This window comes from Choristoneura fumiferana, chromosome 26 (assembly GCF_025370935.1).
Source record: "Choristoneura fumiferana chromosome 26, NRCan_CFum_1, whole genome shotgun sequence".
In the NCBI taxonomy this organism is placed as follows: domain Eukaryota; kingdom Metazoa; phylum Arthropoda; class Insecta; order Lepidoptera; family Tortricidae; genus Choristoneura; species Choristoneura fumiferana.
In genome coordinates this window covers 6,798,001-6,870,089 of record NC_133497.1, presented here as the reverse complement: position 1 = coordinate 6,870,089, position 72,089 = coordinate 6,798,001, and the positions used below count along the sequence as shown (strand labels likewise).

Below are 72,089 nucleotides of genomic sequence, written 5' to 3'. Positions count from 1 at the left end.
AAAAACGCACTGAGTCTCTGAACCAGATGATGATACATCTACACTACACAAGCACTATTTTAGTACAGTAAGTACCTACATTATTTTGAGACACCACTAAATAACATGACTTATATAAAACAAATATTTACTTTATTAATCGTTGGGTAAAGTAACTTATTGATTGAATTTTATAACGGGCAAAGTTATTTAGACCACATTGCCCACATGCGTTATAATAGTAGAAAAAGTTCTCACTTACAGGTTCAAATACTGCACTTTGTGCTTTTGTATTAGTGTTAATAAATATCCTTCTTTCTTTCTTTATACGTAATTTCTCCACTCTTGGAACTCCAGTTTTATAAATCTAAAGTACAATTAAAATAGTAAATAATTTATTAATTCAGACAAAGTGATTGCATTTAGTCGTTAGGTAACAGTTCATAGTTTAGTTTTCTAGTAAGCCGTCCTTTTATCAAATGGCACAGTTTTTCTGCGAGTACTCGTATCTCCAAGAATATTTATGTTGAGTATGAATATCCTACTTGTGTCAGTTCTTGACTTTTGTTTTTTTTAATGTATTTATTATCAGTATGTAATCAAGCGATTTGTTGCAAATTTTAAAGTTGTTCTTTATATAGATTTACATCGCCACTCAAAAATCATATAAATTTAAAAAAATACCAAATAAAAAGACACATTTCTTTATTTGGTTTTGAAGTAGTGACACCTCTAACTTTTTTCTAAGAATTAACCATACATTGACCTACTACTTGCCGAAATATCAAAGTTTTGTAGGTGGTACTTCCTATTAAAAATAAGGGACATACGTGGCATAGTTCTGTATTCAATCGGTGTTTTTAGTGTCATATACAAACTGTTGTTGTTATAATTTGTTATTGGTTATTAGCGTTTTACTCATAAATATGATAAAATTATTAGAAAACTCCAACATAATATAGAGGTGTTTGTATACATACGACATTGATAGAACACTGATTGAATACAAATTGCTGATTTTTGACAGGACCCCTGTCCCTGTTTGGAGTAACGCCTGGAAAATTTTGATATTTAGGCAAGCAGGCGAGAAAAAATCTAGAAGTTGACACCTCTGTCATGCTGAGGATGCTGGTCTCTTTTTCTGGTTTTTCTGTGCATCTATATTTCAGTTTGTATTTTCCTACCTACTATGGCCTTGTTGTAACAGGATCATAGCGGGTAATATTTGGAATTGGAACTAATATTGACACAAAAGTACATTGTGCATTAAGGGCTGTAAAAGGGGATTATTAACGAGAGTCTATTAGAAGCCTGAGCTTAACTGACTTCAGAAAAAAGGAGGAGGTTATCAATTCGGTTGTATTTTTTATGTTGGTTCTGAATTTTGGGCAAAAAACCTTCAACTTTGCCTTAGGGCCATTTTCTTATAAAATCGATTGTCACGAATGAGTATTTTTTGTTCAATAAAGGGCTTATATAACTCTCTATTCTAACATATAAAAATAACAGTTATCAGAGCAAAGTACAATGTTTATTTTGTGTTTATCAAAATTTAAGTTTGTAAACGTAAGTGCTTTATAAATTATAAACGTGGGTAATTTTACTCAATATAATGTCCACTTGTGATTGAAAAAATTGCCCGCCAGGCAATGTTATGTCCTTTGAATGTTTTATCCGACTGTACGAAGCAAATGAGGTTTTTGGTTTTCAAATAAAAAATCGATACCTATCTGCAAATGGATCCATATTTTAGTGTATACCTACCTAAATGAGTATAGGTATTATAAGTTATCTTCAGTTTTGTCTACATTTTGAGAAATATATCTTGCTTAATTTTTAATATTTTGATATAGGTATTTCTCTAGCAAGAAATTACTAATACACTTTTAGAAATGTAGGTGTATTTCATAGGCCATAGTTAAATTAAAGTGTACCTAAGAAAATAAAAGTAAGGTGAACTTTAGTATTGTGTCACCCGAAAGACGTCCACTGCTGGACATAATAGGCCTCTCCCAAGGCTCTCCACTCAGACCGGAGTACAATAAAGAGTCATTGTATTGTATTGGAATGCAGCTTTGAAAATACTCATAATAACCGAATTTTCACATTTTTCGTAATTTTGGCGATTTCAAGTTAATAAAAACGAATTACCTAAGTACCTAAGTACATAAAATTGAATCAGTTTGAACGTGGGAAATTGTAACGTCATAGCCTTGTCATAGCAGTCAGTCTATGACGTATTCAATACAAACTCCATAACAAACGATCGTTTTGACATTTCTGATAAACTTTAGCGGTACCGTATTTCGCCGCGCTGCGCGCGAAAACGCGTCGCTGTCAGATAACGCCTACGAACAAATCGCGGTTGCACGCGATCTATCTCAGAGGGGTCGCGGGGGTGAGGTACAAAACCGCTCGCGCAGTTTGGCGTGGGTGGACTCTTAAAATACGCAAACGGTGCGGAATCGCTGTGACGTGCCGTAAACGTCACGACTTTTGTTCGGTAAAGACCTGACGTTTACGGCACGTCACTGCGATTCCGTATTTTAAGCAGCGGTGTGGAGAGCATACGATAAAAACGGTGCGCATACGGTGCGTCACTGCGATTCCGTGCCGTCACCGTTTTTTAAGCAGCGGTTTGACCGCACCTTTAGTCGTGTTAACAACAGTATCGGCCGGGGATAATTCAAGAAGGCTCTCCCCAGGTTCCAGCTAGACAACGAAGAATACGTGGAGTTCTCCAAAATGTCCGACGACCGCATCATCGGCACCAAAGGGGAGACGGCGACGATATTCGACACGCGCACCGGCCGGGAGCTGCTGACCCTCAGCCCTTCCATCAGCAACCAGTACGCTAAGAACCGGGCCACGTTCAACCCTACCGATGAGCTGGTGTTGTCAGGTACGCTTGCCAAATTTGTTTATATTATACTAAGGGGCTGTTTCACCATCCACTGATTAGTGTTAAGTGTTACGTTAATGTGATGCCGTCTCTATTTATTTTGTTCGAATAGACGGAGACGGCATCACATTTAACCGTCGGTTAACACTATTCAATGGATGGTGAAACAGCCCCTAAGTGTTATTTTGATTTCCGTTAACTTTTAAGGGAAAATTCAACAGGTCAAGTGAATGAAAAAAACAGTGTACAGAGTGTTCGGGAGGGATCCAAATAATTTTGCCGGCGTGTTCCTGCCCATGTTTAGAAAATAAAATGTCGTGAATGTTGTAAAATGTATAAGCTGTATTCGGCTTAGTTTTCGAGTAATTAATAATTCTTGTTTTGAAAATTCCCGTATTTGCGAGACCGACACAATACCATAACGCAGACTGCATAAATAAAGTTCATTCCTGACACTAGCATTGTTTATGTGGAAAATTTCCCACCAATAAGTCAAAATAATAAATAAATAATAGATAATCTAAAAGTTCAATCGCAACATCCAGATATTGGTGTCAATTGTCCCATGATATTCTTTATCTACAAGTGGTCGATTTTTTGACATTGTTAAATAAATGTTGACTTTGACTATTATTACTTTACTATCATTATTTAGGATGTCTGACATTAGCATGTTGCTTGCAGACGGCGTGCTGTGGGATGTCAACTCCGGCAAAGAGATACACAAGTTCGACAAGCTAAACCAAACGCACAGCGGGGTGTTCCATCCCAACTCACTAGAAGTAAGTGCTGTCAAAGATATCTTTACACTTTTATCTTGTCGCTGTCACTTCATGCTTGAACTTTTGTCACAGAATAACTAATAGTACTACCGTAGCTTTTGTGTGAAATTCTAAGATGGCATGAAATTTTAAGAACGACCTTCACTTGTCTGTTTATTAGTTTAGTTTAGTTTATTTATTCACTCAACATTACAATTACATTACATAAATACATTAAGTCAGATTATATAAGAATTTATGCTGAGATCGTCAAAATTTGTAAAAATAAGCAAATATAAAAAACAATCAATAAAATACAACGTCAAAATAAATTAAATTCGTCCTCAAGGGGAGTTGTCAAGAAATCAAATTATTAATTATGTCAATGAAAAGTAACTAAAACTATAAATAAATGGTATCTCAAATAGGGATCGTCATAACAAAATAAATTTACTTAAAACATATTTACAAATATTCAAATAATGTCAAGAAAAGATTATTTCCGAAAACTCACTTACAGAATACAGAGGGTTATCCATCAAAAGGCTTTTCACCCGGCGACCGAATGCCTCTTCGCTCAGGTCTTTTATTTCGGCTTTGGATAAACTGTTTGAGATTTTTGCTAGTGCTGCATTCTGACGGCAGAACATTGTAAAGGTTGCCTGGAAGCGATAAGGCCGCCTATTGCCTACCTTAGAAAATCTCTATGTATATACTTGTGTTCTCTGTACTGTTTACTGTATTGGTGTGCAATAAAGAGTTTGTATTGTATTGTATTAATATTCCCTATTGTTAACTTTCTCATACAAAATAGTGACTATTATGTAAAACTAGTCGTTACCCGCGACTCCGTCCGCGTCGAATGCGGTTATCGCTATCCCGCGGGCACTATGCAATTTTCCGGGTTAAAAATTATCCTATGTCCTTCCCCAGGACTTAAACTATCTGTATACCAAATTTCACCTAAATCGGTTCAGCGTGATGAAGTAACAAACAAACAGACTTACAAACTTTCGCATTTATAATATTAGTGTGATATTATGGTAGGTCATTTTTGTAGTTTAAGGCCCAGATAAATTAGCGTTGCAGCTTTTGACGTTGTTCAGCTATCTGGCAATAGATGGCGCCACAAACAAGTGGCTATAATTTGTACGATGTCAAAAGTGACGAATGATAAAGAATCGTATACGCATAATAATGTAATTTTTTATTTTACAGGTCATATCAAATACAGAAGTGTGGGATCTAAGAACATTCCATCTACTAAGAACAGTGCCCACTTTAGACAAATCAGAGGTAAGCAATATCCCAAGACACAGAGAGAGACTAAAATCCACCTATAGAATTGCACAAAATGACCGCTCCTCCTCCGTGGACAGGGAGTTGGTAGTTTAAACCCTTCAGACGCACATTGACCAATACGCATAATTAACGATGAAAATAGAATCATCAATACCAACCGGTAAACCGTTTAAACATTCATACAAAACCGGGAACCGGAGCCAGAGGCAATACGGTATTTGACTATTTTGTATATGTCTTATAAATTAAAACTACACAATGCCTGTTATCGAATAGAAAAACAATTTTTAAGCTACTTTTACAAATAACAAAGTTATAAAGGTTTGAAATTCAAGATCGTCACACGCCAGTACCGCCATAATTGCTGCATAGAGAAAAGCGTTTGAGAAAGAGACAGGTATATAGATTTTTCAAAAAATCACTATAAATCCAATTTTCTCGCTGCACTCCGTTCATTGGAAGGCTTTAGGCTGCCTGTACCAATGTACTTCAAGGTAAGGCCTTGATAATAAGCTATTTATAAGAAAACTAGCTTTTGCCCGCGGCTCCGCCCGCGTGGTATTCGGTTATCGCGCGCTGTTCCCTCGGGAACTGTGTATTTTTCCGGGATAAAAGTAGCCTATGTCACTCTCGGGCCCATAAACTATCTCTATGCCAAAAATCACGTCGATCCGTCGTTCCGTTACGGCGTGAAAGACGGACAAACACACAAACATTCAAACACACTTTCGCATTTATAATATTAAGTATGGATGATGAACGCCGTTTTCGTACGTTTTAGGTGATCTTCAACCCGAACTGCTCTGCTATCTACGCGGTGTGTTCGGACCAGGACTCGGAGGAGCGAAGCCAGTTCGACACCAGTTTCAAAACGCTGGATCCGTTCGACTACTCCAGTATAGGTCAGTGACACACTTGTTCATAAACGGTTACTGGCTTTGTTGTAAAACAAGAATGACACGTACTTTCAATATCAAAATGTCATATGTCAGATTGCGGGTCCAAATGGAATTCCGTAGTACAATCCACGCTTAAATTAAGAAGAATTCTAATCCTCACAGAATAAAATACTACTTGGACCGTTTACGTTGTACTTCTAAAGTCAAATGAAGGTCACTGCTTATGTTTTATGCCATGAACAGGAAACAAATTAAAAATCATTTATCTCAATTCAATATTACTCGTACGTTGTAAGAAAAAAAGACAACCCCGATTAGGGAGTTCAAAAAAAAAGTATACCTTTTCTTTCAAAATGTATTTAATTTTTTTATACATATTTTATGAGTCAGTTTTGTGACGCCCATACTACTACTACGTCACAAAACTGTAATATTTCTTGGACACTTTTTTAAACTATCGTAATCGATTGTGCTCTTGATTCTGAGTAGTAGAAACCATATTTTTTCCAAAATAAAAAAAGAAAGGGCACACTTTCTTTGAAAACGCCGATTAACAATAAACATTTTTCTGTGCAACTGTATCACTGTAGTCTAGTTAACACAAATCAATGGATGGTGAAACAGCCCCTTAATAGTGAATTGGTCCAAAAAATTTTTTTTTTCAAAATTTTTGTTTAACTCTTCGTTTGCAGCTACTATCGACGTGAAACGAAACATTTACGCGTTAAGCGTGAACCGGTACGGCACGCAGATCTCGGTCGTCGAGAACATGGGCGACTTTGACCAGATGCAGGAGTCCGCCGTCAAGATATATGACGTGGGACGGAAGCGCGACCACGACGATGACGCCGTACGTACACTCATAATAATTATGCTAATAATACTAACAAAAATCCTCTCTAATATTGTTTAGAATATTTTGTACAAATGTGGGTATCCATATCTACACCAACCCACTTTAATTTTAGGTATTATCTAACGGCACAGAATAACTAATAGTGCTACCGTACAGAAGGGACTCTCTCGAACAAAAGTCAAGTTTAGGTATAAATCGTTACCTACTCTTACGACTTGCACGCGAAATTGAAACTTATCATGTTATAAAAGCGTTCATATTCCGTTGGGCACTGTTCCCACCGAGCACAGGGTTCCCACTCGCCGATGAATAAAGTTAACAGTGGGTATTAATATAAATTCAATAAACCTTTGATAAATAAGTAAATATACTTTAACATAAATGACAACAAAGCATGATAAACAATGATAATAACCTACTTATCTACCTACTACTCGTACCTTTGCCTACTACAGATTTCCGTATTGGCGAAACCATGTCTTAATATTATTTGTGACCAACCAATTAAAGAATTTTATCACTAGATAACTACTAGTACCAGGCACTACTACTAGGCAGGGACTTGGGAAATTAGAGAAGTAAAGAGAACGACATTTCAATATCTTTCGGAATGTTTTAAAATGATAATTCCGATTTATTTTATCTTCTTTTTATTAATACATCCGTAAACACAACAATATAACTTACACGAGATATATCGTTTCGAAGTCATTGTTGCAAAATAAAATATGTGGGCATCTACACAACACGTGCCACGCATTCAGCTCCAGCCTGTGAGCCGAGCGGCAAGGCGGCAACCCACTGCCGTGCGCCTAATGATTAGGCGCGCCGGCCGAACCTACCTAAACTGCAGAGTGTCCAAGCCCTGCTAACGGTGGCATCTTTATTGGTTAATATTAGTTATAGGTTAGATCTAAGTTAGATTGTACCGTTTGTGCCCAAATAAACATTAAAATAGCCATAGCACTAATGAGAAGGTTAGTGAGAAAGTTTAATTTATTGCGGAGGTCCGTATCATTTAACTAAAAACAATTACTTTGCTCACCCCCGACCTTACGATAGCAACGTCTATGCAACAAATGTGTGTTCATGCAGCTCCTCCACCTCCACGCTGTAGGAACACACACAAATGTTACCATCGCCCACCACCGTACACTAACGCATTTCAAACTCGACCTGAGTTCATTCTCAGAGCAACATATCGTTCACCTTGCTACCAGATGTTACATTAATAAAATAACCAATATTTGTAATAAGTATTAGTGAAAATAACGAAGGTGTCGAACAATATAGTTGTATTGATTGTTTGTTGCAGGATGAAGAAGAGGAGGACGATATGGCGGGCGGCTCCGAGAACGACGACGGCTCCGACTCCGGCTCCGATAACGACGAAGAAGGTGAGCACCACTATTAAAAAAAAATGAGCATCATACAATTTTTGTAAGTTCTGATTTGTGGTGTGCAATCCTACTCATACTTATATTATAAATGCGAAAGTTTGTGTGTGTGTATGTTTGTTACTCCTTCACGCTACAACGGCTGGACGCATTTAGATGGAATTTGGTACGTAGATAGATGGGCGTCTGGAATAACATAGGCTACTTTATTTCCTGATATTCCCACGGGATAGGCATAAAATCTCGAAATAAAAACCGCTGGGTTTAGAGTCATGAAATTTGGTATGTAGCGACGTCTGGAATAACACTTCCCACAGGATAGGGATAAATATTGCAATTTCTGGGTTTAGAGTAATGTAATTACTAATTTTGGACAGTTGTTCTTGACACAACCTCAATGAAGACCACGATCGAAATTTTGGGAATTCCCAGAGGAATTTTGTAAAATTCCGGAATTTAAATTATAACTATCAGATCGAATAGTTTAAGCGTGCAAAGCAAAGGGTAGACTCTTGTCAATAATATTTGTACTGTATTGTATGGTGTGCGTTTGTGTGCAGCGTCTAACCTGCTCCGCAACGCGGTGATGGGGCTGCGCGGGGGCAGCTCGGGCGAGAGCTCGCAGGACGGCGAGGAGCGCCCGCGCAACCGCCGCCGCCTGCGCCGAAGACAGGTAACACCAACACCCACTATAGGGAACATTACTCTGCAGTTTTCTGCCGTCAGAGTGCAGCACTAGCACAAAACAATAAACAGTTTTTGAGTATCTTATGTACGTCATAATATCATATTATTTCAATAAAATTTTTGGAAATACAGGGATTCCGGGGTCATGAGCAGGAGTGAAAGGGGTGATGAGGAGATTCACACTGAGCAACTTTTACTATGGGACCAGCCACGAAAAGGCAAAAAAAAATCTGCTGTTCCATACATTTCGGATAGTTAGCGATCAATTATCTCTTGATTATATGGTTTTTTTTTGCCATTTCGTGGCTTGTCCTATAGTAAAAGTTGCTCAGTGTGAATCTCCCCATCACCCCTTTCACTCCTGCTCATGACCCCGGAATCATCCAGTATAGCTCTATCTTTATTATCGATGTAAATATAATGTTATTTTGTTACTAATAAATATGTCATGATTCTATGGTTACTAATACTCTTTGGCCATGATCCGTCATGGCGACAAAATATAAAGTGAACTGACGTTGTCATGGCGGTTTGCGCTAGTGTCGCCCCCTGCACAGAGCTTTTCCTAATATGCCCTATTGGAACGGGAGGGAGGACTAAGGCGATGTTTGTTAACCTCGGGTAGTCGGGTCGCGACCTGAGTTTGGGCCCTGAGGCCTTATTTGTCCAACGCACTCAGAATCACTATCGTTTTCATCATTTTCTATTTTGTCACACGATATACGATGAGGATAGAAGGGCATCGTGAATATGGCCACCAGCGCTTGACAATACGGTCATTATTCCTAAAAAGCGAGGAACGGCCATCTCTTAATTTTTATTTGCTAACGTTTAGTGGAAAGGCTTTGCGTACTTTGCTCAAGTTCAAATGCAAAATGTATTATTAATTTTGTTATTTTTTTGCAGGCGGCGGAAGGACAGAGCAGCGACAGCGACGGCGACATGGACCTCGGCGACATCATCGAGTTTGAGCTCGACTAGCGCACAATAAACGAGTCCACCACTCAATGCCGCCTTATTACACCCAAACCCCATCTCTTTAGGGCCTACGCTGGCACCGGGGTGTGCACGGAGCGATAAGGCCTATTGGAAAAAAGTATGCGCAGCTCGGAAGTGCGCGCGTCCCGTGCGACGGATTTTCCCCGCAGGCGTGTGCTTACGCCGTGCCAGGTAGCGTAGGTCCTTAGTCCGGTTCGGACTTGGTTACGAATTTACAGTACAAGGCGTAAATAGGTCAAAGTGGCAACTGGGAAAATTAAATCGCTTACTTACTAGTTACTAAAAAGCGATTTAATTTTCCGAGTTGCCACTTTGACCTATTAACGGTTTCTTGGCAGGCGAAATATCGCTAAATAGCGTCAGTATCGTGAGCTCCGTTTGACGTGACGGTCTTGCTTGCACAAATTTCGCAGTCCCGGAAAAACTATTGGTATATAAAGAAACCAAAGGTCTTCCCGAGGGATGACCAAAAGTTGCTTTTCTATTCTAAAAATATAGATTAACATGGTTTCCGAGGGATATGAAATTAACTCCTGAATTAAACTTGCACTAGCAATTTGAAAAAAAAAGTATCTACGAGCGTCATCCACTGTAGCACAAAAAAGCAGTTTTAAAACATTCTACGCCGATACTTTTTACGCGCAGGCTGATGTGAGCACCATCTATCGTATTTTTTGTAAACTACATGAGGCAATTTATATTTTTGATAAAAGAGTCCTCTAGCGGATAAGATGTGAACTAAGATGAATGCTACTTGTCATTGAAACTACGCCATCTTGTAGATTAAGCATGAACTATACAAGTGATAGTTGTGCAACAAGTTTTAGTTTTCCTTAGTACAGCGACTGATCACTAGATGGCTCTTACAATAAATTTGCAATTTAACATATCACGCCTAGTTCTGGTAAGATGAAATTGCGCCATCTTGTAGATTATGCATGAACTATTACAGATGATGGTTGTATGACAAATTTTAGTTTTCTTTAGTACGGCTATTCATCACTAGATAGCTCTTATAACAAATTTGCAATTTAACGTGTTACGCTTAGTTCCGCTTCTGATCAAGAGATTTCCTTGTGATGCTTAGTTAACCGAAATGCTTATTTGATTTATTGACTAAAAATAAAAGAAACGAACTTAATTATGTATAATAAATACTATCTAACATCCAAAACTAAAACTATATATAAACTAAACTATGTTACAAAATAAAAATGTCATCCAAATTCTCTGAACTGTTATTCCTAATCTTTGCGAGAGGTATATGCCAGCCCTGGGGTCGCCTGAGGCCAAAACCAGAAGAGTAATTACGATAAGTCCTTGATAAAAAAAATAGTGTCTTCCGACCATGGTCCCATTGTCTCGAAAGCAAGCGCCGCAAACTCATGATAGTTTGTTAAAGCTGAGTATTTGCGGCGCTTGTTTATCTGAGCCTGTTCAGTAGCCGCCCCAGCTCTGAGCGCGGTGCTCTGGATCTGAGACGCGGCAAGAGCGTCGACACACGTCGCGTCCCACACCAAAGTTCGTCCCAAAGTCCAAGGCACTAAGGTGGCACCACCCGGCTTTTTTCCGTCGTCCCTCAACAAACCACACGGCTCTAGAGTTGCTGGTATTGCTGGGTAGTGAGGGCCCGACGGATGAGGTCGCACAATTTCGATATAAGCGGCCAGCACTTCTTACACAAGACAAACCGTGGCGGCCTAGATGATCCACTTCCTTACACACTGGCATCGGTGTGGCTCACAAACTCTGGCCCCCAAGCGCAAGCAGACAGCTATGCGCAAGTGCGCTGGATCTAGCATAGTGCCCAAGTTCGTAGACGGTAAGGCATGCAGCCAATGACCTGACTCCCTTTCCGAAACAGCAAGAATTCTTGCTCGGTTGGCGGCATCTGGGGACTGAAGAATTAGCCGATTGTGAACTAGCTTTACCGCTGGCAGATCCCATAATCGTTGCATACACGCGTTGGAGCCTGTCGGGGCATCTTCTCCAGGGCACAAGGCGCGCCAAACCTCCGTAGCCTCCGTCAAGTACGGGCCACCAACATCAACAGAGTTGGAAACGTTTAGAATCTGTCTGATGAGTGGCACCGAACTGTTAACGGAGGATAAGAAGGCTGGACGCTGTGCTTGAAGTTGTTCTTAAGCCAAGCCTGCCCAATTTTATTGGAAGTGAACCTTGGGCCCAACAGCGATCGTCAAAGGTACTGTTTAGTATTTTCGACACGGTTTCTCGCAGGAGGGCGTCAATGTCTTTAATGCTAACCATTATTTTTAATAACAATTCGACAAAGACCTTGATGAACGGTGGCAAAAATAGAACTAACGTGTCTGCACTTCACTTTTTACAGTTCGTCGTTAATGGTCGGCAACGCACCTGTGATTCCCCTCGTGTTGCGGGTGTCCATGGGCGACGGTGATCGCTCTCCATCAGGTGACCCGTCTGCTTGTTTGCCCCCTCTTATAAAAAAATAATAATGTCGCTGTTTATATCTTTTGTTCGTGGTTTTTAACCGACTTCAAAAAAGGAGGAGGTTCTACGTTCCACTGTTTGTATTTTTTTTTATTTAGTTTGTATGTTTGATTAAAGCACTAATTATATTTATTATTGTCATTGAAGTAAGTGTACAAAAAATAAAAGACATTGTTAATGTATTATGTTCATTTAATGCACTTTATTATTATTTCGTATCATAAATAATATGTTTGGTATATCACAATTTGTTTGTTCGTTACTTGCCGAATTACGTAAATACATTTTTAATTAGATCATATAAGTACCTAGTAGGAAAAATAAAGTAAAAAAATAAATTGCTACAATTACAAGAAGTCTATAAAATCTTAACATCTACTTATAAGTCGAAATAATTGTCTCAAATTATATTTTTTTACGTTAAATTCAAAATAAATAGTTGGTTAATGATATTTATTTATTACGACGATGAACCCATCTTTACTGTTACCGACTAGGAGACTCCGTAACCATGGCACTTTATTCACAAAACCTTTTAAAATGAATTCATTTTCTTATCTTGAGAGTAACACTTATTTAACCTAAAATTGAATTTTTTCATCATGGAGAATCATTATGACCATAAAATACAATTCTGCTGCTAATCGCCATTGACATCAATATTAAGCTTTATTTTGATGACAAAAAGTAATATTTTAGGTTAGAATATTGTTTTGAACATGAAACTACCGTGAGACTCACTCATATTAAATATAATGACCCGGATAACTCACGTCTTAAATCGAGTTTAGCTCGACATGTTTCGGGCTAATGATGATGAAAACGCGGGTAGTTGTGTGCCGGTGTCAGTTTCGTCGGGTAGTCGCGCGAGCAGAGCGGCGGCGCGCAGTGCGCGTGTTGCAGCAGCCGCTGAGTCGCGTTGCTCCGAAGACGAAGGGCTACGGATTAGCCCGAAACATGTCGAGCTAAACTCGATTTAAGACGTGAGTTATCCGGGTCATTATATTTAATAGAATATTGTTAACTACTTAAGAAAATTTAAGGTTTATTCTTTTTGTATCACTACAGTAAAAAAAAGTTCAAACCCGACCAGAAAATATAAAGACGAGATAGAATATATTGACAAAGGTAATAGGTAATAGGTCGTTACGTACTTATAAATAATAAAATTTAAGTAGGTATTTTTTATAAAACTCATAAAATAAAATACAAGCAACTACTTAGGTATGCATACATATATTATATTCCTTTACTCATTTTCTCTCTGACACAGTTTTGTCACGTCAAAAATAATTGCGAACCTATGGTGGCATTTTAAACTGCAAGTGCTGCAATAAGACTTATCTATATATTTCTGGTTGGGTAAAAAAATTAATAAAAAATATACATAATAAATAATTCAAATTTAACCTTCGAATTTAATTCCTACTTTCAAGAGATTCCACCTAAAATATCAATTTAAATACTACTATTTGTGACAATCGTAAATCCAATTCAGTAAGTACCTACTATAAGACGAAGTAAGACGAAATAAAATGGCATATATAATGCGACCATGGAAGTTTTATAACTGTCTAAAACGTATTATTATTATAAATACACTATTATTGTCTATAGTTTGATATTTGGCTTCGTATATTGAACTCAAATACTTAAATGCCAAACGCAACAAAATAAGTACTTATTCCATTTATAACTCAATATAGCTCTACACTTCGCCGTGTTCGCTGAAATGTCTACTCATTTGAGCGAAATTAATAAAAAAAACACAGGCTTTCATATTTAATAAACAAGTGTAGCGAACGCTGTAAAATTAATTGCAATGTTATAGTTATATTATAACATAAGGAAAACTCATAAATTTGTTTGGGACAAAAAAAAAGCATGCTCATCAAATGTTAAGAAAAACATAAGAAACATGTTACAAGTTCTTCATGAGCTATTTGCACTTAATTTGGAAATAAAACTTATTTGGAGCGGTTAGTATGAAATTCTAATTTCTGTTCTAGTCGTAATTAATATATTTTTACTTATTTTAGCCTGTTACGTCTATTTATTTACAAATTTATTTACAATCGCTTACAAAGTAACACTACAAAAATAGTAGGCAAGAATAGAGACATTTTAACTGTAGTAGATACACTTCGTTTACGTACATTTTATAAAATATGAAATCATAATTCAATCCTGCTGGCACAGCATTACGTACTAAAATAGTACATACCGATCTACATAATTTTGATCGAAGTTTGTTTGTTCATAAAACACTCGTTATTTAATTAAAATAATAAAAATTTACCTAAATACAATTTGGCAAAAACCTATCTTACAATCTGTACATATTGCCGGTATACCTGGCAATCTTAACCCATCTCTATCATCTTAAATCCTTTAGTCTTCGAGAATAGAAGACAGCGATCTAATCCTAAACTTCATCTCATCACCATCATCTTTACCGGTCAATGCACGAATTCATTGACCCCCCCTCCATGATGATGAAATTGTTGCGTATTGTCCACGATGACACTAGTATACGCGCCTTCTTGCACGGCCGGACTTGGCGCCATTTTGTTAAAATTCGCGCCAAAATTGCTGTCAAGCGGTCGGCCATTTTGAGGCTGGCCGGTGGGCCCGTAAAAGGAGATTAGGTTGGTATAATTATATTGTTGATTCGCTATCTCTGTCGAGCTCTCCATGGAAGAGCAGGAGGATGAGCTCGCCGAGTAAGGTCTTTGGTTTTGTGGGTACACGTAGTTAGGTGTTATTTCGGGTTCCGTGTAGTTTTCACCGTAAAATAAATCGTGGTACGTTCCGTTTTGATGGTAGTCTTCTTGCGTATCATAGGTTGGTATTACTGGGAGGTTATACTCTGTAAATTGGTAGCCGCCGCTGGAGTCACCATTAAATTCGTTTTCTAAATGAATGTGGTTGAGCTTGTCAGACCGTAGTGGGACCTGCGGTGACGACGTGGTGGTCGGGACGTGGGAGGGGGTCGCTACTTCTACGTGGTTTAGTTTAGGCGGACCCTGGTCTATGTTCAGTATCAGGTGTTTTTCTTCGATGTCACTGTAAAAATAATGAAATGTTAGATGATTGCTAATTAAGTACCTACAGCAAGTTTTGTAGTAGAGGCTTCGCTAAGAATTCTATTTGATTTCATTTACTTGAGAAACTTCAGGTTATGTGGAGAGTAAGCATAATAAATAGGATCGATCTTGGTACATCAGAGAAATAAGTAACGCAACTGACCAATTAATTATATTAGGTCCATATTATAGGCACCATGGCCATCAATGCGCATCTAGTGTGTTGTGTGAATTTTGCCGTGTTAGGTTTATACCTACGACATCTGCGTCACTGCGTCTACGTCACTGCATCGTGTCTGTCAACTACGTGCTCGGGTAACTACTAAGTAACTGTTGAGCTACAGTAAAACTACGCGACAGTCACTGCAGTTACTGTAGCTCAACAGTTACTTAGCAGTCACCCGAGCACGTAGTTGACAGACACGATGCAGTGCGGTCGTGAGGAGCGCGAGTTGTGGACTATGGTTGCGTAGCTCTACATTGTAGCTTAGGGTACAACTGTAGTATAGCTCTACAGTTACTTAGCAGTTACCTGAGCACGTAGTTGACAGACACGATGCAGTGCGGTCGTGAGGAGCGCGAGTTGTGGACTATGGTTGCGTAGCTCTACATTGTAGCTTGTACCCTAACTGTAGTATAGCTCTACAGTTACTTAGCAGTTACCTGAGCACGTAGTTGACAGACACGATGCAGTGCGGTCGTGAGGAGCGCGAGTTGTGGACTATGGTTGCGTAGCTCTACATTGTAGCTTGTACCCTAACTGTAGTATAGCTCTACAGTTACTTAGCAGTTACCTGAGCACGTAGTTGACAGACACGATGCAGTGCGGTCGTGAGGAGCGCGAGTTGTGGACTATGGTTGCGTAGCTCTACATTGTAGCTTGTACCCTAACTGTAGTATAGCTCTACAGTTACTTAGCAGTTACCTGAGCACGTAGTTGACAGACACGATGCAGTGCGGTCGTGAGGAGCGCGAGTTGTGGACTATGGTCGCGTAGCTCTGCATCCAGACCCAGCCGCCAGACTTGGTCAGGAAGCGGTAGTAGCGCGACGTTACTTGCCCTTTAGTTAATACTGTGGAGAAAAAACTATATTTGAGTTTTTTTTTCTAGTGGACGAATATACTTGAGATTAGTTGAGATTCGGTAAATATATTCGTGTACGCTGAATGATGTCGCAATACAGTCAGGAAAAAAAACTTGTTACTTTTTTTAACTTCACCAACTTGGCGTATATATGTCTCACTGGCACAGGCCTCCTCTCAGAAGAAAAGGAATCATTGCCGTTGTCATAAGGCGTCAGTGTCAGCCTGCTGTGTATTTGTTGTGTGTGTGTTGTGTCTATGTATGCTGAGTGTTGCACGACACTGTGACCGTCTAAAACGGTCTCGCCTGAAGACCAGCGCTGGCTCCACCCGAGGAGTCCGCATATTATGCTGAGGCGGGATCATTTCATGCACAAAAAAATATTCGTTATTTTCAGTATTTTGTATTCTCATTTTTTTCATATTTTCTCTTGTTTTATCTATTATTTGTCTGTGGACCGAATAAACCTTTTTTATTTTTCATTGTCTGTGCCCAGCAGTGGGACGTTTAGGCTGGGAATTGGGGTGATCGTAGTAACTTACGCGTGCAGTGCGAATACCGCATGTGCAGTACGTCAGTGCCGTGGATGTAGTGGTAGAGTGTCTTCTCGATCAGGTCTTGCGGCTCGTAACCGGTCAGCGACGCCACCCTGCAAACAATGAAACAATTTAATTTTAAACTTGCACTGACCGTCTCGCATTTTTGAATTTGGACCTATAATTGTTCTTTAAATATTGATAAGTAACCAGTGTTTAATCGTTTTTGTAAATCAGAAGAAAAATTTAAATTGATTTTTTTTTACTTAAATAAATTTTAGTAGTGGCATTTTTGACTTATTAAAAAATAGTTCACTTTTGCATACTGCAAGATTATATCTTAAACCAGATAGCTCTTCACTTGTTTGAACACTTCTTTATTACTATGTGTGTCCAAAGTTTGAACAAAAATTTGCATTTTGCCATGCGGTATCGGTTTTCAGCGCACAGGGTAGGTACATCAAAGCGTTCAAAGTTCAATGTCTGGCAATGCAGTCGCGTCTATATGTGTTCAAATATGTTTTCAAAGTCTTCAAAGAAGTATGCAAATCTTTGAAGCTATGTCTGGCGGCGGTATAATGCAAACCCTCAATCGCAAATAAAATAGTCACTCCGATCACGTCCCAACGGGAATACATCAAATAACCAATAACCCTGCACCTATATAATATAAACACAAAGATATTTCATTTTAACGCTCTCCTGAAAATTTGCAGTATCGTCGACGAAAACTAAATGTGCAGAAATACGACGAAAAAAAAAACATTATCAATTAAAAACTTATCGCACAGAGTGTGATCGTCACAGCGTTCAAACCATAACCCCTCAATTAAGCCAACGCTCCCCAAAACAATGGGTCACCCTCATGCCCTGTCATCCGAAAAAACTGTTGACAGAAAAAATCTCCATCGCTTCCGCCCATTACGAAAGCATATTGTTCCCGCGGACCACTTGAACCCTTCGGGGTGGCTCATGAAAGGTTAATTGATTGGCAAGAGTGTGTGTTAGGTTTTTTGACATAGTGATAGCATATTTAACACCAATTAACCAAGAATAGGCTGCATTCCAAGTAAAAAAGTCTGTCAGTTTTTTTTTAATTCAAAATACAGTTGGGCAAACCGCCCCACGTCGTACGAGGCGCAAAGGTACCCGATAATAGGTATGTACCTACTGCGGCTAGTGTATTAGTTGCTCCGCTGACTCCCGATGGACAACCTTTGCACCAGAAGCCTGTTACATTAATTATCAATATTTTTTCATATTTTTTCTTTTGCCAATAAAACAAAATAATTTTCAAAAAAATTACAAAGATACAGCTTGTTAAAATTCCATGTGACGTCACGCCTTGTAAACGTGTTACTTAAGGGGATACCCGAGGTTTTCATCGACTTTTGACAAGTTTTGAATCGTATCTCCTACTTTTGCACTACAGATAGAATTATAACTCGAACGGCTAACGGTTCTCCAATCTATTATCTCCAATTTTGTCAAACGTATTTTGAAAAAATGAATACTTAATTTTGTATGATTTTTTTAAACATTGTCTGAAAAAACACTTATTTCGTATTTCTATTGACGTGAAAGATCTAACATATACGAAATCTACACATTTAGGTTCGTCTTTGACGTCTCTAAAAACTGGTTGAGGGTTTTCATTAGAAACTAATTAACACAAAAGTTATGGCCAGAAAACCAGTTTTTTGGCCTAAAATTGTTCAACTTTGATGCCAAATATCTTGAAAACAATGAACTTTGAAGTAAATATGGGATACTATATTGCTTAAAGCCGTTGTTGTTAATAAAGTTACGAAAATCATTAGAAAACTAAGGAATTCAGATCGAAGGTCATTGGGGCATGGGATCCCCTTAAGCCGAGTTTAGACTTGCAAGAAAAATCGTGCAAGTTGCATTACATTGCGAGGCCGTAAAGCCAACGAGTTTGTAGTGGGCAATCGAGCGCCGCAATGTAATGCAACGCACGATTTTTCTTGCAAGTCTAAACTCGGCTTTAGACATGACGTCATGGGCCCCACTCCCGAACTTTGATGCGTTCCTTTATTGTACTATATTTTTTCATTCATTCATTTATTTTTTTTTGAATGACAATAAAAGCAATTAATGCCTCAAGACTCAATTCTAATAAGAAACCATTTAATTAAACCGGGGTATCAGACTAATCAATGAGCAGAATTGAGATTTGATCATGGAAAGAGGAAACAATTGGCTTCTACTAACCAACTAGTAACTCCTTAATGTCTGAAGTAACGTAGAGAGGCACTAAAAACTAGATTGACCTTTAATCCCACACCGACTCTACTCTAAACCTCGCACATATTATAAAACCTGCTTACTTTGGAATAATTCCGCAGAGCTACGTGAGAAAGTGTTTGCAAATGGCTTCCGTGCCGTCAGCAAAATGGCGGCCGTCGAATCAGCTGACGCGGCTTGACTGTCAGTCTGACACGCGATATTTTAAATTAAAAGTTATTTACTAAAGTAATTCATTATTCCATTAAAACTTTTGAAATTTATATCTTTATTCTTATGACTAATAAGAAATTACACAAAACAATTAGGTGTATTAGTTTGTTTTCTTTTGTTTCCCCTCGCATAGTTATTAGTCTGTTTCAAATCTTGCAAGTTAATTTTGAACCACTTTTAGTGGTCGGATTGATTTGAAATTTGGTATACAAACGTAGCTTGCATGACAATAAAAGTACCTATGGTTAATAAAGAGAATAATAGGCAAAACAAATCTTGTATTAAAATACATTTTATAAACAAACATTATTTTAACAACTCTTCAAATAGACATCAGATACTACCATAATATTAATTGCACCCACGTTTCGTCCTCACACTGCAAAAAACCACCCCTCCCCGGCACCAAGGCCCAGAGCTCGACAAATTTGTACCTAGTATATTTTTTATCAATTAAGTACGGATATCCGACACTCACAAACAAGAGGCAATTATACGGCGAAGTATGTGGACTGAGAAGGGAATGAATGGTGCTTTAAAAAGTGCAATGCAAAGACTACAGAAGTACCTAATAATAATAGGGATGTTGACACCACCAATCAACTGACGTACTTTTTATGAGCTGTCAAAACACAATTCTCCCATAGAGTTTCAATGGCAATAGCGACTTATGACGTCATAAGTCGCTATTTGTTCGCCAACTCAATCAACTAACTATTTATTTGTTTTAAAGCAACATAAAATCTAATTTTACAGTAAATCGAAAATTAATCTGGTTTTCAGGGCTAAAATAAAGCGTTTTTTTACTGGAGTCGTGCCTTCGTATTAGTTTTTAATGGCGTCAACATCCCTATTGCTAATCCTACTATACCCTTCTTATAAATAGTATAAATGCGACAGTTTGTATGTATGTACGTGTCGTATGCGTATCCACTTTTCTATGCAATTAGTATGAAAAAGTGGATACACCCGACAAATATATTTATGTGTATGTTGGTTAATTCTGCACACCATAAGGGGTGGACAGATTTGAATGGATTTTGGTATGTAGATAGCTAGCCATCTAGAATAACATATCGCGGTGTAAAAGCCAGATGAACGTAACATTAAAAAATTCGAAAATCGCTTTTTTTTTCATAAAACTGTTCTAAATGTGGTCGTGCATGAATTGCCAAAAGGACGTAATCGTACAGTTGATGTTTCACTAGTTCCAAAAAACCAAATGACATAAAAAGCAATTTCAATAGAACCAGCTAAACGTATTTTGAAATCCATTAAATTACTTGTAGTAATTTTGCTATTTTTTAGGGCCACAACAACGTATCAACCAAAACATTATTCTTTGTAGTAGAATACTGCTTTAAAGATTCATAATTCTATACGAACCATAACGACGTAAAAGTTTATGCGTCAATCTGGATGTTATATTGTTCCCGTGGAATCTGGATGTTATAGAGATCCCGTGGAAATATTGGGATAATAAGTAGCCTATAATATATTTCCACGGGATCTCTTTCTATCCTTGTCTTATGCCGTGTAATAGAAAGAAATGAAAACAATTGAAATTCCAAGTGAGTCAGACAACAAAGCCCTAGAAGCAGTATTGTCTAAAGTTTCTGACGCTCGCGATCACAATCAAATGACAGTTTTTGTATGCGGAAGTCATGTGATTGCGAGTGTCAGAAACATTATGCAATAGACCCTCTGGTCTCTATAAAACAAAGCCAAATAAAACCCGATCGCCGCCGCAAAGTCTTTCGTCACCAATTACACAGAATTGCGATGACACCACTTTATCGGTATTGCTAGATTACAACAGCGCTGACGACGTCTCTTCGGCCATCTGGTGTCGCACGTGGTGACACAGTATCGTTGCCTTTTCTGGCAAGATAGGCCAGTTCTAGCTTAGTGTTTTGAAACTAGATCCCTGAGGCTAGGTTTACAAAACAACTAAGAGTGAGTTGCACTAAGCTACTATAAAGATAGGTAACTAACCGATGCTAAATTTAGAATTGACATGAAATGAAGGGTCGGTCACGGAAGAACCCCAAAAGACTGATCCAAGCACCTCGCAGAGCCTAACGGCAGAACGGCTCTCCTGGTTTTGCAGCAAATGGCTGAAGCAAGATTGTAGGTAGATGAGAAACCTCTCCAACCCTCTCCCCTCTGTAGTAAGCTCCAGGAAGTTGAGGACGTGCAGCTGGGTTTTCTAGCCAGCGAGGAATGAAAGAAAGAAAATAATGTATTTATAACAGCAGTGACACATTACACAGGTTAGAAAAAAAGAAGTGTTGCCAGTATAAAAAGAGAAAATGAAAGAATTGTGTCTTGAAAAATTCCCAAAAAACTTGAAAATTGAGGTTGAGATAATGAGGGCTACCGTTTTCGCGCTCACCAGTTGGCGCCACTGTAGACAGCCTGCCTGAAGTATAGTGGTTAGTATGTTATTACGGGCGTGAAAACTAAATTTACATGTAGATCATAATTTAATACCTTAAAACCGTAGTATAAAAATATCGAGCATTCCACAGTGTTGCGTAGTCTCGTTTTGTTCCGAAAAAAGGAAGGACAAAGGTTTCCGAAAGGCAGCTGTCTCGAAACACAGACATTTATTGCCCCGTAACGCATATTAGCCATAATTAATTTCAGGTAGGTATTGCGAAATATTCACATTATTATTCATCATAAATAAACCCACATAGCTCACCCAAAAACAGTGACATTTGACATTTCGGAGACCTCTCGCTACACTAGCGGCTCTAGCGGCGAATTCATACGCGATAGCCCTCATTGGCCTGACATTGGGCTAGGTGCGGAGGTCAAGAAGCAGACCTTTGCCCAGCAGTGGGACACTATACCAGGCTAAATAAAAAAAGAGCCTGACAAGCAAGAACCTAGTGTCTTCAGCCCTCAAGTCCAACCCCAAGAAACGCTGGGTGAATGCAAAAGTGGCACAAGTAAAAATATCAAATACCTAACTAGGAATGGGACTGTTACAGTCCAATCATTACAGTCCATTAAGAGCACTAGTTTTATATTTTAAAATTTGACTTATGCGAATTTTGTAATCACACAGCGAAGTCTCCGATTCGGTAAGTTTTTGGTTGCAGAAAATAACGGGCGAAGCTTGCGTTGTTCGCAGCCCGAGTGAAGGATGACCGCGTAACATGTCGACTGTTGGAACGTTGCTTTAGGTGCCTTACTAAAGTCATATTTAACCCCCGACGCAAAAAGAGGGGCGTAATAAGTTTTACGCCAATGTCTGTCTCTCTATCTGTGGCATCGGAGCTCTCAAATGGATGGACCGATTTCAATGCGGTTTTTTACGTAAAAGCGAATTTCCTTGCAGTGATTCATAGCTATGGTTCATTAAAATCATTCCAGCCATGCGAGATATTGAACTGAACTTTGAAATGGCAATGTGGGGATTTTTTCAACTTTTGTATGCTAGGTTATATGTTTCGTATTAAACTTAATAATAATGCTGATGTCTAGACTTTGAAATAAACCGCTGAGCAGTATCGTTCCGCCAATAGACTTAAAAATGCATTCTTCTGAGGCCTAAACGCATTCCAGCAACTAGCGTGCGCTAAGCGACGTAAAGCGTCAAATAATAAATTTTACGCGCTCATAAACGCAAGCGCGGCGAAGCGATTTCATGCGCCGATACCATCGATAACGCACAAGTGTACATCACTATTAAATTTGACGAACAGCCAATAGGGCAGTTGACACTGACAATCAATTGACGTACTTCTTATGAGTAGCCGTGGGGCCTAGTGGTTTTAGTGTGATAGGTACCTACCTATTTCACTCATGCTCATTTCTATTGTATAAATATGCACAAATTCAGATTCTTTCACATTTTAATAATATAGTAATGAAGAATTTATAGCAGTAAATTAATACGTAATAGTTAAAATGTATTTTCAATAAATCTCCAATAATTTTATTTTTATTTTATTAATTTATAACGCAAATTAATGTGTTATAATAATAGTTCAAATGTATTTCCAATAAATCTGCAATTATGAAATTTCCAAAAATGGTTTAGGCTGTCGACCGTTGGACGACTGTTTGTAAAAAAATAGAGACGGAATTTTCTGATTTTTAGTAGTAAGTACCTATCTAGACTTGTACCCCACTGCTGGGTACTATGGGCACGTATTGGTGTCACGCACGATAAATACCCAACAAAATTATTGAAATGAAATAGAATTTATTTGCATGCAGCGTGGGAATACATTGATCTTAGTCAGTATGTACACTGAACACACACTTAGCTATTTTAAGCATGTAAAGTATAACAAATTATCGCCTTTTAACTAAATGTGAAACTAAAATGACATAACCATGTCAAAGAATTAATAAAATAGGTGCAATTACAATAATATATGTTAATTTTCATATGTCATATTATCAGGCACTGTTCAGTGAATCTGAGTTTGATGAATGTTCAGTTCACTGATAAATATTTTATGAACTTATAATGTATTTGTTCGACCAAATCTACGATTTTTTTATTGTTCAGTTAAATCCAGAATATAATGTAAGCTAATAATAAATTAAAAATATCGCTAAGGCATCGCAGGCTGCGGGCGTTCTGAGAATTGCAAGGAACAATACTCAGCGGGAGGAGTGCTCTGCTTGGTGCCTCTGGTAACTCATGGACTTAGGTATATTACGCATTTAATTAATTTTATCATTCATCAAAAACCGGAATTTAAAGATATACTTACTGATTCGTTCCCAAGCAGGCCAAGCGCGGATTGGGAACTTCACACATGTACACATAATATATTAATTTATTATACAAATACAGAATGTAGTATTTAAAATATGATAACCAGAACAAGTAAACAACACGCAGTTTTATAGAATTATAATGTATCGATAAAAAATATTAATGTATATTGGAGGTCGATAAACGAGAAGTCCATATGACAGCTGCTACAATAATTTCGGCCTGTGCTAATAATAACATCGAAATCGATTCATGACATTCAAATTTCGAACATCTCTCAAAAACAAAGTAATTCGATTGAATTTCAATTCTTATATCAGTCGATATGACGTTTTATTCGCAATTGAAAACGTAAATTGTAAACAATATTGAAAAATCTTGTACGTTTGGTACTTGATATCGAACGATATGAGAGTTGAGGCGGAGTCTAGTATGTCTATGGATTAAAAAAAACTACGGTTGATTATAATTATGTCAGAAAAGTTACTCAAAAACAACTGTCCATATTTTAATAGAATAACAGCCGCAAGAAAACTAGCTTTCACATGAAAACTGCATTGAACAGACACACACAGAAAATGCTCCTGAGACAGACAGACAGAGATTGGCGTCAAACTTATAACACCCTTTTTTGTGCCGGGGGTTAATAAAGTTATATTTATAATTATTTTGTATCACCACAAGCATCATCTGATTGTTCTGATAGACTACAATAATCATCATGTAGAGATTCTGAACTCTACCTCTCTCTCTCTCTCTGTCTCTCTCTCTGACTGGACATGGGATTACGTCAGGAGACATCAGTGTTACAAACTTGTCAGAAAAATGTTTGCAATGAATAAGTATTCTAGCGTGGTTAGGCCTTTGCCTTAAAACTTTCATAACTGCTGACTCTTACTTGATTTGTACCTCACAAAATCATACCTTTATAATAGTAACTCCGGAGATGTTATCATGACAACAAAATACACTAATAGAATAGAATAGAATATAATAGAATAGAATAAAGTAGAATAGAATAGAATATAAATATTTAAAACTAAAAAGTTGATTGACCTAAAAAATAGTGTCAAAAGTGTCTACGTTCGGCGTCCAGTGTGGACCCCAGTCAAGTTTACAGTTTATTAGTTCACGGCTATCAAACGCGCGTAAACTGCACCTCGCCGGGTTCGCGGAAACGCACAAACACACACACACGGGACTACGGGACTCTAGCATTAAGGTGGTCCATTCCAGTATTTCTGGTCAATTGGATTAAGAAACAATTGATACATGAAACTCGAAATGATTTTGTCAGTCTATGTACGTACATATTAGCACGGTTTGTTTGTATAGGTACCTTGCAATGACGTAGATATTCTCTATGTATATCTCGGCAAGAATCTTTGACTTAGTGTAGCGTTCGCTTCTATGAAGGGGGCCAGGCATTAATGAGTCACTCACCTCGCGTCCACGAATATAAGCCTCATGTCCAATGACGCTCTGAGCATGAACATATTGGAGTGCAGTTCACCTCGGTGACCGCGGAGGGCGGCAGCGAGTGCCCCACAGCAGGGCACGTATCTGAATATCAATAGTTAAAATATCGACGGTCGAAATATCGAAACTAATCTAACCTACTTTCGATATTTGATCGACGTTTTTAACTTTAGATATATATATTTCGATATTCAGATACGTCCCCCAACGGCGACCAGCCGGAGCGGCGCCGATCCCTCGCCGAAGCGCAAAAAAAGCTTGTGATCCTGTCCTATCCTATCTTAACTAAGTAAACTCCTTGGCATTTGGGGCAATAATGAGTCACTCACCTCGCGTCCAAGAATATCAGCCTCATGTCCAATGATGCTCGGAACATGAACATATTGGAGTGCAGTTTTAGCTCGGTGACCGCAGAGGGCGGCAGCGAGTGCCCGACAGCGACCAGCCCGAGCGGCGCCGAGCCCTCGCCGAAGCGGCGCGCGCGCAGGTACCCCGAGCAGTGGATCACCTGGGGGACACTGCTTCGTAAGTAAATCACGCAAATATCCTACTAATCCTTGAAATGTAATGAAACGAATTACCAAATCAATGAAAGGTTGACTGGTAGAGGGCCCTTCAGGGATAAGTCCGCCTAGCATTAAGCACTTTTTTGTAACTTTTTTGTATTTCCTTTTATGTACAATAAAAAAGTATGACCAAACAATCAATAGGTACCTGTGTATTTATTTATTCACAATGAATGGTAACATGACATGTTCACTAAAGTTAGGCATGTGAAAATCTGAGGTCAGTGATTTAGTCACTCGATCGATAATAAAATAATAAACGGTGTGTTTGAGGCATACAATTCATTTATTGCAATATCATCGTAATTTAGATAAAATTTATTAACGTCATAATGATTCTGAATATTTATTTATAATGTGTAAAATTATGGATTGACAAATTTCCTTGGAAATAAAATGAAATTATTTGAACTAAAATAAACTAAACAACATTATCTTGTATCAAACGTATATTCATTCATGCATCTCTTCAAATTTGTGATATGATATACTTATGTACCTATATGTTTTTGATACTGTTGAAACGTTTTTTTTTTTAGCTTGGTCTAAAGCTTTTATACTTTATGCACTAGAGCACAAAAGGTCGTTTTATGTCGCCTAGATAGATCTAACATAAATACGAAGTATACGAGCATGAGAAGTGAAAAAAATACTAATTGTACCTACATACAGTCGAATTCATAAACTTGTAAGCAAAAATTTGATCAAAAAGTTTTTGGTAAATAAAACATTTTTAATACAAGCTTTTTCTGTACTGTACTTTTTGTCGAATTTACTTGCATTGTCACCCAAACTACATTTGTATACCAAATTTCAAATCGATGCCATTAACCGTTGAAGAGTTCCGTCCTGCAGACGATTCTGGCTGGACTACCAGGAAGTCACTAAGATTATTGCATTGTCACGCAATTTACATAAGTATGCTAAATTTCAAGTCAATCCGACTACTGGAAGTTGGTCGAATTTAGTTGGACGGACCGACAGACAGACAACGGGACAGGTGAAACTAAATAAAAGCTTGCAAAAATGACTGAACGCGCTTCTACGCCGTTAACAATAGCGCCGTGTTCAGATATTTTTGATCAAATTTTTGCTCACAAGTTTATGGATTCGACTGTACTGTACAGGCATAATCAAAGTGTCTACAGACGCCTCGCCACTGCACCGCTGTTTTCAATAGACAAGAGGCCTTGTGTGATGCTAATAAACACTCATTTGTTTGTTTAATCAGCCCTCCGTATAACTAGGGGCTCCGCCGGGCGGTGCGTATGCTAATCCTTTAGAAAAGGGCGCATGTGCTCTGCGAAATGTACAAATACTTTCTTAGTTTACTGGTTAGTGTGGTATCTTCATTATTTTTTTGTTTAACTCACAAAAATTATGTTTATTTGTCTATTTTTGTGGAACACAGAGTTTTCATACATACATACAGTTTACATACAGTCGAGAGCATAAATGTCTATACAGCCACAGCGTCAAATAATACAGGGTGGTTGGCAGTCGGGTGTAGGGGTTTTAAGGGATGATAGTTACATAGGGTCATTCTGAACGTTTTTGACCACATTTACTATTATGGTAAGTTTCATGGTTTACGGTAGGTTCATCGATGCAGGTATAAATCGACCTTATAGTTAGTGGCATAAAGTTGTAGGGTTATATTTTAGACATCTTGGTAATATACATTTATATTTATACCCTTGACTGTACACACAAAGGGAGACATTCACGACGAACTGTAAAAAGTAAAGTTTGCAAGATATAATTTATTTAGTCAGGCGTTATATTGCGGAGGACCATTTCAATTAACCGTAAGAATTTCTTTGCTCACCCGCGACCTTATGATAGCTAAGTTTATGCAAGATATGAGTGTTCATGCAGTTCCGCCACCTCCACAGTGTAAGAACACACACAAATCACACAAACCCATCTATCACCACCACACTACACTGACGCGTTTCGAACTCAACCAGAGCTTCTCTTCAGAGCAACACAACCGTACAACATGCTACCAGATGTTAGCGTCAGTGTAGTGTGGTGGTGGTGGTACATGGGTTTGTGTGATTTGTTGACTCACGCAAAGATTTTTTTTTGGTTCATTGCAAGATATAGTTCCGTTTTATTTATGCCATATTCATTAAGATCTTTGTAGTGTGTTTGTGTGTTATGATGTTTGTAGAGATGTTATTTAAGTTTTTTTTTTAACTAGCTTATTTTGCGTCCCACTGGCTTGGCAAAGGTCCACTCTCGCCTATCAAGTAACATTTCATTTAGTTACAACAGATTTTTGTTACTTTTTTTATCTTAGTTCAAATAGCCCGCACGTTTGAAACAATATTCTAATCCAAACACTTAAAACTTATTCCGGATTGAAACCGGTTAATCCTATTTACTCAATGACCCTATTTTCGTATTTACAATAACGGTAATCGGAGTCCATTCGCGCGGATTACCGGCACGCGTCCGACCGAATACGACCCGAACATACCCGAAGACCGATACACACAACCCGAAGCATGAGTACAGGGGGGGGGGCTACTACGAAATTCCAAAATCAAAGTTCGTATCGTACCGTCCCTCTCGCTCGTATTAGGGCATTTTCAGAAAAAAGTGTAAGTACCTGTACTTTTTTTTAAACCTAACAAATTTTGGATTATTTCTACTCAGAATCACGAGCACTATCGATTTAAGCAATAAAAAAAAGTGTCCCGCTTTTAATTGTCAGTTTTGTGACGCAGTTAACCTTACATGTTACATCTATGATATATGTGTACATCTACGAGGCTTATTTATTTATTTATTTATTTGTTACTCTCAATATTGATTAGTTATTATAAAATACTGTTACTTATAATATTGTCAATAAGTAATACGTGTTAAAAATGTTGCAGGAGCGGAGCGTTCTAACACAGGCTTTTTTTTAAACCCCTAAATTAAATAATTATATTTGATGTGATGGGTCACAAAACTGACTAATAAGTATGAAAATTAAGGATAATTTACGAGATTTTTTAATTTGCACTTCGTAGTATAGCCCCAGATTTAATGCATAGGTATTGTATTTCCGTCGGAAAAAATCGTATCTTAATCGGAGTAACAGGGCACCCGAAGTGTCAAATCAATTATTGCATTAAATGAGTGACATTTTCAAATCTATTAAATATGGCTCCTTTATGGCTCTTTATTATTAGTGTCAAATGTCAAAAACGATTGGTCACCAGCGCCAATATCTGACACAACAAGCGTGCATAAATATCTGATAGGTACGACTTTATTTCTAGGGCCGGAAGGACGTGTCAGATATTTTTGCACGCTCCGCTGTGGCAGATATTAATGCTGGTGACTGTACTACTGAAGCTGATTGAGAGAGCACGAAAAATAAATACACACTTTTCCGATAAAATACCTACTATGGAAAACCTTTAAGCGCTACAACTGTACTGTTCAATCATGGGTTCTGTCGCATCCCCTTACTAACGTTATAAATATAAAAAATATTAGGTTAGGGAAAAGCTCGCCTTTGTTCTCCTCTCTGTGTATTTGTATTTGTATTTGTATGTGCAATAAAGAGTTTACATACATACATTGAACGATTAAGATGAAATTTGCTATTGGCATACGTAGGGCAGTTTTCCAAAATAGTTCTCCCAAGATCGCGATAAAAACTAAACGAAATTTTCGCAGACGGAACAGTTAATTAATTTCAAGATTTTATCCCATTACCGTGGGATGCTCGTCCCGTCCCGTCCCGTGGGATGGGATGAGTAAGAAACATACACACACATGCACACACATACTCACAAACTTGCGCATTACAATATTAGTAGGATTACTTTTCAAGACACGTTGCACACTGTGTGCAGCACATATTGGTGTTACCTTGTATCCCGAGGTGGTGAGACCGGCGTTCCTCTTGGCTAGGACACACTTCATTCGGATAAAGAAGGCCCGTTCGCACTCGATATCCACTGCCGGGCTCCACGTGCCTCCCACGGGGTATCTGTGCATCAAATCCATAAGTATCATAATTATTAGTATCAGCTGTGTCATCAGCATTATTAGAATCATCTGTATCATTTTCAACATCAGAGTTATCAGCACCATGGTCATCACCAGAACCTTCAGATGCCATATTGATGATATTGTCTAGTGCACTTGCAACGACATTTACAATTAGATATTCATTAAGATAAATGGATGGATCTCTATTGCCAAAAATTTGTACTTATTAAGTAACTTTTGTCTTGTTTTAAACTTTATTTTAAATTTGTCAATTCTTGGAGCCAAATTAATGAAGTTATTGTTTTTGTGTCTATTTTCGATGTTGTTTTACTAATATTTTTTTAACCTTTGAAGAGAACTGATGACCATATACTCAAACAGGTTTTGAAGTGGCGCCTGCCTGGAACAAAAGAACTAAGTCGCCCAAGTAACATGGCAGCGCTCTGTTGCAAGGGAAACCCAATCCTTGGGCAACGGGCAAGAGATGGAAGTTTGCAGCGCATGGTCGTCGCAATTGGAAAATAGACTGAGAGTCCTATTTCCTCGAATAGGGATAACAGGATGAAATGATGATGATGATAAATATCTCATGACAATTTCAAAATCACTATTTCTAATTTGATGATGCTATGTAGTTATATTGCGATTAGTCCTTCCCTGATTGCTGGCCTAGTAGTTAATTGATGGCGACCCTGATTGCTGGCTGTAGTTCTTTAAGCTCGTACATGGCCCTTAAGGATCTGAGTTCCGATTCACCGTACCCCTGGCTATACCACTGGCCATAGGCCATACCCCTGGTGTTACAGTCACTAGCGCGCATAAATATTTCATACGAAACTATTTTCAGTGCCGGTAGTATGTGTCAGATATTTTTGCCCGCTGCGTTTTTAATGCAGGTGACTGTAGGCTGGGTTTTTAAAAGTTAAACTATACCACTGACTGATAAACTTTTGTTCAATTTGGTGCAAATGTGCTTTTGGCCAGCTGATCGTTGGTCTCTCGGAGAGGTTCAGAGTCACGCCACGAGGGCGCTACTCGTGGAGTTTCTTTGCGCAAAGAATGTGCATCCGGTTGACTTACCCTAGCCCTGGAGGTTGGTGGCCAAGATAGGAGTGCGGATGTTGCAAACTCAGCACAGCACTCATCTCCTCGTGATCCGCCTGATGGATGTACTCGTATATCGAGTTGCCCGTCAGCTCCACCTGGTAGAAGGTCATATTATTTAGATTGCTCTTCTATGGGGTATGGTGGATTATTCGACTCTGGTGGTCTCGTGAAACCAAGATGATAAAATATCGCAACGTGATCGAATATGATTATGAACATATATTACTGAAATCAATTAAATTTATTTCGTGACTTCACTTTTGTAAAAGTGTAAAAAGGTGCTAGTTCTCTATTCCATGTAAATTTCAGAAAAAAACATTTTGTAAAATCTTCTATGATAAATATTCAAAGCAAAATGTCTCTCAAAATTTTAAGTGATTTAGAAAGACTGCGCCTTGAATTTCAATTTGTTGCAGTACTAGTTTGATAAGTAGCTTTTTTGATGATGATTAATTATTTGTTATACTAACTTACCTGACTTAATCCTAGATGCACTGACGCCGTTTCACTAATATACATGATCTTGCCATCGGGTGCTACCACGAAGATGAAGCCGTCCAGAGTCTGGAGTAGATGCGAACCCAACTCCCTGATGGACAGCTCCCGAGGCTGCGGCGGCGGCGGCGCGGCGCCCCACGCGTCTCCTAACCCTGAGGATATATAGTTTGTTCCCATCACACTGCCTTGGGATACCCCAGCTTGTACTTTGTGAAGGCTTGTGACCTCTTCCTCAAGTTTTACTATAAAACAATTGTCTATCATTTAAATATGATTTCATAATTAGGTAGTAGTTACTTGGAAGTGCTTTTTCGATTTTAAAAAGGTGTCCTGCCTGCCAGATACAATCAAATGCTTGACTTATTGTTAAAGAATGAAATAAAATAAATCTGTTTCTCTTCAGTAGCGCACCACATTCTTGCTCTTTTACTTATAGGGAGTATATAGATAACTTACCATCAGGGAACACCTGCCGCATCTTCAGGTAACTGGTGGTGAGTCTGATGACTGAAGCCTTGTCCAGCTGCGAGGTGATGGCGGCAGGCAGAGGCAGCATCTTGGCTAGCTCGAGGAATTCAGCGTTCTCTTTCTCTCTGCGGGATCGCGCCGCGTTCTTGCTCTTTTCTTTCATTATCGCTGCCGCGTCGAGCGGTTGCGGCCGCTGGTCTTTGCGGCAAGCTGAAGAAGAAGTGGATGTTATAAACTATGCATATTTTTAACTAGCGACTCGCCGCAGCTTTTTTCAGGTACAATTTTAAAAAAGACAAGCTCTAAGTAGACAAGAGCGGCGTGATGGCTGAAATGATTTAATGAGCAATTATATGAAAATTAACTAAATGTATGACCTAAGTAAAGTTTAGTATCGCTCGAATACAAAGGGATTTTTGTAAAACAATAACTCATAATGTATAGGTAATACCTACCTAAGTTCGTACCCTGACCTACCCCTAGCGGAATTGCAGGAAAATTAAATATGCGCTAAATTAGCATAGCCCGCTAACGATACGGCGCATATTCATGGCGCGGGCGCACTCCGACCTGCGCTTTAAAAATACAGCGGACGAGGGTTGCGTGTTGCAAATTTTATTAAGTTTTTATTTATTTACTTACTAACGGACCCGGTAGACGTCGTCCTGCCCGAAAAAACAGCACTACATTAAAGATGATAACATATCCACAACAGCGCCACCTACCGGGTCCAATTGCGTTCTCAAACCATCCAGAAACCTATTGAAGTATCCACGCAAAATTTCATCCAAAACGGTCCAGCCGTTTCGGAGGAGTTAGGTGCCAAACACAAGTAAAGAAGAATACACGTAAAAACAAACATTGGCATATGCATACTGTGCGGCAAAAAATCTGGCCCTCAAATGTACAGTCAAGGGCAAAGATATCAACACGGCCAAAGTTACAAAAATATGTATACCCGACTTTATGCACTTAACATTAAGGCCGTGTATACATATTTTTGCAACTTTGGCCGTGTCGATATCTTTGCCCTTTACTGTATGCAGTAATAGGTAATTTTGTATGTGTAGACAGGGCCAAAGCCCTATTATATAGCTGAATATATTAAGATTTACTCGTAACTTGTAAAATTTAATTTAAATTTAACTTACAATTGACAAACTTTGAAAGTTAAACAAAAATGTAAGTTTCAAAATTTGTCAATTGTAGCTTTTGTTTCAATCCTTTTGTACAATAAACAGTTTACATACATAGTACCTACAAAAAGTGCATAATGATTTTCCATCGCATTTTGTCGGAAAAGTTCGTTTTTATCATGCTCTCAATTAGCTTCAGTATCTATCCATTGTACAGCCGTTTTGACATTTGGAAATGTCACTTATTTAATACCGGGGTGCCGTCATATTCCGATTGAGATCCAATTTCACGATAGAAATACATTATATACCGTGCCCTTTATGATCCTCAAGTACCTACCTAAAATGTACGAGTATGTCAAATTTAAAATTTCCAGCTCCAATGGTTTACGCTGTGCGTATAACTACAGTTAAATTGTACCTATACTTATAGACCTTACATTTTTCCTATAAAGAGATCGAGCATTATTTTATAACTTGAAGCCGCAAAATGTAAATATAGCACCTCCGTAAGGTAGCCATCTTGCTACATTGCCTCGGCGGTTGGCAGCCCTGCGTCGAAAGCACTTCGCATTTGGCGGGAAAACAACAGCTCTGATGAATTATTCAATTGAATAGCAACCTTAATGCTTACAAATAACCTCACCGACTTACAACAACGCCGAACAAAAGAGGAGCATCTTACTAAGGAATTTCTATGCACATACGACCTTTTTTCCACAGAGAACTCCCCCTCGCTATATGCGACAATAAACAACAACATATGGCATCCATTTATATCTGGCCACTAAGAAACGTTGGATACTGGCCAGTCTGAAATATGTCGGTAAAACCCACTCAACCCAAAGAAATTGGAGTGCATTCGGTTTTTAAAAACACTAAACTTTGACATTATTAAATAACAGCCGAGGAAACAGATTGCTTCTCTGTGTCATTCATAAGTGAATTCATAAGGGTAGCATTATTATTAGTAGCATTATATACTTCTCTGTCGCATTAGGTAAAGTTTGTAATGATAGATTGTAATTATCCTGGTGTTATAATAATCATTTTTCATACGAGTATATATTTTTTTTATTTTCAAAGTGTGTGTGTTGTGTTTTAATAAATAAAAAATGAAATTATATATTTTTAGTTGTTTCCTAGAATATGTGAATTGTGCCAATAGCTTGGCTTCAAAGTTTTCATAGGTCTAACACAATAAAAATGTTAAAATGTATGTAAAATATATAAGTGATGTGTAATACAGAAGGTCAAATTCTGGCATTAAAAAAGTCGGTACAGAATCAATTAAAATACACGCAAATCAAGTTTAAAAAAAGTATGTTTATACATTATGTAGAGGTACTTACCCAGTAATCAACAGCCTACTGTCGGGTCAGGTAGGCACCACTTTCTTATATTGAAAAGTATTGTATTGTATTATTGCACATTTTTATATTGCACATTGTATATAAAACACATGAAAACAATGTTAACAATTAACAAGAGAAAGTGATGTATAAACGACAATTTATCCCTTAAAGGAATCTCTTCCAGTTAACCTTAGAAATATGTATTAATTCTCTACCCGTACTTTAAAGTTCAGAAAGAACCGAAGACTTGCTCACTCATAAAAGTTAAATTTTCGACGGCAATACATTTCTGAAAATCTTTAATGTTTTTTTTTCAATATTGACTGAAATTTTTATTCGACCTTGTAAATTTCTAAAAGTTTGCTACTTTTTGGTACGAAATTTTGAAATATTGAAAAAATAAATAAGAACTTACGAAAATCCACGAAAATGTCACTTGTAAATCTCGTCAAACATTTTCTGCTCGGGTATTTCATTTTTTTTTAAATTAAAGAACAAATTTTCAGTCCGAATTCAAACACGCAACTGTACTATTTTATCACAAATTGCACCTTACTCGGACAGGTTCAAAAGCATACTGGCTGAACACCTCCTTCCTATGTCCGTTTCCGTAAAAAAAAACAACAGGTACAATAATAGCGGCAACAATAAACTGTCACATAAAAGAACCCGTATATCACTTGACGTTTGACGCGGCGATTGATTTTTATTGTCGTTTGATAATATTGTGTAACGTGTGCTGCTCTGTGGTGACAGGCTGTTTACTGTATCTGTGGGTTGTTTGTTTACGATAAAGATGTTGCGATTATGGTGTGTAGAATTTATGGACAATTTCCATGTATGCAAAAGTGTCCGTCAATAGGTGTTAAATAGACGGTGATACAGTAGCAAGTGGGTGAATTTTAAAGGAAGCTTTATTATAACTATTTATTATAGAACCTAATGTTATCAGGTGTTACTTTGCGGATGTCCGTGTCAATGAACTATAAACAATTGATTTGCTCACCAGCGACTTTATGATAGCTATATCTACGCAACAAACGTGTGTTGATGCATCTCTTCCACCTAACAGTACAGTTACAGAGGTGAAGGAGCTGCATGAACAAACATTTGTTGCATTGACGTTGCTCTCGTGTTCATTATCACTTCGTCTAAAAAGCAGCTAGTCTAAGTACCAAGTTGTCTAAGAAGCAACTGGCCTGAGTAGCTAGCTCTAAGAAGCGACTGGTCTAAGAAGCAAGCAAGCGAGTGACCTGAAAAGCAAGTGGTCCTGTTTGTGTTGAAAAACCATAGGTTAGATTGGAGTTGCGTCACGCGGAATAGGAGCACCGCAAGGCGGAGCTTCCTGTTTCAGGTCAAATTTGACATCCTTTCAGTGTCCAGATTCACATTGAATATGAAATATGGATGTAGAGTTAGTATTCAGCGTTTTTGCGGTGTTATTTATCTCATTACATTAAAAGATACGATGCTCATCGTTTAATTTTTAAAACATTACCGAAGCTAAATCTGACGTGATCAAAATTCTTGCGACTTGTCCTTCCATTGCGCTGAAAAACGTAAATTTTAAAGCACCCTTGTATATAATTTAAGGTCACAATAGAGACATTTCTCATCAGGAGGGAAGGTTTAACCCAGCGGTCAAAACCCTATCTATAATACCTATCGAAATGTAACACTGTGATCTTTGGCTGTTCAATACTTAAATATGTTTTCACTTCTCATGCTCGTAAACTTCGTATTTATGCTGGATCTAGGCGACATAAAATGACTTTTTGTGCTCTAGTGCAATAAGTAATATCTTCGTCTAAGACCAAGACAATCAGGTGTCAACAGCCACAAACAAAAAAGTTTGTACACATTTTTATTTTATATAAAACTAAAAATTAATCAAATAAATCAATAAAACTAAAAATTTATAGTTATATAGTAATGCATGAAAAATAAAAGGTAAATAGTAAGTGAACATTTCTTTCCACCGTTGCTATTTAATTTTCTCGCAATCGAAGTGAAAAGCAGAGTGTAAAACTCGAGCATTAAACCCATTTTCCTCTCGATCGACGTGTCTATCCACCGTCGCCGTACCGGCTCGAGTGGCTATGTGAACGTCTCGGGCTATATGGCTTGTTTTATGCTCTTGTTGTACAATCTATTAATTATTTTATTTTTTGCAATATACATACATGCATCAAAAAAGTCTTGGGATACTCATTATCCCTTGACAAATTTGATGTTTTGACTCAGTAACTAATTAGTAATATGCATACCTATATTTTGATATGTGTAAAACTGTCTACGGATAAAAAATATCCCTCGGCACTTTTAATGAGTGTATTTTCTAGACATCATTAAATAAGTATATCTACCAAAAGCCGAAAAAGTATCACAACGGCCAAAGCTGCGAGTCAAAGGTTGTTAATAACAATAAAAACAAATGAACGCGCTTTATGCGCAAGCACAGAGTGTATTTAATAACACCATACACAAAAGGGCAAATCGATAAAATGAGATGAATGCAGAAATTTGCATATCTCCCATCTTGCTGTGAGGGCAGCAACTTGAGATGTAAAATGAGATTTTGATGTCTGTGGCCATTTTTTTGGAGATAGTGGATCTGTGGGTCTTTTGACATGTTGACAACTATGACCAGTTACAGTTTTTTGCATCTGGCGAGATAAGGAGTTTGCGTTAAGAGAATCTTTACGCAACAATCCCTCTGGACAAAGATGAACCAAACGTGTTGATTGGGATATTTCTAACCTAGATATGCACAAAGCCTCATACCAAACACCAAAAGAAAGAAATACATTTATTCACAACACAACAATAGACAACATTACACTACACAAGACACAACAATATTATTAAGTACGATTATAATATTATGTGTCACTGCGGTTTTGAATCGGACACTGGCTCAGTATAGGTCAGGGATGGGGAAATAGCGGCCCGCGGGCCAAGTCCGGCCCGCGACAAGATTTAATCCGGCCCGCGATCAAAACCTGTCCTCTAAATTCATCTCGTCATCTCTGAGTGTTTAACGAGCTAGATCAAGTACCTAACTTGGAGCCTAATTTCGATGCTTTAATTAATGAACAGTCAAAATTTCATCTTTCACACCGACCCAGCACATCAAAACAATATAACAATTTATTATGGACACCTACATCATGTATTCTGGTTGTGACTTGATAAGAATATTTTTTTCGATAAATGCTCCCTGGCCCGCGGAAATCTTGTAATATCTCTAAATTCTATTTCCCCATCCCTGGTATAGGTAATGCTAAGACGTTAATAACGCCCCACCGCTGATCTCCAGCAAGCACCGTCATCATCACCATCAGCCGGAAGACGGCCACTGAACAATGGCCTCCCCCTTAGAACGCCACAATTAACAACAACTCGCTACTTGCATCCACCTGCCCGCAACTCTCACAATGTAGTCAGTTCATCTAAGTAGTGGAAGACCTGCCAATGCTTCGTCTTCCGGTTCGCAGTCGCCACTCGAGGACTTTTCTCCCCCTTCGGTTACCATCAGTAACGCCACAGTATTAACGGAGAAATTACTGAATTACACTTAACCTCGTATCGTAACATATATATTTGTTTTTATATTCATCTACTTAACAATATTAGAACATTCCTGAGAAGAAACTACTCAGGATTTCGGTATTTCACCAGAGGATAGAGACACGTTGTATTATCATAAAAACACATAAGTAAACTAGTTCACTAAAATTTAATTGAAAATGACTCGCATTTCTCATTAGAAGCAACAAAATTTACTTGATTTCCTTTTCCTTTTGCTTTCCACATTAAATGAATTCAAATGTTAGTCAGTCCCGAAGAAGATTCCTGTACGAAACAAGATCATCGACATCGAAGGGATATTTTAAAAAAATAGTAGCTTTTTAAGGACTAAACATTTTTGCAAAATCTGTATGTAATCTGTGATCTGTACTCAGTAGGTATAATTCTGAAAATTGGACATGGTCATCCTTAGATTAGATTAGAACATTATCAATTCAACAGCCAAATCAAATGGAGTAGTAAAACGTTACAATCAAACCCTCAGAACCAGACCGTTTTAACTCAAAACCTCGCTAAAACTGCGTACACATCGCACACGTGCGTCTAATCTTCGGATCCGGGTCCTCCCGGTGGTCCCCCCCTCCACCTTCACCCCCCAATACAGGGGTAGTTCGTAAACTCAGACGATTAAGGCCACAACTGACACATGTAACTCTATTCGTTGCTAATAGGGTTGAGCGTGTAATGTTTGACAGGCGCATACGACTTTTTACAAGTCGTATTGAGACTTCTTAAGTACAAAGATTGACGGTCGTATTGTTTTAAAGGGGACATAATTTAAGTTGAACAGTATTCGTAATATTTATGCCGCTTATGATTTATTTTAAAGCGCAGTTTAGTTAGGATGAAATGGATTATCGTGTAAGTGCTTCACGCTGCTAGGTTTAAAAAAGAGGGTTTGAACAGATTGTGTTTTTGTACGTGTTTGTACGAAAGCTTCCCATATTAACGAGGATTTTTTAAGAGGCAAGATATTGCATAATTACTTACATACACTGTAGATATTACGTTGATATCTTTATTTTTAGTAAATTTATACATATAAGGTACGATTAAGACAGCCAACTTAGCATTAAGTTTTAGGGCACTGTCCCACCTCAAAGTATCGCTTGAGAAAGAGACGGTTTAATTGCAGTGCATGCTCAGTTTTAGTCCCAGACATGCAAGTAATTATAAGTTAAAAAAAAGACGGGGAGGTTATTGGAGTTAATTAACATTTGAATCAAATGATTTATATCAAACTATTCATAATAACAAAATGTGTGTGTCTTTCTTGAAAGCCATTGATTTATATAAAGTTAATTTTACACTTATTCATACAAAAATATAACTATACTTATACAACAAAAAATCCGTCACATGTGTCATTTTTCCCATCATTAAGATAACTTTATGTACCTTGATTTGGGTATTTAATTTAATAATTTTTTTCAACAGTAAAGTTAGTCCCATATTTACTGTTAGTGCATGAACAAAAAATGCATTGAAAAGTAAAAGTAAGGAAAAAGTTACTTATTCGTAATCGCAACACAATACAGATGTCACTTATTGCTTGCGCGATCACCTGAAAAGGATTAAAACGGATTATAGAGCTTAAAGTTTAAGCTTAAACCCAAAATCCTGACAAGAAATTAAAATATATCTGCTTCTGACAAAGAAGAGCGCAACTGACTTCACCAAGGACGACAAATAATACTCAGTTGCTACTTGCATAAAGAAATAAATTCTGTGGCCGTATTAAGACTTTTAAGCACTTTTACCTATTTACATCTCCAACGTGGGAAAAGTATAGTCAATAAAACGCGCCAAAAGTCATCTATGGTATTGTTTTTTTTTTTGACGAAGGCGAGGTGCTATAATGCCATTGTCTCTAGCCGCAACGCACGTGTCTATGACACGGTTGTTATTTCTGTTTACGCTTGTAAAATTTAGACACCTGCAGTGTCATTCATAAGTTTGTAATCATTCAATAATTTGCATTGTGGGGCATGGGAACGGAGATGGAGTCGGGTGTCTTTTGTTTCACGTTACGTCAATACGAGTGGTAGTATTGGATGACATAAAGCGAATTTTGATGTTAATTAGCTGTAATAACTCTTTTATTGATTATTTTTTTAATGTGCAAAAATATAATAATACGGCATTAAAGTTTTGATATTAATGTATTTCGTAAACGCATTATATTAATAATACAGCTTATTAACGTCCCGTCTCATCTCAACATGAGAGAGCTTGTACATTTATATTGACTGGGAATTTCACACATACCAGTTTATAGATTCATTATTAATAATGATTATAGCTTTCGATACATTTCCTTCATCGAAAAAGTCCTTCCAAAAAATCATAGAAACTAACAAAAAGTATCTACTAGTCAACAAAGAGAGGCCCTGTTATATTTTTTTTATAATAGGTAAATTGAAGTACTTCAATCCCTCGTGTATGGGAAGTGTATAAGATACCTAAGTATACTATTTAGTTAAAATTTTATTAAATCGAAAAATGTTTTCATCCATTTTTTTATAATACAATCTCGAAAAATCTTGTCACAATAGGCACCTAAATAAACATGAACCGTACTTTCCCTGGTGCAAGTAGGTAATTTCTTATAAAAACTGTACTTATACATACACTAATTTCTTTTTATTGTAAGAACATGCGTCATTTGGAAGTGACCATACAAAGTGACTCATGCTCCAACATTGCAATTTTGCAATGCACAAAAGCTGATTCGATTCAAAAACTTACGTTTCCCACACTAACAAGTGCAATGAAATGAAACAAAACCGAAAAAAAAACCTTTCGCACCTCCACGCGACAATTGTCGACAATTTGCAAGAATCACAAAAAGTTAAGGTTTAAAGTCGTCCGATTTTAGTCTATGGTTCTCTTTATTTCTGAACGGGTGACGCTTTTGGCGGGAACGTATTGTTTTGCGCGGGCGGGAGGGAACAAGCACAATGACGCCTCCACTTTTTTTATAATCACTTTGGTTCTCACGAGTTGTTCAATTAATAAAAAATCGTATCGATCGTTCTGCAATTTATTGGCCTTGACCTGGTTAAAACTGGAGTAAATAAATTGCATGTTTATGTTTGGGAGAAGACAAAACTGCAAATATAAGTTTTTAATTCGTTGTAACTTACAAGAATTTGCACTTTTAGCATGTATGCGTACGTAGATTGCAGTTTTCAGTCCATCCTACCTTTGTACCTACTTTGAGTTTGTAGACAAAAGTGTGGACTGTGTAGTCTAAGTAGTAGGTATGTACAGTCGAACAAACTGAATCTCAGTGGAACCTTTATGCTACTAATGTCACGTTGACATCCCATACTTTTGTCGAGGAAATCACGATGAAATTGATTATTAAATGGTTATAGATGTAAAACTGTCATATACTTACATAATTTCCAAATGAAAGGTGCGCAAGGTATGTACCTACGTTGGGCAAAAAAAAGTTAATACATACCTACTTATAATATAATTTCACTCGTCATACAAGTTCCATACGGGGGCTTTATACGAAAATATTTTTTTAATGAGTTCCTTAAACTGAAATACTTAATTTATACCTATTATGTTTTTAAGGATGACTTAGTTTTATTTGCGAATACGATTTTATATATAATACTAATTTAATTTATTTAACAACTGTACATAAAATAACATAAACACATGATATTAACAGTTAAAAAGAAGACAAAAAGAACTAACCTAAGATACCTTAACATTTTATTTATTTATTTTAAATTTGGTTAATTTAAATCGTAATTCAATTCAATTTATTTTTATTTACTCGTCAGATTTACGTAAAATGATTCAATAATCACCAATTAAATAATAATAAATAACACAAAAAAACAATTATACAATAAAAAAATCTAACTATCAAAAATCTAAAAAAAAGAATAAATTATATAATAAAGTAAAATAAAAACTACTTTACCCGTCCGCATCGTACTTGGCCCAAACGTACCCATTACCCCAGCGGCATTGCCCCGTTGTATGGCCAACGAGACCCGCTGGACCAAGTACGACCCGGAACGGGGGTCACATTCAATTTTGTTTATTTCAATTTCATTTAAACCATGATTTTATTTTATTTGTTACAATAATTTATTATTTCATTTTGTACCTACTGGACTTGTCTGTAATAAATTGAATTTCATTTCTTTTCATTTATTTGTTCAATACACTAAAAAAAAAATTGATACTGCATAGAATATCGTCATCATTGATTGAGAAACGGTAGAACCACTCATTGATGACTCATCAATGAGTGGCTCTACCGTTTAATCTCATTAATTAAATAACCGACGTCTCTGCGTGCAGCAGTTAACGCTCAAAACCAATGCATAATGGATGCCCCGACCGTAGTGCAAAGGTGTGAAAACACGCCATAACTTCAGGATACGGCCATTAATAACGCCCGGATTATGGGATTATGGCGTTTAGTGCAATGCGCCATCTGGCAGCTTCGTAAGTGGAGTTTGGAAGTGTTGGCGCTTCCGCTTTTTTGACATGTTGTGCTGGAGAAGTTACATGACGATAAATATAACAAAATTTCGAATAATAACTACTACGAGTATTAGAAATAATTTATTGTTCCTATTTTTATGCAGTCATAATTTCGTTAGTAATATGTATAAAATAATATGTATTCGTAGTGTGGCTTTAATATCTATTTATATGTGTGGATTTTTAACACACTGTTCTGACACGTATTAACCTAACTTTCCTGTAAAATTAAAAGCTTATATTATGGCAAATAAAAATTATGACAAATGATATATTCGGATCGGAACTATAATTTTTATGTCAGTGAGATGTATGCTATACCTAATAGGCCCTATAGGGTATAAACGTTTTAAAGATTTTTTTTTGAGTGTGTTAGAATAACCCTTTGTGGCACGTGAAGTTTGTGCAGCGGAAATCTGTCATAATTATGATAAGCAAAATAAGTATAGCATCGCTTCATGTCTATAGCGTGCGTGTGAGTTTTAAATTAAAAAAATATAAATACGAACTACATAGTATTAAGTCCTGAAACCAGCTATTACAAAAAAAAACAGAAAATATTATGTAGCTTACTTAAGTATGGTCGACCAAGAAAGTGCTTAACCAATTTTAATGACAGTTCTCACTTCAGAAATAAAACGATAAGGCTGATTGCCATATTGACTCGTGAGTGAAAATAGACTTTGACGTTTTAAGCGCTACCAATGGCATTAAGCCTTAGGGTGGTAAAACAAGTTCTTGGTTGACTATACATAAATTCTAATTCATATTTTCTCTAAACAAAAATCAATACCTAAGTCTAAGGTTAGCCCTTCGTTAATCGCAGCAAATATTTTACATCTGTTACGAAAAAAAACAAGAATAAATGACACACATGAGTACCTACCCTACTGACTCAGTAATAAAGCGTGTAGTTGTGTAATTCCTCCTCGTTTATCATGGTTCTCCTTAACTGCTAATCGTCTACAAGCCCTTTATGCAGTCACGTTCGCTTTCCACTCTCTTTTGACATCCAAAATGTCTAAAAAGTATGAAGCTGTATGAGCACTTACGCCTTTCTTCCTTTGAGCAGGAACTAATGTTTCCATATTAGCGGTTCCGTGCTGGTTTAAAAACAACAAGCATGCATTAGGCAGCAAAGGCGCTTAGGCTTTTTTGCAGAAACTACATGTGGCAATATTTACAATGTAACATCGACTTGCCATTTACAATACTTGCACAGTTAACTAGCAAATGCGCTTTTACCGCCTTGGTTTTTTTTCACTTACCTTTAACAGGATTTTATTTCATTTTGATTATTTTACTTTGGTAAAAAACCTTCAAGCACGCTACATATGTTGGCAACAATAGGCGAGGTAAATGTACCTATATCATAACATAAAGAATAAGTATCTAATTATTGCGATCGAAAATAACCAACCAATACCCAATCTATCGATTATCTCTTGAAAATGTTTCCTAATTTTTCTCCTCAACGCCTTGATCACAAAAATCAAAAACCGATTTTAAAAGAATCACCTATCACTTAATTTAAAGAATTTGCTAGCATAAGTAATAATTAATAATCTCAAAAAGTTTTCCCTAACCATAGTTTCATACTCAACTTGGAATACGGTAGGTGTTTGACTATTTTTTATATATTTTATAAATAAAAACTTCATAATGCCTGTTATCAAATCAATTTTTAAGCTACCTTTACAAATAACAAAGTTATAAAAGTTTGAAATTCATGATTAGACAGAGAAAGACGTACTTGCATGTGACGTCACATCGCCATAGTTGCTGCATAGAAAAAACCTTTGAAAAAGAGACCGGTAAGTATATAGATTTTTCAAAAAATCACTATAAGTAAATCCAATTTTTAACCGATTAAAGTTTTCTCTTCGCTAAACACTGTCTGTCTATCTATATTTGCATAATAATATATTATAAGACAGCAAATTCAGGAGTTGTCAAATAGCTGACTACCAGATGGCCTAGTGATTAGAGAACCTGACTACGAAGCTTGAGGTCCCGGGTTCGATTCCCGTGTCGGGGCAGATATTTGTATGAAAAATACGAATGTTTGTTCTAGGGTCTTGGGTGTTTAATATGTATTTAAGTATGTATCTATACCTATATAATTATTATTTATCCGTTGCTTAGTACCCATAACACAAGCTTTGCTAAGCTTACTTTGGGACTAGGTCAATTGGTCTGAATTGTCCCGTGATATTTATTATTATTATTAGCGTATTACACCCACCCGTATTTCTAGTGAGGACAGTGATCGCAAAAAGTATTATACCTACTTCATAAAAAAAGTTACCAGCACTGGGACGTCCGTTTTAGTCAAGCAGATATGCATTCGAGTATCATTGCAACGCTCAGCAGGGCTACTACGAAACTCGAAAGTCGAAGTTCGTGTCGTGCGGTCCCTCTGACACTTAACCTATTTAATACGAGAGCGAGAGGGACGGTACGATACGAACTTCGAGTTTCGAGTTTCGTAGTAGCCCTGCAGTTCGTTGCTAAGTAAGCGCACTTTATACGAAAATTCCCCCATCAAAAGGCTTTAAAGTTTATCAATTTTCAATAATATTAATGAATGTTTGAGGTTTTGGTATGATGATGAACGGCCTTCATCTGTTCATTGTTTTATTCCCTCCGGCGTCTTACGTCAAAGTCGTAAAATGTCCAGTGTCGAAATTGCGTCCACATCGTAAGAGGTCCATGTCTTACAGCGTCTAAGTCGTGCCACGTCCAAGTCTCGGGTGGTCCAAATCGCGAAATGTCAAAGTAGTAAATGCTTAGTGCTTAATTATTTTGTTTTTATGTAGGTACAGAGCTTAGACTCTAAAATTGAAAGTGCTTTAGTTTTACTGTCATACTGTGTAATTTCATGGAATAAAGAAATATATACGCCATGAGCCCTTATAACTTGGACAGATTTTAACCATCGATTCTGCATATGTTGCATAATAAGTTGAAAAATCTCAAGTCTAACTCACCCTAAGAATGTCACGTAATATTTTTTTAAACAGAAGCACCAACAAGCATAATATATATAGCTAATATTAAGCCGTATAGGTATCCAACTACAAAAAGGTTTCATTATAATATCAGTATTTCTATCTAAGACATTATAATAATACTAATTATAGAAAAGGTACAATTGAAGTACTTATACTGAACTATCCTAAAAATAACAACTTTAAATACAATTCCCCCAAGTGTTGTCCCTGCGCAAGAGTGCCCATAAGGCTAGCGGCATTTCCGCGCTGTATCGTGATCCACATACGATGGGCGAGAAATGCACCAGCCCTATGGTCATTGGTAATTTCGAATAAATTTAATAATTTTTAGTACCTATATAAAAAATGGACTGAATATCACTTAAAATTAATCTATTTTTTTAACTTTTTCAGTGCATTCAGTATTAGTTTTTCTATTTCCAAAGCGAAATGTAAACCACAAATCTACATGTAACAATGTAAGTTATACAAACTATCGCTAACAGCTGGTAATATATCACACAGTATAAGAACAGTAGTCTGGCTAATGACCCCTAAACTAACTAACAAAATAACAGTGTTATTTGGTCTAAAATATGTATCCTACGTTTCGACCTAACGAGAACAATCGTGCTATTTCTAGGTACTACGAAGAAAGTACAAAGTAGCAGAGCATTCTCAAAAATGCAGGAAGTTCTAAAAAGAAAGTTTCAATTCAGGAAGTTTCCTGTGGGATTTTTTTCATTTATATAGACTTTAGCCGCGGCTTTGCACTTAAACTATTAGATCCGGCAGTTGAATTGAAATTCCAAAATGTTACTACGAATAAAATGGGAATTCCCAAAAATACATCGCATATTTTACTGTCGCTTGCATACTTATATAAGATACTGGCCATGTACCTTATCCTAGCGGTTTTTATAATTATGAAAGTTTCCGGAAGGTCTTAAGTCTCCTTTTTGTCGCACGGTATAAGATGAAGGAAGAAAGAGATGATGAATGCGCCTAAGTCGCATTCACATTTATCTGTCGTGTCGTGTCGTGACGCATCAGAACAGTATCGGTTTCATACATTTTATATGGTTGCGTTCACGTTTATCTGACACCATCTTGCTCGCTAATCCTGCCGTGAAGCAGCAGTGCTTGCACTGTTGTGTTTCGGCGTGGAGAGTAAGACAGCCGGTGAAATTACTGGCACTTGAGGTATCCCATCTTAGGCCTCTAGGTTGGCAACGCATCTGCAGTACCCCTGGCGTTGCAGATGTTTATGGGCGGTGGTGATCTCTTACCATCAGGAGACCCACTTGCTCGCTTGCCATCCAGTCGAATAAAAAAAAACAGTGGGTTGTGACGGCTTGTTTTGTGTCGCATCACAAGCTATAGAGAGAGACAGAGAGTACCACAACACAACACGACAGGTAAATGTGAATGCGTCTTTAGACAATAGCCTGCCACCCAATTCACATTTCTCATTTACGTGCTACGGCGCCCGCTGTGCTTTTACGATCATTTCAACCTGTTTCAGTTTTGTCAAGTTAAGATTTGAATGGACATTGACTTACCTTTAAAATATCTTTCCCACGATTTGGCGTCGCGCTGTCTGGAAACGGTCTTTAGAAATGTGGAATTAGTTAACATGATTTGTTATTGAATGCGAAAGTTTGCGAGGAAATGTGTGTGTATGTTTATGATTCATTCATGCTAAAACAGCAAGACGGATTTGGATGAAATTTGGTGTGAAGATAGCTGGATATCTATCAACACAATGGCACAAGGCTACATTTTATTCCGATAATCTCACAGAATCAGGTCAAAATCTCAAATTTCGAAATAACTGGGTATTTCAAAACTCAATTTCGCAAAGATGGCTAAATCGTAGATCTCGAACGGATGGACCGATTTCGATTAGATTTTGTTTTACTTGAAAGCGGTAGTCCTTGCGATAGTACCTATGTTTCATTGGAATCACTAACCTTAATTATTGCCGACTGAGGTACAGACCGTTTATAACCTCTTTTTGCGCCGGGGGTTAAAAGACATAAGAAAACAATGGTTTCCCTACTGTTCTGAACACGAGTGCCGCGGGTACGTGCCAAACGGGCGAATTGCAAGTATTTACGCGCTTATCACGTATGCTTGTGTTGCTTGTTATTGTTACATTTGCTGGTTACATAGTTGCGCGATGACGGCCGCCGTAGGTATTTACTTGGGGTAGCTGCAATAGTTAAGTACTTATATTTACTCTGTTTTGTGCCGTGTCCGGTTTTAGAATATACAGACCAATGATCGGGGTCACCAATGTAGGGGGATGCTCCAATAGAGATCTCTCCAGGGAGGTGTTATGCCTGGGGACCGAAGTCCGAAGGACCGCGTTGAGAAACTTCGATAGCGCGATGTAGAACATGGTCGGAGTTTCTATTGTTGTTCACTAGATAGCGCTAGGAGTCGCTACATCAGGTCGGCGTGGAGTGCGGTGCAGTCCGTGCGTCGTGTGGCCGCTTGCAGGTGCCAGTTGCTTGAGTGTGTTGCTCGGAGAGCCTCGTTGGCGAGCGTTGAGTTGAGTGAGTTGCGTTGAGCTGCGTGAGCTGCGATGAGCTGTGGTGAGCTCACAGACAGAGCAATCTCTTCCGGTGGGTGTCGTGAAAAGCGACTAGGTCTCCCCAAACCTATAGACGCGGAATTGGCTTTAGCCGATCAAAAAACTCTTTCCCCCTTATTCATAAAACTTAACAAGCCTATGTTAACTAACAAATGCTTTGTCCCTTTCTAACAAATACAAATGTCGAAGTGACAGATTAGGACAAACGAATTATAGCGGCATTTTAACTAAAATAGGTTTGATTGTTGTTTATGAATAAGGGGGTTTATGTCTACGCAATAAGAGCGAAAATGACGTCGATGGTCTCGGCCGACGCGAAACGACGTTTACCGACGGGAAGACGTCTTTTTCGCTCTTATTGCGTTTTTGGGCGGCTAAGGACCATTCCGCGTCTATAGATGTGGGGACCCTTTGGGCTCTCAATTTACCAAGTCATCAGTGATAATCTATTACATATTTTGTGTCTAAATTTAATGCGATATACCTTACCAACTTGCCAGAGACGAGTGGAAGGAGAAAGGGGAGGCCTTTGCCCAGCAGTGGGACACTATATAGGCTATTAAAAAAAATACCTTACCAACAAAAAGTTTCAAAACCCCCGGCAGAATCGATTTTGTTAAAACATGTCTAAGAACCATCGCTAAAACCCTGCTTTCAAATAGATAGACAGCGGTCAAACTAATAACACCCCCCTTTTGGCGTCGGGGGTTAAAATATATTTTAACAAACGCTTACGGTAAAGGTACAATTAATGTTGTGGAAAAAGAATTATTTTTCCTTGTCCACATTTTTTGTAGATTTGTCGGTAAATCTTGACATGAGATAAGTGTTTCGTTATTAATATACACGTAGGTATTTTCATTAACCTAACCAAGAAAAAGTTGGAAAAAGTCGGGAAAGTCGGGGGCGACTTTGTCACTTCAAAGTTCAATATCTCGAAAACGGGTGAACCGATTTTGATCTAAGAACCATCGCTAGAAAACCTGCTTTCAATTTAAAAAACCGCATTCAAATCGGCCCACCCGTTTAAGAGCTACGGTGCCACAGACAGACAGACACACATAGCTGTCAAACTTATAGCACCCCTCTTTTTGCCTCGGGGGTTAAAAATGGCTCCCTATAATAGTAGTAAGTAGCAGCACCTGTCAGAGTGGTTAAATAGGGCCCTGTAGGACTACTGCGAAATTCGAAAATCGAAGTTCGTATCGTGCCATCCCGCTGACACTAATATTATTTCATATGAGAGTGAGCGGGACGGTACGATATGAACTTCGATTTTCGAATTTCGTGGGAGCCCTACTGATCAACTGAGGCCTGTCTAACCTTGGAATCAGAATCGTTTTCACCACTTCTTTCTGTCAAACAGTACGGGATGAGTAGAAAGAGACGGTAAATGCGTCAGCGCGTTAGACGATATGACCTCTGACGTGAGAGTGGTCAGGAGCGCTATCTATTGCCAACTACGGCTCCGGATTCCAGCCACAGTGTTGCTTGTTATGTTATTTACATGGGGTAGCTGCAATGTTTATAATTAGGTACCTGTGAGTAAAATTATTATGTGTCAATGCTTGAACTATAATCGCCAAAATTTGGGTGGTTTGGGTGGTTTTTTGCAATGCATTAGTAAATCATTTTGCGATAAATGCACGGTATTTAAATCGTTTCCTGTAGTTACTTAATTTTAATTTAATGTAATGAATTTATTACATAAAAAATGAGCAATGACTTTCATTTGACTTTGAAAACTATGACGTAGACCAGTGGTCGGCAACCTTTTGGCAGGCAAAGAGTAAATTTACACCATCAGGAGACCCACTTGCTCGTTTGCCATTCAGTCGAATAAAAAAAAATGAAATGAAGTTACTTGCACTGCTCAAAGTCGGCCAGAATTATAAGCACTTTACATTCCCTTTTATTCGAATTTCGTTCATCAATTAAGCTTAACTTACAATATAAACCCAAATAAATACCTCTAATAGCATCTATTAAACAATTAAACAAATCCGCTACGTGCTCCGTCCCACATCCAGCCCCACTTTAAAACACCCCCACAAATAGATCATTGATCATAATTTGTACCAAAAAAAGATCGAAAAAATCTATGTAACGTCACGCACGAAAGCGATCTATAAAGATTTGGGATCGGTACGTGCGCGCGCGCCGCTGTCCAAAATGGCGGTGCTTTTTGATTTTTTTTTCATTTGTTGTCTTTGAGTCTATATTTGTTTTTATTGCACCGGAATGCATTCTGGCAGGCACGGTTTTGCCATTAGACCGGCTTTAGCGGAGCTGAGAAATGTGAATTTTAGTGCATTCCCTGCTTTACGTGTTGAATTGGAAGTAGATCGATGACGTTGCTTTATTTTCTGTAGGTGAGGATTGTTTGAATTGTTACGCCATTTATAGTGCCGTGGGCCACAGAGTACTTTATACATATACTGAAACCGTGGGCTGCGAGCAGGAGCCACATTCTAAGCCCTAAGCTAAAGCGCTTAAGTAATTTTCATGTAGTTAATCATGGAGTAGTACTGTAGTATGTCAAACTCTTTTGTTTCGATCAGTTAGAACTGGCAATCCAGTTCTATATTTAAAACAGTAAAATTATCGAACACAAGAGTCTAGAAGTTGATCTGTATCCCAGCAGCCAGACTAACAAGTCTAATAAAAGGAAACTGCGTCTCAATAAAATATTTTATTTAAAAAACTCCAAGTAACATTACCATTACAGTACCACGGATAACTACGTATCAGTAGCGTCGTTGCTACGGATTTTTGGGAAGGAAAATAGAGTAAGTTAGGGTCATGCTTAATATCTGGGGCACGTCCTGCGCCATGACAGATATCAGCTGCTACAGCTAAATTTAATATTGATGGGACAAATACAGGAAAAACGACGCCCTGGAAGGCGGAAGAAATCATGGCTTCGCAATACAAGGGAGTGGTCCGGGATTAGCAGAGCTACTGTTCCGGGTGGCTCGAGACAGGGAAAAGTATTCAGTTAACGGCCACCTCCAGTAGGTACGAGTAATGGAGTGGCACTTTAAAAAGAAGAGAAGGTTCATTCTGTGATAGTACCTTGTATAAATATGTCTAATCTAAGATTCGTTTTTTGGAATCTTTTTGTATTTTTTATTTCAATTCCAAATTTTTTGTTACTTTTACGGTCATCCCGTAAAACCTACATCGAAAATACAAACTGAAATATAGATGCACAGAAAAACCAGAAAAATAAGACCAGCGCTGGGAATCGAACACCTGGAAATTCGTGTCTGTATCCTTGTCCAGCGGTGGTGTAGCGGTATAGCACACGGCACGGAATGCCGAGGACCTGGGTTCGATTCCCAGCGCTGGTCTTATTTTTCTGGTTTTTCTGTGCATCTATATTTCAGTTTGTATTTTCGATATACGTCTAATCTACTCTCTGACATATATTATTGTTAGCTTTTGTCCGTACCTCGTCCGTGGAAAACTTGTTTATCAATCATCCAATTTTCTAAACTATCCTATGTCCTTCCCAGGGTCTCACATTTCATCTAAATCGGTTCAGTTGTTTAAGCATGAAGAGGCAACTGACACACAAAGAGACAGACAGGCAAACAGATAGAGGTACCTTCGTAATACAGAATATGCGTAAAGATGACTGACATATGTATGTATGTACATTTATTAAATATAGTTTTGATATTTATGTATAGTTTTGCTTTTTATATAATTATCAAATGCCACAAAATAAGGCAGAAGACCATAAATTCCTAGAAAAGAGGTCAAAACGCGGCCATCTTGGATGTTTGCCGGCTACCGGGCGTGTGTTGACTCGCCTTCGGGTTTATTTTTAAACTGGTTTCATGGTTAGTGGACAGCCTCGTTTATTTTTTTTGCGGGTTCTGTAGCTTTAAATTAGGAGGAATAACATTTTTAACCCCGCACGCTTAAAGGGGTGCTATAAGTTTGTCGCCAATATCTATCTTTCTGTCTGTGGCTCGTAGCTCTCAAACGGATGGATCGTTTTCGATGCGGTTGTTTTACGCGAAAGCGAATTTCCTTGTAAGTGGTTATTTGGGTTATTTTTGAGATAGGTATTTATTTATTTTTATTTATTTATTTAATCTCATTATTGTTATTTTTTAAGATTCATATGAGTAAATATTTTGCAATTTGGGAGATAAATTATTCATTTATCATTTGTTCCTTCCTTTCCATCAGAGTTCTGAGGCAACAAACATAAACAAAATCCAGCAAGTAAATATTTATTTACGTACACGTTCTTCTTTAGGTCACCGAATTTTATGTGCACCAAATTTCAACTCAATCAGTTACACACGAGTGAACCTATAAGGGTAATAAAAATAACCGAATCGAGAACCTTCTATTTTGAAGTCTGATAAAAATGGTTATCCTGTTAACCAAACATCTACTGAACCTAATCCGGTAATTAAACTACAATATACCGCTCCCTTATTTGCCAACGGATCCCTAAAACAGCTTTATTGTTATTATTCTGATCACAGTGCTAATGGAAAGAAATGGTTTGTAAACCATGGTCGCCGCAACCACATAGAGCAGCCAAATGAAAATCAGCTTTATAATTGGATCATAAAACTCTTAATCGCGTAGCCAATATACTAATATACATGCTTACTCAAGCAAATGAAAATAAACTTTATTGGCCGTCGTTATGACTTAAAGTAGTGTGAATTAATACGTTTGTATGTTTTTAGAGTGCAAGTGGTAGAAGCACAGATTTGTGTAATACATAATTATACACTTTGTGCGAGGACTTAACAATTAATATAACAGTTGTTACTAAGAGCACCAACCTTACCTTACCTTACCTACCTAGTGTTACCTTAAGAGGTCTGGAAATAGGATAATGTCCTAAAACCATAGTAAAAGAGAACAAGTATGCACACTCCGACCCTTTAGGAGACTTAACTGCCTACTCCGGCGCGGACGCTTAAGGTTGTCGATGTCTATTTTAGATTAATTAATTACCTACCGGCAAACAATTTTAGTATAAAATTGTCTAATATCTGTGTCTAAAGAAACAAGATTCTTTGCCGCTCTATTATTATTTTTATACTTACTAAATTTTAAAATATTATTTATAATTCGCCGAAGTGGTGATGGCGACTGTGTACATACTCATGTTTCCTACACATAATACTATAACTATATTGTTTATAGGTATCTATTTTTTTGTGTCCTTGCACGAAACTATCACACTATACACTATATATACTACTGATTCACAACTATACCTAATACAAAAAAATACGTAAGTACGAGTACGAGTACGCGAACGTAAAAGGTGATCAGCGAGCGCAAGACGAGCGAGCTAAAATAGAAACGTACGGCGCCGACGGCAGCGCAGCCTTGACGAAAGAAAACTTAATCCTCCTTAAAGTATCAGTGTGTGCGTGCGGCGGGTGCGTGCGTACCATCAGCCAAATAAGTTGTCTATCAATTTTTAAACAAGTTCCTATGAAATGAATATGTCGCTAAAGTCGAACTTTCAAGTTGACAGACACGTCTATTGGCATTATTGTTATATGACATGCAAGCGATTATCAACTTTAGGGTGGTAGACCACATATTTGGCTGATGGTACCGGCGCCAACCGGCGCGCACACATTTAAGCCGCGCGATGTACTTTTGTTCGTAGTGAATCTACTTGTTCTCTTTTATTATGCTAAAACATTCCAATATGTCCATCAGTTACATCACTTATTAGAAAATATTGGACTCGGTCGAGGTCGGTCGGTGGATTGGTCGAGGGTTAAATATTGTGCCCAAAAAGCCCGTGAACACTTCGTATACAATAAGAAAAAAACCAGCGCTGAATCGAACCCAGGTCCTCAGCAATCCGTGCTGCGTGCTATAACCCCTACACCCAGCACTGGTCTCTTTTTCTGGTTTTTCTGTGCATCCACGTCTCAGTTTGTATTTTCGATAAACTTCGTTATAGGTACAATAAGAATAATTACGGTTTGAAAGATATCTGCCGGCCCGGTCTCCAGTTGTACCGAACATAATATAATATTGATCATTACGAGTAAGTCTACCAAAAACAAATCAATGCATCTAAATGTACTTCAAACTTAATGACTCACTGAATAAACTTGAAAATTTGTTATTACTACAACTAACCTACTCTAGATCGGAACTGGGTTATGTGTTTCGTCGCCTCAGCAGAACGGCAGACAGGCATGGTGGTGACTCACGAGAACACATGATCAAAAGTCCATAATAATACGTAATAATGCAACTGGGATTGCCTTAAAAAAATAACCAATGCATTTTCAATATTTTTTATGTATAGAAAAAATAATCTCGAAACTATTTTGGTCGAAGATGTCAAAGTTTAATGTAGTTCTCCACACTAATGTTATTTCGTGACTTTGATCTGTATGCGTATATTGAGCACCAGCATTATTTAATTTTTTTATCTGTGGTAAAATGGTAAACTGTCAAGAATGATACTCAAGGATGACACTTATTGCCACTGTCACAGTGTCATATGTCAGATTGTGGGTCCAAACCGAATTTAATAGTTTAAATTGAAATTGAAATTATTTATTAAAAAAATATTTGTTTACACATAAAGAAGTTAGTAGGTAAGCGCTGAAATTACGTCTAGGTTTTAGTAAACAATAAACCGATATGCTACACTATTGACTTGATATGTACAAATGTGTAGACCTAACTAGAACGCTGAGTGCCTAAACATAATACAATATATATCATGCTAATTCATAAATAACTTAAATGCCTAAACTAGGATACTAAAGTAGCCTGTATCTTAGGCAAATAGAAATCTGGGCTTAAAACATAATATAAATGATAGTAACAATTTATTTCATCGTGTTCTGCAAATATACAAGTAAAAAATTAATTAGTATCTCATCTTCACAGAAAGTACAACTTGGATCGTCTTTGTTATAGTTAACAAAAGTCAGATGAAAGTCATTGCTTATTTTTACGTAGTTAATTTAAAAATCATTTATCTCGAAATCAAGCAACGAGCTTTAGAGAGAGCTATGCTAGAAGTCTATACAAATTAAAGTGGCATTGGGTTGACCACATCGCTCGAAAAATAGGTGACCGTCGGGAAAGAAAGATTCTCGAGTGGTGGCCACAGAATGGAAGACGCAGCGTTGGCAGGTCTTCCATTCGATGGACCGATGATGTCGCAATAGAAATATTAAAATGAAAAAAAAATACGCGTAGCACCGGCTCTAGCCCTTAACCAAGGTAGAGCGAGATTATCTGCACCGCTTCCGTGCCACTCAAAAGGCGCTGTCAAAATTTTATTTCGCACAGGAAACTGGAAAATGGCGTCTTTTGCTATCTGTGGGGCTACTACGAAATTCTTAAATCGAAGTTCGTGTCGTTCGGTCCCTCTGACACTTAGGTATACTATTTAATACGAGTCAGAGGGACGGTACGAGACGAACTTCGATTTTAGAATTTCGGAGTACGCCCTCTGGTGCCTATAGCGAACGCTCCCCTTACTCTACCCAAAGCCGGCGCTGGTCACACGAGCTACAAGCAATTGGAGCATAGCCTCATATCTAACTAAAAAGCGATATTATGTAACTATCGTAGGGTACTATTGATTTATTTTACTATTTATTTAATCCGTGTGGTGTCGGGTTAGAATTACACCTCTCCATTTCTTCCGAGGATGTCGTAAGAGGCGACAAAGGATATAGGTTAAGGTGGAACGATTTCCATACTAATGTATTAACACAATCATGTGCGCTTGAAATAATAATTTGAAATTAAAATCACATCTGTTGACTTTTATTTTGTTCTTTATTTGAGGCATTTTTTATTTACCTAAAGAAAGCTTTTGATTAATAGCTTAATCTAGATGATTATTTTAGTTTTATTTTTTGTCAATATGTGAGTGGATGGCGACAGTATCGTACGCCAACGGCTCGGTTAGTAGTGTGTGTTTCAGCTACGTTGTCAACTCGCTGACAATTCGATGCTAAGCGACGTTGCCAGATTTCGTTTGATTTGTCTGATCAAAATCACATAATTACCATTTTGAAGCTCGTTTAACTTTTTTTTAAATATTTTTGCAGGCCATAGGTACAAAGTCCGTCAGTCAAAAGACTGAAGTGCAACGAACAAATGTATTGCCAATTCTTTGGGTTTCCGACAGAAATTAGGAAGAAAATCACATAAGATTAACGTAGTAACAAATAAGTACGGAAAATTGCATTAACGGATTATAAATTAGTAGTGATAAAATCAGATAAAGGCTGCATGGCTTGTGGCTTTTTCCATAAAATAAAAATAAAAAACATCAAGTCAAATGTCAAATTCGTCAAGTCATAATTTTTTGTTCGTTTGTTGTCGTAGGTTGTCATGACATTGTAAACTAATGGAGTAATTTTTTCCTAAATTAAATTATCGTAATTTGTCCTCGAAACTGGCGGGATTATCATTATCTACAATCTATAATGTGAATGCAGTTATATTTTCAAGTATTGAACTGAATTATAATTCACATTGGAAACTATGAAGCCACGAACTTTGCGAAAAAAATACATAAAGCATCAATACTCTGGTCTCGAAAAAGACGCAATATAAGGAAATTAAAAAGTAAGTACAGTAGAGGCTGAGTACAACATACAACTTCCACCACCCCGTGGGTACCGTAGGAATCGGCTGAGGGATAATATCAGAAGAGAGGGCAGCAGCGTTTTCCAAGCAACCCCACATCATATATACTTACTACGCTCGCCAACCCGCTTATCAAACGTGGCGAGTATTGGCAACACGGGAAAATATGGGGAGGCCTAAAGTCTCAGTTTCCATGACCGTAGGACAGATTTTTTTACTGTTTTTTTTATTCCAAGTCCCCAGCCCCTTGGTAGCGGACTAACTTTTGAGCCTCATATCTCGGTAATTTTGGAGTTCAGAGAAAAGTTCATTTGACAAAATATGCTTCTTCAAAATATGTTTTATTTTCGTAATAAAATATTTAATTACAGAGTGAAAAACACTGTCATAACATACATTGTCGGCTGGTAAGCTGTGTGCGAGACTGGCACAAGACTGGAAAAGTGGCGTGAAAATGCAAGAGGCACTCAGCAGTGGTTGTATGTGGGCTAATTTAATTGACTGATGTAAATAAATAAATAAAAACTGACTTAGTGATGGACTTTTTTATTTGTTGTTCAATAAAGCCTTCGATTACTACCCAACCAATTAAATTTGAAATAAAAATAAACAAGTCTAATTTCATATTTTCACGTTTTTTTCGTTGAAGGAAAATATCGTGAAGAAACGTACACACACCTGCTATATAATTAATGGTGTGTGCTATATTTCAATTCACACTGGGCCTGCTTTGAAAATAACGCCCAAGCCTTCATTGTGAGAGGAGGCCTGTGTATGTAGGTATGTATAGGGATAATGATTACGACTAATTTTCTCATAGTATGTAAAGTGTATTGTAAATACACATACATATTGTAAATACAATACATTTTGCAGGTGGTAGGACCTTGTGCAAGGTCCGCCCGGATTGCTACCACCATCTTGCTCGCTAATCCTGCTGTGAAGCAGCAGTGCTTGCACTGTTGTGTTTCGGCGTGGAGAGTAAGACAGCCGGTGAAATTACTGGCACTCGAGGTATCCCATCTTAGGCCTCGAGGTTGGCAACGCATCTGCAATACCCCTGGTGTTGCAGGTGTCTATTGGCGGTGGTGATCTCTTACCATCAGGAGACCCACTTGCTTGTTTGCCATCCATTCGAATAAAAAAAGAAAAATAATAATAAAAAAAAAAAAAAATAAACAATCGTTGAGTTACGGTCAAGGAAACTGAGTCACGTACCAGGGTGGAACCTATGTGCTACTAATGTCATGTTGACATCCCATACACTTGCCAAAGAAATCACAGCGCAATTGAATATGAAAAGGTTCCACTTGGGTTCCACTCTGGTGCGTGATTCGGTTTCCTTGACTTTGTAAAGGCGAACTTATCCCTCGAAGGGATCTCTACCAAGCAACCCTTGAATATAATTATAAGTCTCATAGTACTTACTGTAGTTGTGCTGTGCATATTCAGATTTAACTAATTTTTTTTAAAAATGTTTGTGCCTAAATTAGGTCTTATAAATTTTTAGCTACACATTTCAAAAAATATTAACATCATTAACTGAGAACAATAAAAAAAAACAATAAAAAATTAAATCTTACAACGGGTTTGAACCCGAACTTCCTAAGCTGAGGGTAGGGTAAACTCTAGCCTTAAGCAACTAGGCCAATCTGCTCTTTGATCATGAGAGCGAAATTAACAAAGACTTCTGTTTACAACAAATTACAAGCATGTGTGCGAAAATATCGCAGTCGAAACTGCAGCGATCAAGTGAAAGTATTTTCTAAATTAAAATACATCTGAAACTTGGTACGATATATCACAAATTTCACGCTATTGCGGTATGTACATTATTTTATAAAAATATCCACGATTTCATTCCTAAAAAAAATAAAATACGTGGAATTTGCACTCTAACGTCATCTACTGGCACTGTAGTGCCTAGCTGACCGTGACAAACGACCTTAACGTATACCGTAGGCGACAGGCTAGCAACCTGTCACTATTGTATCATTTTTGTCAAACTTAAAACCTAAAATTGCCAAAAGTGGCTCCGAAGCCGTAACGTTTCGTGTGCTCTGCTTACCCCATTTGGGAATACAGGCGTGATGTTTGTGTGTGTATTTATTTATTTTCCAAATTTATTTAAAGAAAAACTACGCTTTAAAGATTACACTCACAAGTACCGTATTTTATAAAAAAAATACGAAAGAAAAGGTTTTGGGATTAATTTTGTTCCAATAAAGAGATGATCAACAATGTTTTCAATTAATAATCCAAACTAAGTAGTTAATACTGAGTAAAGTACAATAGTTTCGTATTAGTATCGGTACGGCAAAAATCAAGATTTAGTGAAGGTAGATCGATAATATCCTCTATCACCTACCCACTAGGTACGAATACGTACTTACCTACATTTTACACGTAGAATAAAGAAGAATATCGACTTATTCATTCACTTATTCACCGAAAAAAGCTCTTCTATGTAGGTACAGGAAATAAACAACTTACCAGACATTTTCATTTTCATTTGATAAACACAAAAAGAACACAACACAAAACAAAACACCCAAATAACGGTCAAGAAACCGAAAACAGAACACTGCACAATTTTCAAAATAATAACGTCCGATTTGTATTTCGAATCATTGTCTACGCGCGTCGAGATGTTCGAGCCAATTGAAAAAACGATGTCACCGAGTGGCCAGCTTGCAATTTCTTCCGCATTGAATCCAATGTCAGAGTTGGACGGTCAGCAGTTCTGTTTCACAATGAGGTGGCGCTGCAACTGCCCTCATTAAGTGATAGCGTGGAAATATGTTAAAAATACTTTATTAATCAGTTTTGTAATAGTATGCGGAAATAAAGTTGCGCTTGCGCTAGCCTTTGTTTAATTTTATGTTAAGTTACAGAAAGTGTCACAAATGATTTCAGACGCAGGTGGTGAGGTGAGTTTCGGTCGACTGAATACTCTTCTTTAAGTTTTTCAATATTTTTAGGGTCCCGATCTCAAAAGAAAAAAGAAAAAAACGAAACTTAGGTTTACTCTTGAGTTTGTTGTGCGTCTTGTGTCTTTCCTTTTACTCAGGAACGCATTGAGGTATCAATTAATCTCAAATACTTAGATCTGTAGAAAAAAGGGAGGCTTTTTGTCCAGCATTGGGACACTTGAACGGGCTAAGAACAAAAAGTCTGCTACAGGTGCTTGTACTAACTTATTCTGTGCTACAGGTACGCAAGTTGAAGTGGTAAAGGGCCACAGGACCACCACTTGACCAAGGTTTGAACTCAGGCCTTATACTTCGAAGTGGATAATTCGAAGTTCGTATCTTGCTATATTATTTAATAAGAAAGTAAGACGGACGGCACGATACGAATTTCGGTTTTCGAATTTGTAACCCCCTGGAGTAAAGGCTTCGTCAGGGTCACTGACCAATAGGCTACCCGGTTGTCAATATAATAAAAACAATCGTGTCGTTACTGTCCGGCGGTTTATTCGCGACGCTCGAACAATACGGGGCGACCCTTCGGTCGTGCGGCTGAATAACTAACGCCTTCGCCTGCGGTGACGTATGTGTCAAATAAAAAACCTTTGACCCTTTTTGTGACAGTTGGCTGCGTGTCTGTTGGCTTTGTCTTAACACACTCCGTGACTCGGTAAAGTGAGCCATGAACGGGGTGACGTTAACCAAGGTTTACTTTGTTCAGCAGTAAAACTACTGCTGTTGATCATCATCATCATCCCAGCCTATATACGTCCCACTGCTGGGCACAGGCCTCCTCTCAGAACAAGAGGGCTTGGGCTATAGTTCCCACGCGGGCCCAGTGCGGATTGGGAACTTCACACGCACCATTGAATTGCTTCGCAGGTTTGTGCAGGTTTCCTCACGATGTTTTCCTTCACCGCAAAGCTCGTGGTAAATTTCAAATGTAATTCCGCACATGAATTTGGAAAAACTCAGAGGTGCGAGCCGGGGTTTGAACCCACGACCCTCTGTTTGAGAGGCGATAGGTCAAACCACTAGGCCTAGTACCTCTCCTATTTCATTTTTTCATTATTAATCCATACTAATATTATAAATGCGAATGTTTGTGTGTTTATATGTTTGTATGTTTGTCCGTCTTTCACGTAGACGTGTTTTGGCATAGAGATAGTTTATGGGCCAGAGAGTGACAGGCTACGTTTTATCCCGGAAAAATGCACACTTTCCAAGGGAACAGCGCGCGATAACCGAATTCAAAGCGGGCGAAGCCGCGGGCAAAAGCTATTTTCTCATATAAAATCGCGTAAAGTCTAGAAATATGAAATAAACTTTATTGTACAACCTGTGTAACAAGAGTGGTTACGATAGATAAGTCTCAAAGTTTGTCCATTTCGGACATACAGTATAAAAGGCCGTGGTGACCAGTGGTTTGAACTGTGGCCTCTGAAGCAGACAATCATGGATTCTAACCCCAGCTTGCACCTCTTGAATTTTACGAAATTCATGTGCCAAATTACATTATTCAAGACGACGAATATAAAAACTTAGTATCTAATTACAAGCTTTTATTTAGTTTCACCTGTCCCGTTGTCTGTCTGTCTGTAATCAAATCTTGCAAGTTCAATTCGACCAACTTCCAGTAGTTGATTGACTTGAAAGTTGGTATACTTACTTTTTTTATTTTATTTTTTTATTCGACTGGATGGCAAACGAGCAAGTGGGTCTCCTGATGGTAAGACATCACCACCGCCCATAAACATCTGCAACACCAGGGGTATTGCAGATGCGTTGCCAACCTAGAGGCCTAAGATGGGATACCTCAAGTGCCAGTAATTTCACCGGCTGTCTTACTCTCCACGCCGAAACACAACAGTGCAAGCACTTCTGCTTCACGGCAGGATTAGGAATTACTTATGTAAATTGCGTGACAATACAATAATCTGGTTATTGGCATCCTGGTAGTCCGGCCAGGATCGTCTCCACAGGACGGAACTTTTCAACGGTTAATGGCATTGACTTGAAATTTGGTATGCAAATGTAGTTTTGGTGACAATACAAGTACAGTTAGCAAAAAAAGCTTGTAAGTATTAAAAATGTTTTATTTATTTATTTATTTAATCTCATAATTAACACTTACAGTCAAGCCAGACATGCTAACCTTCCCCGGAACGTAAACTATCTGTATACCGAATTTCATCTAAATCGGTTCAGCGGTTTAGACGTGATGAAGTAACGAACAGACTTACAAACTTTCGCTTTAATAATATTAGTGGGATGACGAAGTATATTTGTTTTGTTGACGAAGCCTGTTGCCGATATCTATTAGTTTAGAAACCTATGACGAAGCTTGTTGTGGATATCTCAAATGTTCTTTCAAAATGGTATTTCTAAATTACGTTTTTTATTGCTAACTAGTGTTTACCCGTGGCTTCGCACACTAACCCCCTTATTCATAAACGACAATCAAACCTATTTTAGTTAAAATGCCGCTAAAATTCGTTTGTCCTTATCTGTCACTTCGACATTTGTATTTGTTAGAAAGGGACAAAGCATTTGTTAGTTAACATAGGCTTGTTAAGTTTTATGAATAAGGGGTAAATCATTAGATCCAGCAGCTGAATTGAAATACCGGTAATTTCCAAAAATTCCCGCGGGAATTCCCGAATATTAAATCGTGGTTTTCATTGACGTTACATTAATAACATCATGTCAAATTTCATGACTCTAAGCCTAGCGGTTGTTGTTTCGAGATTTTATCCCTATCCCGTGGGAATATCGGGATAAAAAGTAGCTTATGTGTTATCCCAGATGTCCAGCTATCTACATACCAAATTTCATGACTCTAAGCCCAGCGGTTATTAGTTCGAGATTTTATCCCTATCCCGTGGGAATATCGGGATAAAAAGTAGCCTATGTGTTATCCCAGACGTCCAGCAACCTACCAAATTTCATGATTCTAAGCTCAGCGGTTGTTATTTCAAAATTTTATTTTTTATTTCATCCAAATCCGTTTAAATAGCAGGACAAATGGATCTATTCAATAAACTAAAGTCTAGTTAAACTATAATTTTCTCGGAGCCTACCATCAACCCCCCACAGCTACGACACCGCGTCAGCGCTACGTGACGGCATAATGGGCCCGTCCGTTCCCACGAGTGGGCAGAGGGTTGTTTTGCATATTTTTGTTTTGTTAATTGTTAGTAGATTGAACTTTTTGGGTTTTACCTGGCTTTGAAGCTTACTTTTTGGGTTGCTTTAACTTAAAAATATTAGAGTAGACATTAATTTAGTGTAAGGTACCATGGTAGGTACTTAACTGTTCCTTCCCTAGTAAAACCTACTTAACCAGGTAACTATTTATATAAGTACCTAATTAGATTATTTTAAATATGAAACTAGAAAGAGTGAGTGACAGAAGAACCCAACTTTTATAATACCTACTATTAATTATGTTGTGATGCTGTCACGCTGGAGTGACAAAAAGAAACCAACAAAAGAAAAGCCACACGTGTATTCCGTGATACAATTTAAAACAACAATACAATACAATAACTCTTTATTGCACACCAATACAGTGAGCAGTACAGAAAACACAAGTATATACATAGAGATTTTCTAAGGTAAGCAGGTAAGGGTAAGGGGCAGGTGGTAGGACCTTGTGCAAGGACCGCCCGGATTGCTACCACCATCTTGCTCGCTAATTGTATTGTATTATAATGCTTTAACGGCTCACGAAAATTCAATCACCGTCCACATTTTTCAAAGCAGTTATTTTAAAACAGACACATACAGGTCCTTCACATTATTTCAGACACTTGCTACTCTGGCCTCAATCTGAATTTGGAATTATTATTAAAGCACTTGCAACTTTTCCCTTATTATGAAATTGTTCTCCTTTAAAACTCTACATTTCGTAATATTAAAACTTAACACAGGTTTGTCTATCATAACCACAAGGTAGGTTCAAAATTGTGGTTAGATACAATATAACTACCTAAGTACGTAAAGTCACCAGCATTAATATCTGCCACCGTGGAGCGTGCAAAAATATATGACACGTCCTTCCCGCCATAGAAATAGAGTCGTATCAGATATTTATGCACGCTTGTTGTGTCAGATATTGGGAAAAAACACCTAATCCCCATACGTCACAATCGATACCATTTTCCCGCCAACGAAATGGGTCATAGACAAGCGACGCGTAATTCGGCCCGCGCTTTCAGCGGCACGTACCACAGACAAGTAATCCATAGACATTGAAACCTTTTTGTTTATTGATTTATTGCGTTTTGTTCAATTTAATGCGACATGAATGGGCGCCGGATGTAGGTTGGGTGATGACTTTTGGCGTTGTGTATGGGTAATCTTATTCGTTTTATGTATGGGCTTTGGGCTACTTTTATTTGGAGGCGTGAAGCCGTATATATACAGACTCTCTGTCGCCAACTAAGCAATTATAATGTCATAACCTCTCAGAAAAAACATGTAGGTATCTACTCGTTATAAAAGCAAATACGTATCTGCACATTATTTAAACAGGCAAGGCAGAAAGGAAAAATAGACGATACCGTACAAATATTTTACCTCCATGAAGTTTTAATTATTTCATTTAGTAAAGCCTGTTTTACACTAACGCCGCAATCCTCAAAATAACGACAGAAAGACGCAAAATTTGTACGAAGTTTACTTAGCAACAGCTGCATTTAGCGTGGTTTACGTTTACGGCATCAGTAGGTATGCAAACAAGATTATTTTTATAAACTTAGCGATTTTCTTTACACTGGATTTAGGCGCGGTTATGAAAAGAGATTGCATACTAACATCACTTATTGAATCAACTTTTATTTGATTTGATCGTTTTATGATGCACATATTATCGTTCATTCATTCGATTTATTCGTTCCAACTCTTGTGAATCGACGTAGGTAGGTAGGTAGGTACATAATGTAGATTGGATGATAAAGGAGTTTCGACGTTACTTTTTCCAAAAAGTCGTTTTGTATGGTTGACTTTCGTTCGATTCAAATGGTTCAACTTTTGACTTCCATTCGACTAGGTAGGTAAGGTAGGAAGGTTAAAAAATACAATTTTAATATGTAGATATGTTATGATTCCTCTTAGGAATGTCAACAAGCATCCAGTAGATATGCTGTACTTTTAAAAATAAACTAATCTTTAAGCCTACCGTAAAACGAGGTTACTTTGCTCCCCACTGGGTAACTATGCTCCAGTTCTGTATTTTGTTTAAATGTACCTAATGCAGGTCGAAGTCCCGGTACCCGATACAATTCCCAGTAAAGTGACAATACTGAACTTCAATTTTTGCTTCGATATTTTCTTTTCTTTTCCTGTCAGACGCCGTACAGTGATAAGACAGAGTGTAATGATAATGATGGGGTAAAAATACACCAAACGCCGGATAACATTGCTCCTTAATTAAAGTTTTAATATATATATTAAAACAACATTATGACGTAGTTTAAGCAAGCCAGCATGATAGTAGGGGTGATCTACTTTGTTTACATAAATTTATATATGAACATACCACAGCATAATATTTTTTAAGATAAAACAAAGATTTCGAAATTTGGAGCAAAATTCGGTGCAAAGTAGCCTCGTTTTACCGGTACTTAAATACGTGTAGAGAATCCGTTGTATCAGCTGGTTAAAAAACCTAGGTAGGTACATATTTTTTTCGGTTTCGCTCCTTTAATAGGTAGGTAAGGTATATCTGAAATCTGATTTTTCACTTCAATCTTTCCTACTGCATAAAGTAAGTAACATAACATACCTACCTAATGTATAAGGCTAGTTATGGTATTATTTTTTACGAAACCTGCTATTTCATAAAGGAATCGAATACAATCCAACAACATTCCGTTAAAGGTGCATCCACACAGCGTAAGCCGGTAGACCATAGACAACGTCTCGTTTTTTACGCGCGCAAGGCGGGGCCGCCCCGCCCACCGCCCCACCTGTATCGATTCAGTGTAATCGCAACATTATTGTTACTTATTCGATGCTAGAGGGGGTAGTTGTTTGATGGGAGGAGTAAGTGGATAATTATGCTGTATTATATCTAAATATGCTAAAGTTTGAGTATGTGCGAGTGCGTGTTTATTAGGAACTCTTTTTTGCTAAAGTGACAGACGGATTCAGAGGGCCTACCTACTCCGAAATTCGAAAATCGAAGTTCGTATCGTATCGTCTCTCACTCTCGTATTAAATAGTATAAGCGTCAGAGGGACGGAACGACACGAACTTCGATTTTCGAATTTCGCAGTAGCCCCTCTGGTTATTCCAAGGTTATTCTCACGTTATTTTACACGTAGGCTTTTTATCCCAATGTTTATGTATAGTTGAATTTTATTCAGAAACGATACAAAGATTGTTTGAAATGCATTAAATTGAATTTATACCGACCTATCACATAATATATTTAAGTTGCAAATACACTATAAAAAGGTTACAAATTAATTACCTACTTTTTTTATGTAGCCCGTATGTCCCACTGGCGGGCAAAGGCCTCCGCTTTCCTCCGCCAATATTATTTGATAGAATAAAAAAATAAAATAAAAAGTAATTAATTAGGTATAAGCTACGTCATTCCGGATTCATGCCATGCCATGTGTGTCAGATGACCTGAATGGCGACAAAATTGCCAGCCGACGAAATGTGACCCAAGTGTCAATGTCAAGCTGCAATGTAAACTGTCCAAGAGCTGCAGTTCCTTCCTGGATTGGTCTTTATAAAACCACTAGCGATTACCCGCGGCTCCGCACGCGTAAATCATTAGATACAGCAGTTGAATTGAAATTCCGGGATTTTATTAAATTCTCGTGGGAATTCCCTTAAAATTACATCGTAGTTTTCATTGACGTTATATTATAACAACCATGCCAAATTTAATGACTTTAAACCCAGCGGTTATTGTTTCGAGATTTTATCCCTATCCCTAGGGAATATTGGGATAAAAAATAGCCTATGTGTTATTTCAGATGTCCAGCTATCTACTTACCAAATTTCATGACTCTAAGCCCAGCGGTTGTTATTTCAAGATCTTATCCCTTTCCCGTGGGAATATCGGGATAAAAAGTATCCTATGTTTTAATCCAGGCTACCTATAAACTATTTTTTTGCCAAATTTCATCCAAATCCGTAACAAACATACTCACAAACTTTCACATTTATAATATTAGCAGGATTTTTTCCTGAGCCGAACAAGATTTTCAGACCATAGACTAGCAAATGCAGCCACTAATAAAGCGAACAAATTTTTTTTTATTATTGTTGGCCAGTGTGAAACTACCTTAAAGTAATTTCTTAAGGACTCGTCAAACCTTACGCCCTAGTTTTTAGAGTTGGTAACACTACATTACATTATAATGTTTTATTTCTTCAGAATTAAGTATACGCATCTTGAATAATGTAAGTATGCCCGAAATGGAGAGCTATTATTGATACTTAATTGTACCACATGTCGACTCTGTACACTCCTCACAGTTCAAGCAATAAATATTTCTATTTCTACTTATTTCATCACACTTGCTCGTAAGCAGTGTCGTAACATTCAGGCTAACTTGGTTACAATCCCCTTAATAAAACCCGAGGGCCTTTTCGTTGCGTGCTATGTCCAAAGGCAATAACTTTTTTTTAATTTGTACTCCGTTGGTAGTCTCAAGAGATTCGATTGACTAGATTGCAAAATGACCATACGGTCATAGTGTTCCTACATCACTTTGACCGCAAAATATTTTACATAAAAAAAGATTTCAATTTAACTACAATTTACTTAAATATTTAGTTATTAATTACTATTAATAGACTTAATTATTTTTACATCAAGATTAAGTATTTTTATTTCTACATATTTGGCTTTAAGCGCTGTCTATATGCGCCTTTGTGCTTGTTGTAGGTAGGTAGGTACGTTGTCAAACGAATCATTTTACTAAACACAAACACACACACACATATAATAATATACATTTTGTAATATGCTCTTCATTCATAATTCCTTATTTACCGCCCTTAGGACACAATATACTATTATTTTACATACATACATACATATACTTACTATTATTTTTCTGTAACAATGTTTATTAAATGACGTAAAATGTCAATAGGTACGACAGTTCTGGTGATCTAGGTATCAATTTGGCTGCATTGCTTCGGTACAAGGTTCAAGTTTATAGATGAAAGTGCTAACTGGCGAAGTATGAGCCAAGTGTCAATGTCAGACGTCGAACGTTAAACTTGCAGCCGGCTTAGAGTTATCTACTTAATCAATGCTGTAATAAAGATCCCGCGGCTGGGTACAGACCTCCTCTCAGAATGAGAGGGCATGGGCTGTCCCATGTAGGCCCAGAGCAAAATTTGCAGGTCTGTTCAGGTTTCCTCACGATATTTTTCGCTACCCTAACTTTGTCGGATTTAAGTTGGTATAATTCTCAACTAGCTACAGCCTATCTACTCTCGTGTAACTTTTGTAGCAAATGAATGCCTTTGTGTTAAAAATGTTATTTTGTCATCCCAATTATAGGTACTTGCTAATTAAACTATTAGCTAGGAATTAAATTAGATATTATCTAGTTACTTAGAAAAAGGAATTATCTATACACGACTCTACTACCAATTCAATTACCGCACATTTACTACCGCAGCTGACTGTACGTAAAAGAGCGCTTTGAGATTATATACCTCGCGCATTATAGTAAAATTCCATAATAATCCATCTCTATGTTATATACCTGTGTTTTCTGTACTGTTTACTGTGTTGGTGTGCAATAAAGAGTTATTGCATTGTATTGTAAACCTTAATAAAAAACTTTTACGGTACCGGTTGAGCAAACCATAAAACCGGTCAATAACTTTATTTTCGATCGTAAGACATCACTAAACGAAACTTATGAAATTTCCAACATCAGCCAGTCACAAAAAGAGCACCTTTAAAAATTAAAACGACAAACATTTTCAAAATCCGAACACCCCAGGGTGCTCGCACCTGATTGGTCGCCGGTGGGGTGGGTGCCGCTGTCACCGACCAATGACGTCGCCTCCCGGTACGTGCTCTATCTACGCCAGCTCCCTCGGATTTGAGGGCTCTAGGGTTGTGTTTACGCTGCATTTTCGTTGTTTGTCGATTTAATTGATGTTCGTTTTTTAAAAGTTATTTCAAGGGGGCCTGAAGTGTGACAGCGTCGGGTTGCTCCGTGAAGCGCCCACTTTGGCTGACGGGTCATTTGGATTAGGCTGCTTTTAAATTGCCTTGCTTTTTTGTCTTTGATACGAAGGTTATTTTAAGTATCGGGTGTCTATACACTATACGCCTTCAATGAGGGTTTCTTGACAGGTGAAATGTCACTAGATGGCGTTAGCGTCATGAGGTTCGTTTGACGTTACATTACAATCTTACTTGGATTGGCTCATTTAGAAAGTAAACAGTACCTATCTGGCGATAATGTTTGCACATCGGTCTTCGGAAAAAGACAATTTGCTATTCACAACGATTTCTGAACACTGGCGACCGTCCATCAATCATCGTGTTTATTGTGACGTTTTATAAATAAATACTGCACCTTTATGGACTTCATAGTTTACGTCAAATTAATGACATGTAAACTTCGGATGTCTATAAAGAGCTGTTGCAACTACTAGAAAAAGGATAGTTCCCTCTTTTTCCTAGAGATGCCATCGTACAATTTAAAGTTTTGGGGGTTTCAACAACTCTTGCGTGTATTTTTGATACTACCTCAAACTGTAACCAGCCGAAGATTTAAGCGCTGTGAACCGATATCAAAACAAATGTTTAATTTAGAATTTTAAATACCAGAGCGTAATTAATTTTTGAAATATTTTCGAGCAGCAATGTAATGCGTACAATAGTTTAATACGAGAGAGAAGCGTTCTGTGAGCTGTCAACAGTTCGACGTTTTGAACAAAAACAAAGTAGTATCACGTAGTGATACATTGCGTGCTAATTAATTTTATAAGGAAAATAGTAAGTCTATTTTTTTAACTAAAACATAATATAATGCCTTCACTAACTATCCTTCAGGTTTGAGGTAGTATCAAAAATACACGCTGTATATTTTCATCTAAATGCGTCCGCACTTTCTTGCACCTGTACAATGACTGACAAACGTCACATAAGGAGTGTGTGACAACGCGCTACGAAGCCGAAATTAGCCGAGTCTCTTTCCAAAGACCGATGTGCAATCATTATGCCCGGGTACTGTAGGTATGCAACAATTAATCACAAGCGTGACATAAAATTAAATGTCAAACTTGTTAAGCGGACCTTACCGTAGTAGCACCATCTAGCCTGTCACAGAAATCCTCATTGTTGCGTAGAGAAGACCATCAAAGGAATGGAACTGAGAAGTCATTAGATAGAGCTAATAATCACTACTTGATCAAATAAAAAATATTTGATTTGAATGAACTAAAAGAATTTCTTTGCTCACAGCAACGCAGGATATGCACAACACAAACACGCAACAGTAGGTATCTACTTATATAAGAAAAATTCAAGGTTTATATGACGATTGAAATTTATAAAAATTTGGTGGGTGTTTAGTTTGAGAAAAATATAGGTGGTTACTTAGGGAGTTACAGTGACAAATTAAAACGTTTGTTGTGGTTTGTTAATCTAAACTAAAATCTGCTAGCGTGCTGTAGGTACGGTTGTGCTGCTCTGAAGATGAGCTCTGGTTGAGTTTGAAACGCGTCAGTGTAGTGTGGTGGTGGTAGGTTTGTGCGATTTGTGTGTGTTCTTACAGTGTGGAGGTGGAGGAACTGCATGAACACGCATATGTTGCATAATGCCCGGTTCACATTATTCCAGTAAAATCGTGCCAGTAGCGAAACATGGCGGGGTCACAATCCAAAAGAGTTAAACAAGATCGATGGAGCACCGCAATGAACCGGGTATAAACGTACCTGGGTGTGGCTCACAAGCATTTGCCCGCCCGTTCCAGTGTGTTATGAATATTCATGCATACAAACGATGGCCCGTTTCTACTAATCATCCCAGCCTATATACGTCCCACTGCTGGGCACAGGCCTCCTCTCAGAACAAGAGGGCTTGGGAAATAGTTCCCACGCGGGCCCAGTGCGGATTGGGAACTTCGCACGCACCATTGAATCGCTTCGCAGGTTTGTGCAGGTTTCCTCACGATGTTTTCCTTCACCGCAAAGCTCGTGGTAACTTTGAAATGTAATTCAGCACATGAATTTCGAAAAATTCAGAGGTGCGAGCCGGGGTTTGAACCCACGACCCTCTGCTTGAGAGGCGATAGGTCAAACCACTAGGCCACCACGGCTTCACGGTTTCTACTAAAATAAGGATGAATAGGTACTTCACTTAAAAGATAAACTACTTGTACCAGAAGTTGACGCAAATAGTTATCGTATGCATCAATATTCATAACACACTGGAACAGGCGGGCAAAACGCTCGTCAGCCAGACCCACCTATCATAAGGTCGGGGTGAGCAAAGAAATTCTTTTAGTTCATTGATATTGTTAGATATTAGAATATTATTTTCAAAATAAGTTTTTTTTTTAAATGTTGAGTGAAGTTGCTTTCTGAACGCGTGACAGATGACAGTGGGCGGCGTTTTAAAAAAAAACAGTGCTATGTAGAAAGCGAAAATAAACGCAATCTTTTAATATGGACCTCCGCAAAGTAACGCCTTATTCAATAATTTGATTTGAAAAAAAAAAGCTTTATAAAGTTTTCCCACTTTCTGAGAGGAAAGCTTTTTCCCAGCCCGTGGTGAATACGTCGCTCATGAAGTCATGGACTTGAAATAGCTTCTTATCACTGCAAAGTATTAGTTGGAGTTTGAACTGCATAATCTGCACAGAGAAAGTTTACCATCTGGCGAAATATAGGTAATAGGAAAATTAAAATCTTGTGTTACCGTCGGTACCTGTGCACCTATACCACTACCATGAGTTTACAGTGACCGTACCTACACGATAGCGACGGC

General features: G+C 37.8%; 2 protein-coding genes and 1 long non-coding RNA gene across 3 annotated transcripts in view; 2 read left to right on the top strand and 1 right to left on the bottom strand.

The window, feature by feature from the left end:
* mahj (LisH and WD40 domain-containing protein mahjong) overlaps positions 1–9,791 on the top strand; it is a 42,301-nt gene extending 32,510 nt beyond the window's left edge. Inside the window, 8 exon segments of the mRNA XM_074107617.1 lie at positions 2,685–2,881; positions 3,566–3,663; positions 4,861–4,938; positions 5,726–5,846; positions 6,536–6,693; positions 8,015–8,096; positions 8,657–8,769; positions 9,690–9,791. Of these exon segments, the coding sequence (XP_073963718.1) occupies positions 2,685–2,881; positions 3,566–3,663; positions 4,861–4,938; positions 5,726–5,846; positions 6,536–6,693; positions 8,015–8,096; positions 8,657–8,769; positions 9,690–9,764 (922 nt within the window). The 3' untranslated portion in view covers positions 9,765–9,791.
* A 3,395-nt stretch (positions 9,792–13,186) lies between these two features.
* On the bottom strand, positions 13,187–59,896 carry sim (bHLH transcription factor single-minded). The gene is made up of 9 exons (XM_074107598.1): positions 59,622–59,896; positions 32,291–32,512; positions 31,811–31,986; positions 31,310–31,431; positions 30,107–30,227; positions 25,994–26,172; positions 16,967–17,073; positions 16,266–16,413; positions 13,187–15,320 (listed from the first exon to the last, which is right to left on the bottom strand). The coding sequence occupies exons 1-9, from the start codon at positions 59,638–59,640 to the stop codon at positions 14,714–14,716; spliced, it is 1,701 nt and encodes a 566-aa protein (XP_073963699.1). The 5' UTR covers positions 59,641–59,896; the 3' UTR covers positions 13,187–14,713.
* On the top strand, positions 56,847–57,665 carry LOC141442895 (uncharacterized). The gene is made up of 2 exons (XR_012452985.1): positions 56,847–57,107; positions 57,500–57,665. It is a non-coding gene; the product is annotated as an uncharacterized lncRNA (long non-coding RNA).
* Positions 59,897–72,089: the final 12,193 nt, after the last annotated feature.

Bases quoted from the DNA above. Each gene is read 5' to 3' on its own strand.
- sim (XM_074107598.1), bottom strand. The intron at 31,987-32,290 runs GTAAGTTATCTA...ATATATCCTCAG, and splicing joins GCGGCAGGTGTTCCCTGATG to GGTTAGGAGACGCGTGGGGC. The intron at 16,414-16,966 runs GTAAGTTACTAC...TTTTCTCCACAG, and splicing joins GCGGTATTCGCACTGCACGC to TATTAACTAAAGGGCAAGTA.